Source organism: Phoenix dactylifera, unplaced genomic scaffold, assembly GCF_009389715.1.
Source record: "Phoenix dactylifera cultivar Barhee BC4 unplaced genomic scaffold, palm_55x_up_171113_PBpolish2nd_filt_p 000812F, whole genome shotgun sequence".
In the NCBI taxonomy this organism is placed as follows: Eukaryota; Viridiplantae; Streptophyta; class Magnoliopsida; order Arecales; family Arecaceae; genus Phoenix; species Phoenix dactylifera.
The window spans coordinates 135,302-206,941 of NW_024068179.1; the positions used below are offsets into that span (position 1 = coordinate 135,302).

Here is a 71,640-nt window from a genome sequence, read left to right on the forward strand (position 1 = left end):
TTAGAATATTTTTGAAGTACAATGTATTCAAATATGATAATATGAATGCAATCAAAGTTCTAGTTTGTGACGTGTATTTTGTTATATATATGATTTAGTGTATTTGTTTTGTTAGAATTTAATGTATACAGAGTATTAAAAATTACTTTTACGAAAAAAAAAATTTAAAAAAATTCTTTTGCCGACGCTTTTAAGCGTCGGAAAAAACGAGTGGCACGAAAACTGGCACGCCTTTAACGACGCTTTATGGCGTCGGCCTAGTCTGATAGTAACCAACGTCGGTCCAAGTTCGCCGGCGCTTTTAAGCATCGGTTACCTCGATGATGAACGACGCTTAAAAGTATTGGCATAGATCGACGACGCTTTCTTGACGCATCGGCCTAAACCGAGCCCACGCCCACCTGCCCGACGTCTTATCCACGCTTTGGGGGGCGTGGGCAGGAAATCTACCAACGCTTAAAAGCGTCGGTAAAGACCAAACAAAGCGCCGGGATCTTTTCTTTTATAGTGCATGCGTCTCTCCAAACATTCTATGACTCCGGGCCAGCTTAGTTTGGCGGTGCCATGTCACTGCAATTAGACTCCTCACCGTATGCTTCCCTCGCTCCAAGTCAGTGATCCAAAGTCCGATCACGAATTCCCTGCTGGCAAATCCATAGGTCCCGTCGAAACCTTAAGCACAAACTCCTGCTTCTGCCCTTTGTCGTCGAACACCAACTTCTCTGGCTCCACCACCACCTTCACTCCTTTCGGTTCTTTGATATCGGCAGTGTACTCCGACTTTTCCTCCTTAATACTCATCGATGTCCGATGAACCACAGCCTCAAGCTTGCCAACATTAGATTTGCCCCAGAACCACGGCAATTGACGGGTAATTCAGATCCCAAGGCTTTCCGGCCTACTCTGAACAATTCATATCCCTCCTGGCTACTGTAATTAGAGCTAGATAACCACTCCAAGTAATCATACATCGTCAGATCATAGACGAGGCCAGGATGGAGGGCCTTCTCCGGGTCTATATTCCCGGACAGTAGGCCCATCCGGTGGACGCAATGGCCCACGTCTCATCCACCAAATGTTGGCCCATGTTATCATTGGCGTAGGCTGTTGTCATTAGCGCCGACCGGATGGCCACCAGCGACCAGGCCCCGCGCGGAGCCTTGAGCAGCGCCACCACGCTGGAGGCATGGGGGCATGCCATCGACTTGCCCGAGATGATATTGAACTCTGCTCGCCGCCGATCTGTGATCATCCCCATTTGGCCCACCCCATCCGGCCAGGCCGCCAGGATGCTGAGACCCGGCGCGACCACGTCCGGCTTCGTTGACGTGCAGGGAGTGCAAGCTGGGCCACACGAGAAGGATTGGAGTTTTAACTTTAAAAAAAAATAAATAAAAAATAAAAAAAATAAATATACTAGCTTTATCTCCTAAATTTTAAATAATTTAAAAACTTTATAACTCTTATTTTTTTTCAATGCTTTTTTTTAGAAGAGTTGCGACTCTTCTGCAAAAACGTTGTTTCCGATTTCCATATGGATACGATATTTCTAAAACATCGCATTTTCGGAAATGCCGCACTATTTCGATCACCGGACAGAGTCTATAAATAGGCTCTGGATCCAATGTTTCGGATAACTCAATCCATGTTACTTCTCTGCTTCTTCAGACGAAACAGAGAATTTCTCTCTTCCTTTTCTTTTTCTCTTCTTCCAAACCTTTTTTCAAGTTTTTCTTTTCATCTGGGCAATTGAAAGAGTCGATCGAGTCAAGCCTCCCTAGTAATCATGCTCGTTAGAAGAGAATCAAGCAGAGTCGGGTTATTGTACTTTAGAGACGAGATTACCGTAAACCTGTATGTAGGGGGTGAATTACGTTCTTAGGACAATATATATCACACGCCTCAATCTAGACAAGTTCTTTTCGATCTTCTGATTTTTTTAAGTAAATTATTCCTTTATAATACTTCTATAAAATAAAAATATAGCAATTTTTAGGTAAAATATTTTCAACAATCTAAGAACATATTTTTGATTGTACTAAAAATTGCTATATATATATATATATATATGTTTATCAAAATTTAATTTGATCTAATAGAATTAGATTTAGTTTAATTATATAGCAATTTAAAAGCCTTAATTTCCTTTAGAATGTTATTTTCTTCAACAAAATTTTTTTTAAGAAAGTCATATTGCTCTGAAAATAGTGCAAACAGATTTCTACAACTTTAAAAGCACTACAAAAAATTTTCTGCATATTCAAAATTTTTACAGAATTTTCTACATCTTTGAAAATAGTACAACTTTAAAATCCATACAGATTTTCTACAACATTAAATTTTGTGCAATCTTTAATTTTTGTGCAGAATTTTTTGTATCTTTAAAATTTGTGTAAAAAACTTCTGCATTTTTAAAAGCTGCGCAGAAATTATTGTTGCTTTAAAAACTATACATATTACTAGTTGTTCTCAAAATACATATTACTGTTTTTAAAAAAACATACAGAAATTACAAAGTGATATTACTTGTTTATACTTCTTAGTGTGGTTATTTAATTTTATTGATATTATTATTCGTTATTGCATTTATTTCAAACCTAAAATCTAACTTAAAACCTTACAATCAGAAGATTACTAACAAAAAGATGAACCAAAATATCCAGATTTATCATAAATTTGTAAGTTGACTCAAAAAGAGTAATGTCAATTTTTTGAAATTTGTCAAGTACAAGAAAAACTATGAGGATGGGGCTTAAGGCCACTATTCGATCACCGACAGTGGATACCTAATCTTTGTAATTAGAGATCCCACGAAGGAGGTTCGATATGGTAGAAACGAAGTTGATTAAGTAACCATGTCAAAGTACATTTTTTTTGGAGTATATCTCCTTCTATCCCTATAATAAGCACTTTTATCAGTAACAAAAATATATATTGAAAATGTTGAGTTATACTCCTAATGAGTTTAAGATAAAAAATCTGCAGGGTATTAGGTCACAAATATTCTTGGAGGACTTATCTATGTGAGAATTATCGTATAGGCTACGACTAGGAGTTTGGGCTAACTCTAGTAAAATTCTTATAAAAAATCAAGGTACTAATCGTAAGGCCTTTAAATAGCGCTAATCATATAAAACCCAATTGATATGTACTGTATGTGTGATAAGTAGAAGTTCGAGTCAAAGGACGTCTAATCCACTATAGTTCTTTCAGATACATACTATCAACACTAAGTGAGGTTCACGTACACAGGACACCTCACCCATTGCATAGTATAAATTGCCCAGATTTTTTTCTATGTATTTTTTTAAATTTAAATCTTTTGTACGGATTGTTATAGTTTTACCTTAAAAAATAAAAATTTAAAAAATAAATATACCAATTTTATCTTCTAAATTTTAGATGGTTCAAAAACTTTAAAACTCCTATCTTTTTCTTCAAATGATTCTTTTGGAAGAGCTGCGACTCTTCTAAAAAGAACGTTGGTTCCGATTTTTGTAGGATGTGATGTTTCTAAAACATCGCATGTTCGGAAACACCGCACCATTTCGATCACCGGATAGAGTCTATAAATAAGCTCTAGGTTTCGTATTTTGGATAACTCAATCCACATCACTTCTCTACTTTTTGAGATAAAATAGAGAATTTCTCTCTCCTTTTTTTTTTCTCTTCTTCCAAACCTTTTTTTTTTGATATAGTGGTTACTCGCACTAGTCGTGTTTGAGCGCACCCAACAAAATCATAAAAAAGTATATGGCAAAGACGAGTCGATTCCTGATCCTCCTAAAGAAACTCTCTTGTATGATGCGCCGATAGACATGAGAGGCCCATAAGGAGCCACACTCTCCTGCAAGCCTTCGAATATCTCGGAGGAGTGAGTGCTGATCGTCGCAGGCGTGCTCCCCTCGAATCCACTCAATCACTGTAATTGAGTCTCCTTCCAAGTGAATGCTATCAACTTCGAGCACTCGCATCGCATAGATGATCCCCTCCCAAGCCACCCTCAGCTTAGCTCCACATGCTGTCTCATCAAAGGTACGTCATCCTCTGGCGTCGCAGTGCCTGACCATAAAGCCGATCCCTCCTCTGCCTCTAGGCTGAGAGGTGCTGCCATCAAAGTTTACCTTGAGAGTGCCAGGAGAGGGGGGCTCCCATGATACAAAGATCACCCTGGTCGTTGTAATAGATGAGTGGATGCCCTAGATGTCCCTGGTTGTCCTAGGTAAAGCCGCCGCATCCTCAGGTGCGCCCTTTTATCCTCAAAGATTCGGGCATTGTTGTCCATCCAAATATGGTAGGCCACATAGGCGCTCCTGATGGCCCATTTCTCCCCGAGGGGGACACCTCCAAGTGGCCTAAGGAGTCCTCCATCGAGTGAATGACCTACACCATGCTGGGCAGAGCTCCTAGGCCCATGGCACAACTCCATACCTAAGCCACCCATGGGCACCCAAAAAGAACATGGCTGATCGTCTCCACCACCTCTGGGCACTACTCACATGCCGAGTTGACTCTCACTCCCCTTCTGGCCAACACGTCCCTGGTCGGCAGACATCCCAATGCCACCTTTCGTACAAACAAGGCGATACGCAAATGGACGCGCTGCCCCAACCTCCAAACCTTTTTTCAAGTTTTTCTTTTCATCTGGGTAATTGAAGGAATCGATCGACTCAAGTGTTCCCAACGATCATACTCGTTAGGAGAGGATCGGGTTGAACCAGGTTGTTGTACCTTGGGGATGAGCTAGACTAGAACCGGAGTCACCCTCATAGGTCGACTTGTCCTTAGGCAGAGAGCGGTGCCCAGCCACCATTATCGGTTTCTGCCACCCTTGCAAGTTCGGCGGTGAGCAAAGGGAGCTCAGGCGGTTGGCCAGGGACTGCGGCCTCGAGGATGACGACTCGGGCGTGGACCCAATCGTCTTCCTTGGCCGCAGCGACCCTTTCGCAGCCCGTGGCGGCCGAATCCGAGTGGTTGCTAACACGGACCGTAGATCGGCCACTAGGTCACCTCTCCAAAGCTAGAACCCGGCTCCTTTCGGATGCCGCTCGTCTCCACCACCAGGGTCATCCGCTCCAGCCCCTCCTCCTCCAACACCAACATCGGAAATCTACATGACTCTTCTGCATGCTCAATTCACCTACACCAGTAGCAGAACTCGGGCACGTCCTTGTAGGCGAAGGGCTGCCAAAGCACCCTCACCTTCTCTTTGATATGGACATCGGGCAGCAACGAGGCGGTGGCATCAATGGCCACCCTCACCCTAGCAAACCCCTTGACTTTTTGCTACTCGGTGAACCCGTCAACGACAATCGGCCGGATCGTCGCCTACATGATCCGAAGGATCGTCTCGCTCGACTAGTACTCAAATGGGAGCGAGGCAGCCGGATCCAAACCACCACCGTTTTGATGGCGTATAGTCCGGCACGAAATCAGGAACCCTTGGCTCCATGGCAAGCAACTGGCCCTCCATCACCCATAGCCTGCCGGTCAACACACTGTCTCAGTCTGCCTTCGACTTGAAACGGAGGACAAGATGGTCGTCGACGAGAGGCACCACCACCACCTTGGCTTTCGTCTTCGCTCGGGTGGCAACATCCCTAGCCACCCACTCCGCCAGCACACAACGTCCCAAACTCCAGACCACCACCACACAGTCCTCCCATTTCCTTTGTGAAGCCTCGATCGGCTCCTCCGACAGATCGAGGACTGCCGAGAAGAGGCCCTGGAGCTTCTCCACCTCTGCCTCCAAAATGGGGTGCGTGGCCCATCCCCCAGGCCTTGCCCGACCACTTGTTGCCTCCTCCTATGCCGGCAGATCCCGACTCCCCCCCTCCCAGGGGCGCCATCCACCATCTTCCCTACTTTAATTTTCTCTACCATGGCCAATCTCGCATGATTCTCAAAGCATTCGCTGGAGCGAACTAGCCGTTAGAACCCCTCTAGCTAACCACATTTGTACCTGCTTTCTTGTAGGGCTGGAACTGGGCCAGGCCGGGCCGGGCCACACCCCTACCCAAGCCCGGCCCAAAATTATTTTTCAAACTTCGGGCTGGGCCGAGGCCCGAACAGTTTTACAGAAACTCAGCCCGAGCCCGGCCCGAGCCCGATTGGGCCAGCCCGCTCACGAGCCCAGCCCGATCTCGAGCCCGGCCCAATTTACATGATTAATTGAGCAAAGCTTGAGCTTGGTCATAGAGTGAACCAAGAGCTTCAGCTTGCCTGGCTTACTTGGGTCCTGTAGAAACATGTACAGTAAGTTTTTTTACTGCAATGCTATACCCTTGCTACAAATTCATCCAACAATACTTTAAGTGTGTTAAAACATGGCCCAGCTAACAAAATTCTCAATAATCCTATCGAAATTGATAGATACGAAATTTGGAAGGGCATTTAAAAAAAAATGGATAGGTAAGCCAAGCTATAGAAGAAAACTTCTTCCAGTTCAACAGCAGGGCAAATCCAGACTCGTCAACAGTACCAAACCTATAGCAGGAGAAGTAAGCAAAGAGGGCCATCCTACCTTTAGTCTGTCCAGGGAAAAAAGAAAAACAATCCAAGATCACTTTCTAAATGGTATTGAAGAGTGTTTTAGATTCAAGATCTACACTGGAATAGAAAATAGCAATGCTTAGCAGTCATGCTTTTAAACAGTCAATTTTGTAGCAGTTATAAATGACAGATCAATTGCACAGAGGAAAATTTCACAGAGGTGTATGTGCAAATACAAGTACATGAAAACATACAAGCAAAAATGTCCAGAAGCAAACAATAGGAGATAAAAAAGAAAAAAACCAAGATGAAGATTCTGTCCACAAGCAACAACCTACTCAGCTTAAATCAAATATGAGATGGACCAAGTAGGCAAGCAGACAGATCATTAACAAAATATACAATTAAGAGGTTTCCTGCCAAATGAATGAATTTCCTGACTTTATCTTGGCACGACCAATCTGCTCAAACCAGTCCAACAATTCTAAAGAGCATCTGATGGTTTGAAGACAACTTGAAAAAAATTCATTCCATGCTATAGTCCTAAGCAGTTCTGTGCAGAGTTAGAATTTTTGAATGACAACATGCAAAGGAAACAGGAGGTTATGCTAGCTCCGATCAGGTAAAAGGATTAGTGCAATTTGACACTTCAATGATACAACTGCAACCAAACAAAAGGATTCCATCAAAAATAGGAGGATAAAAAAAATCATCGGCCTGAAGTCGTTGTTCCTTGCATAATAATATATTCATCATATCCATGTAATAGAGAAACCCCCTGAAGTCGCCTTCAGGCCTGCAGTTCAAAAACATACAACTCTCATAAAATTTTGCAACAAATAACCATGATCCACATGAAAATAACCATGATCCACATGAAAATATTCCATCAACAAACATACTTGATACTTTAGGTATGAACTAGATCTGATGAGGGTATCGTCATTCAGTTCTCCCAAATTGCCCACTCCAGGGTGTCATCATCTACATTCAACGTTACAGTACTCGAGCAATTTGCAACTGTTAACACACAAATTAATCATAAATGTTTAAATTATAAGTACAATAAGCAAATAAAAAATATTAGATAAATTTAAAAGATTTATATACCTTCATCATATTTTTCACGAAGCTAATCTTGGGTACAAACTAAGGCTTCTACGGTAGATGGGCTCAAAGAGCTTCGATACTGATCCACAACTCTACCACCAGTGCTGAATGCCGACTCAGATGAAACAGTGGAGACTGAAATAGCTAGAACATCTCGAGCCATTCTTGATAGTATAGGATAGGCTGCTACATTGCTCTTCCACCAAGCCAAGATGCCAAACTCCTTATTCTCCAAATCAGGAAGCACATCATCATCCAAATAACTATCTAGCTCGGATCTCTTAGGGCGTTTTGAAGAACTTTGACTTCTAAATTGAACAAAATCCATACCAAATTTTTTTTTGGAAGAAACTGAACTTATATCACCTTGTCCACCAAAATTAGATGTTCGCTCACTTGAACTCATAGAGGGCTGCATTCTTGTTGCATCTACATACTCATTATACAATTTAAAAAGACAAGCACGAATATCATCAATCTTTTTCTTGCACTCCTCCAACTCAAATGCCTTTTGATAACAAAACTCTACTGTTGCTGGAAATTGGACCCGGGGGCCGCCACGGAGCCAGGGGAGGAGGAGCTCCGCCGCAGGGACGGTGGTCGGCGGTGCGCCGGCTGGTGGCGTCCTCCTGGGGGATACGAGTGGGCGAAGGAGAGTGCGTCCTGTCCTGTCCTGTCCTGCAAAAAAGCTGGTGGCCGGGCTTTCCGGCGCCGGCCCTCCGATGCTTAAGTCAGAGGGGGCAAATATGTGGAGAGAGCAAGCAAGAGAGAGCGAAGAAGAGAGATATGTGGAGAAGATCAAGAGAATATTGTGCTCAATTGTGTTTGTGCTGTTTATTTTTTGTCCCGGTCCGAGTCCGGGTCCGGGTCCGGGTCCGGGTCCCCCCTTCTTTCCCCCAGGTTTCCTTTTATAGAGGGATATTGTGTTACCTGGGAGGTGACAGGGGAATTTGTCCTCTTTTGTAATAATTGGGCACCATTTGGCCCATTAATGGCGTAGTGGAGAATAAGGCCGAATCAGACCGGAACCAGGGAGTTGTCACGGTCGATCGGACCTGTTGGAGTGGTTGAACCGCCGGCCGTGGTGGGCCTGGGGTCCGTGGATGGTAAGTGCATTTATTACCGAGTGAACCGGCGGTCAGGGAGAGCCATACGCTTTGATGGTTCAGTGATCCGGAGATCGCCTTGAGCCGTGTTCATTAAATGACTGAGTGCATCGGAGACTTGAGGGGGTCTCATGCATTAATGGCAGGTCGTGCCGAATACCTGCGGAGATCTTATGCCTTGATAACTTGGAGATTGCGGCAGGTTGTAGTGGAGTTGTCAGGTCCCTTAGAGGGTTAGGCGGGAGTTGAACATTTGGTCAAGGCAATCGGCTCGGCAGAGGTGCCGAGCCGAGCTGGTCGCCCAATGGGGCGCCCTGTGGCGGGGTTACTTCTAGTACTTCTGGTCGGCGCCCTTTGGGCAAGCGCTTTCTAGCCGAGCGCCTCTATTGGGCGGTTTTTCTGGTCGGCGCTCTTTAGTCGAGCGCTTTCCTGGTCGGTGTTCTCTGGTCGGGCGCCTTCCTGGTCGGCGCTTTTTGGCCGAGCATCTTTCTGGTCGACGCCCTTTGGCCGAGCGCCTTTCCGGTCGGCGCTCTTTGGCCGAGCGCCTCCGTGGCGGTATGACTTGGGGTTTTTCCCCCAACACTACCCCCCGACTTCCGAGTTCCAGTTGGCTACCAGCTGGAGTGCGGGAAGTAGCTTTAGTTGGGTCATTACGGATTTCGAAAATTTTAATTTATTGCGCATTTTGAATTATCGGACGCCTCGAGGTGCCTTTAATAGGCGGCGTCTCTTCTTTTCCGAAAAGCCTCATTATTGGGATACCTTTTGCGAAGCGTCCTCGCGTCGTGGGCTATGATGGGGCCGCACGATCCGATGGGGCGCTTCGGCGTCCGAAGCGCTAGCCCTAATTAAACGCGTCGTTCTGTCTTTTGGACCGACACGTGTGGTCATCTCAACGGGATACGACTTTTCTTTTTGCCGATCGGGGCCGTTGGGGAGGTTTATATAAACTCCCCCCGGGCCTTCCATCCCCTTCCTATTGCCTTCTTCCTCCAGCTTTTTTTCTCCCAGCTTTTCACAGTCCGAAGTTCTTTTCTCCGGCGTCTTTCTCAGGTTCCCCTTTTTCTTTTTAATCTCTCTCTCGCAATGGGTTCTCTTCCCAGTGAAGTCGTGTCTACCATGAGCGTCCTGGAGGTCGAAATGACCGAAGAGTGGTTTTTCCCTCTTCACGGGTTCCGTTTGGAACCCGCCAGGCGTGGGGATTGGGTAACCGATCCTCCGGCAGGCCGGATCGGAGTGTACCTAGAGTCACTCTGGGCCGGTCTCCGATTTCCTCTTCACGGCTTCGTGAATGAGTTGCTGATGGTATGCCGGCTGGTTCCGGCGCAACTCGCTCCGAATGCCTGGAGGACAGTGATCGGTTTCTTGTCACTGTGCTTACTGCACGGAATTCCGACTTCTGTCAACGTTTTCCGGCGACTTTTTATCTTTAAGTCGAACCCGGAAAACGGAGAGTGGCTCTATATCGCCCTTCGGGCGGGTCGGCCACTTTTTCATGGTGCCCCCTCGTCCATTCATGACTGGAAGAAGAAATTCTTCTTCCTAGGTTCTGAACGGTCCTGGGGGTTTGACCCCAGGTGGGGGCCGGCCCAGCTCAGGTCCATCAACAAACCCCCCCAGCTTTCTCTACGTGAGCAGGGGATCATCGACACCATCCGCGGCCTCGGGGACGGCATTTTGCTGAATGGCCTCATATGTGAGGACGCTTTAGTGAACGTGGGCATGAGCTCGGCACGCCCCCACGGTAAGGATAGTTTCAGTGTCTTTTTCGTTTTATTACTGTTCTAATGTTCTAATCCTGCTCACCCTTGCAGATATCGCAAAGATGGTGACCAAGAGCGAGGTCCTCTACGCCCGTTTCCAAAAGAGGACGGCCGAGCTCTCGGGCGAGCCCACCGAGCCGAGAAAGAAGCAAAAAGTCTCGGCAACCCCAGCGACCCCGGCGACAGCAGTGGCCGAGGCGGGTCCTTCTCGCCCCGCGCACTCCGAGGCGGGCCCTTCTCGCCCCGCGCACTCTGGCGCGGATTCCAGGGGCACGGGGTCCCAGGGAGCTTCGGTGGTGCTCCCATGCCCGGTGCCCTTGGCACGAATCCCTGGTCGGCAGGATGCTTCAGTTGCCGACCAGGGGAGGAGTTCCGCGGGTCCCGTGCTTGCGCGCCCCGCCTCAGTCGTGCGGCAGTCAGATCGGCCGCTTGTCCGACCCCAGCCTCCTAGCTCCGAGCCGGGGAGCAGTCAGGGAGCCTCGGGGTTGGCTCCGCCTAGGCCAGCCGATGCTGGCCTTCCGGGCCCATCAGGCTCGGGGGAACGGGTGCCCCTTGCACCCGTCTGGTCGGTATACGAGGGCGATTCAGCCCTCGACAGTCCTCGAGTGGCGCGCGAAGTTTTTCGGGTCGCGCTGCTCCTGGCCGACCGGGCCAGGATACAGTCCATGAGCTATAATGCTTTCATGGACGCTACCCGCTGCAACGCCGTCCGGGTAAGTAAAATTTTTCATCTGCGTAATTTGTAAAAGATTTTTACTCGCAGCGCCTTATGTTTTTCTTTTCGTCTCTTTTACAGCATTTGCACGAGACGGAAATGCTGATGCACATAGTCCAAGACTACCGGGAGCGGGCCCGGAGGTGCCAGCGTGGTTATGAGGAGGCCCAGGCGAGGTACCTGGCCGCCGAGGCGAGGTACCAGGCCTCCGAGGCCAAATGTCAGGTGCTACAAGAAAGAATTGGAGCATCCGAGGAAGGAATTCGAGCTCTGACCGCCGAGCTCGATGAAGAGAAGGGCGCGCACACACTAACAAGGTCCGAAGTGCGCGCCGCCGAGGCTCGTTTGGCTGAAGCCGAGCTGGCGTTGGCCTCCCGCGAGCAGGAGGTGGGGAATGCCCGCCTCCGACACTTAGAGCTCGAGCGGGAAATAAGAACCCTCGAGCGGAAGGCCGCATACCACGAGGCTCGGGAGCTCGAGGCTCGGGAACAAGCTCAGAGCGCGGTAGCGCTCTTTCGCGAGTCGGAGGAGTTCCACGACCTCCTAGCAGAGGAGGGCGTGAATGGGCTGATCCAGGGCTTCCGGGATTTCCGCAACCAACTGCGGCGGCTCCTCCCGGATTTTGACGTAAACCTGCTCCAATCGGGAGCGGGGGTCGAGAGGCTGGAGGCGGAGGCAGAAACTCCGGGGGCCGACCAGGGAGGTCTGGCCGAAGCGGTCGTAGCCGTCCCCGAAGTGACCGAGGTCGCCTCCGAGGCTGCTCCTGTTACTGCCGAGGCCATTGAGGAGGTCCCGACTGCTGAGCCCGCCGCTCCCGACACTGCCGAGGCCAAAGTGGTCGAGCTCGAGTCTTAGTGTAATTTTTGTTGTTTTGTTTAGTCGGGATGGCCCCCCATACTTGTAAGGGCCAAACCCGAATCTTTGTACTTAGCCTACGGGCTTTTTGAAATGAATATATTTTTTTGGAAACTCGTCTGTTGTAGTCCAAGTTTCTCTGCTCGGATCCATTTTAGGTTCCGAGGATATGGGCTCTAGGGCCTCAACTTAGTCTGCCACAGGGTTTGGGTTTAGGTTCGGCTTGCCGAGCTCCATTGCTCGGTCCTTCGACCAGTGGTATAGCGACGCTTATGCTTATACTAAGGGGATTTGGGCTCGGAGAATTTTTCCGAGCCTAGTCCAGAATTCGACCAAGCCCTGGGGCGGTCGCTAGGACTTAGATTTTTTTAGCGTAGTGAACTTTGAATCCGAGCCTCGGGTTGCCGGGGCGGATCGGATTCTTTTCCAACGAGTGGGTCGAATGCTCGTCAGCTTGTGACGGGGATTCAACAGACTAGGTTTATACCAAGTTTGTTGGTACCGTGAGTGTTTTCACGCCGAGGCGACTAAAAACATTCTGCTCGGAGTCCACTCTTTGGGGACGTCGGCAGAGATCCAAAACAGATAAGATAATTTAGAAACATTAAATAAATGGGTACCTTGTACCGTGTGCGTCCTTGCACCGAGGCGACTGAAGACGCTCCTCTGCTCGGGGTCTGTTTTTTGAGGACGTCGGCAGAGATCCAAGAACAGATAAGATAATGTAAAAACACTAAACAAATGGGTACCTTGTACCGTGTGCGTCCTTGCGCCGAGGCGACTGAAGACGCTCCTCTGCTCGGGGTCCGTTCTTTGAGGACGTCGGCAGAGATCCAAGAACAGATGACATAATGTAAAAATACTAAATAAATGGGTACCTTGTACCGTGTGCGTCCTTGCGCCGAGGCAACTGAAGACGCTTCTCTGCTCGGGGTCCGTTCTTTGAGGACGTCGGCAGAGATCCAAGAACAGATGAGATAATGTAAAAACACTAAATAAATAGGTACCTTATACCGTGTGCGTCCTTGCGCCGAGGCGACTGAAGACGCTCCTCTGCTCGGGGTCCGTTCTTTGAGGACGTCGGCAGAGAAATCCGGCGATGGAGAACGAGCCGAGCTCGTTGGTTGAAGCCGGTGGAGAACAAGCCAAGCTCGTCTTGGTCAGTGAAGCCCGCATCCCAACGTATCGGGGCATCCCGAAGAATCGGGGAATCTCGACGTCTCGAGGCATCCCGGCCGAGGTCGGGGTAGGAGAACGAGCCGAGCTCGTTGGCCGATGGAGCACGAGCCGAGCTCGTCGGTGGAAGTCGATGGAGAACGAGCCGAGCTCGTCTGGTCAGTGAGGACCGCAACTCATATCTCGACGTCTCGAGCATCCCTATAGCCGGGGCATCCCGACGTCTCGGGGCATCCCGACGGATCGGGGCATCCCGACGTCTCGGGGCATCCTGACCGTGGTCAGGGTAGGAGAACGAGCCGAGCTCGTTGGCCGATGGAGAACGAGCCGAGCTCGCCGGTGGAAGTTGATGGAGAACGAGCCGAGCTCGTCTGGTCACTTAAGACCGCATCTCGACGTCTCGAGCCATCCCGACGGAGCGGGGCATCCCAATATATTGGGGCATCCTGACGTCTCAGGGCATCCCGACGGATCGAGGCATCCCGACGTCTCGGGGCATCCTGACCGTGGTCAGGGTAGGAGAACGAGCCGAGCTCGTTGGCCGATGGAGCACGAGCCGAGCTCGTCGGTGGAAGTCGATGGAGAACGAGCCGAGCTCATCTGGTCACTTAAGACCGCATCTCGACGTCTCGAGCCATCCCGACGGATCGGGGCATCCCGACGTCTCGGGGCATCCTGACCGTGGTCAGGGTAGGAGAACGAGCCGAGCTCGTTGGCCGATGGAGCACGAGCCGAGCTCGTCGGTGGAAGTCGATGGAGAACGAGCCGAGCTCGTCTGGTCACTTAAGACCGCATCTCGACGTCTCGAGCCATCCCGACGGATCGAGGCATCCCGACGTCTCGGGGCATCCTGACCGTGGTCAGGGTAGGAGAACGAGCCGAGCTCGTTGGCCGATGGAGCACGAGCCGAGCTCGTCGGTGGAAGTCGATGGAGAACGAGCCGAGCTCGTCTGGTCACTTAAGACCGCATCTCGACGTCTCGAGCCATCCCGACGGATCGGGGCATCCCGTTGTGTCGGGGCATCCCAACCGTGGTCGGGGTAGGAGAACGAGCCGAGCTCGTTGGCTGATGGAGAACGAGCCGAGCTCGTTGGCCGATAGAGAACGAGCCGAGCTCGTTAACCTGAAAATAGATAAAATATTAAATTTATTTGAAGCCAAAGTGGTGTCCTGTACCTTTTGGAGATATTTTGATGGCTCTCGAGCTTCGAAGTCCCTCAGGACTTGATTCAGCACTGGCCTTCTTTGGCTCGATTTTCTAGGAGGTGTTTTGCGCTCGAGTTTCTGAGCTCGGTCTGCATGAGCTCGGCGGGGGCTTCAGTGATGGCGACGCTCTGAAAGGGGAGCAATGTCGCAGGCGCCGTCCCAAGGAGGGAGTACATGCTAGTTTCTTGCTTGCTGCCGGAAGACAGAAGACTTGGAAGGATAATAGGATTTAATGGGGCTGTACCCTTTGTCACAGAGGCTTACAATCCCATTTTAAAGCTCCATAACTCTCCTTCTCCAGACCTCAGCTTTTATTTCTCTTTCCCCCTAACTCGTTGACGTGAGACTTGGATACTTCTCACTGGTTGCCCCCACATATGTCGTTGCAGCGGGAGCCATGCCTGATTCGAGATAGCTCGGGAGTCGGGAGAAAGTTTCTTCCTCTGCTTAACATGATTCCGTGGAGGCGGCACAGGAGGGGCCTCCACTTGTTGCAGGCTTTGGGCTGCAATGGCTAGCGCTTGGACTTGCTGCACTAGCGCATCGAAGTGCTCGAGTTGGACTTGTGGAACTTGATCTACCGGAGATCTTGGTGGTGAATTCTGGACTGAGCGTTTGGGACTTGGAGCATGATACTCGAAGGGGAAGCCCGCTTGTAGGGGGCTCCGGTTGAACTGGAGCCGGAGGAAGCGGTGCCGTCGGGACGCCCCTGGGTTGCAAGCCTTGAACAGCGGTAGCCAAGGCTTGCACCTGTTGCACCAGGGCATCAAACTGCTCCGGTCGAACTTGAAGGGTTGACTCGGCCGGAGGTGGTGAGTTCTGGACAGAGCGTCCAGGACTAGGTGGAGGACGTCGAGAAGCATTGGAAGCCCCTTTACTCCTTAGCTTCATGGCAGCGACTCGGGCCCTTCCTCTAGCGCCAACTGTTGCTGGAAATTGGACCCGGGGGCCGCCACGGAGCCAGGGGAGGAGGAGCTCCGCCGCAGGGACGGTGGTCGGCGGTGCGCCGGCTGGTGGCGTCCTCCTGGGGGATACGAGTGGGCGAAGGAGAGTGCGTCCTGTCCTGTCCTGTCCTGCAAAAAAGCCGGTGGCCGGGCTTTCCGGCGCCGGCCCTCCGATGCTTAAGTCAGAGGGGGCAAATATGTGGAGAGAGCAAGCAAGAGAGAGCGAAGAAGAGAGATATATGGAGAAGATCAAGAGAATATTGTGCTCAATTGTGTTTGTGCTGTTTATTTTTTGTCCCGGTCCGAGTCCGGGTCCGGGTCCCCCCTTCTTTCCCCCAGGTTTCCTTTTATAGAGGGATATTGTGTTACCTGGGAGGTGACAGGAGAATTTGTCCTCTTTTGTAATAATTGGGCACCATTTGGCCCATTAATGGCGTAGTGGAGAATAAGGCCGAATCAGACCGGAACCAGGGAGTTGTCATGGTCGATCGGACCTGTTGGAGTGGTTGAACCGCCGGCCGTGGTGGGCCTGGGGTCCGTGGATGGTAAGTGCATTTATTACCGAGTGAACCGGTGGTCAAGGAGAGCCATACGCTTTGATGGTTCAGTGATCCGGAGATCGCCTTGAGCTGTGTTCATTAAATGACTGAGTGCATCGGAGACTTGAGGGGTCTCATGCATTAATGGCAGGTCGTGCCGAATACCTGCGGAGATCTTATGCCTTGATAACTTGGAGATAGCGGCAGGTTGTAGTGGAGTTGTCAGGTCCCTTAGAGGGTTAGGCGGGAGTTGAACATTTGGTCAAGGCAATCGGCTCGGCAGGGGTGCCGAGCCGAGCTGGTCGCCCAATGGGGCGCCCTGTGGCGGGGTTACTTCTAGTACTTCTGGTCGGCGCCCTTTGGGCAAGCGCTTTCTAGCCGAACGCCTCTATTGGGCGGTTTTTCTGGTCGGCGCTCTTTAGTCGAGCGCTTTCCTGGTCGGTGTTCTCTGGTCGGGCGCCTTCCTGGTCGGCGCTTTTTGGCCGAGCATCTTTCTGGTCGGCGCCCTTTGGCCGAGCGCCTTTCCGGTCGGCGTTCTTTGGCCGAGCGCCTCCGTGGCGGTATGACTTGGGGTTTTTCCCCCAACATCTACAAATATCAACTTTGATCTGGTATCCAAAATAGAAGCAATTACCAACAAATTATTGCACTGAGACCAATATTTGTTAAACTTCTTTAGCATCTCATTTGTTAATTGCTTCACTATTTCATCAGTATCGATACTTTCATCCATCAACAAAGCCCTAATTCCTCAAACTTTTTTTAGGTATAAATTGGATGTGGGATACTTACAACCAGAAAATACTTTAGTGGCATCAAGAAAGGCTTTTAAGAATTTAAGAATTATAGAAGCCTTTTTTCATTCATCATTGGTGGGGCATCCACATGAATGCTCAGTTGCATATCTAATAAGAGCATCTTTATAACCAAGTGCATCATGCAACATTTCATAAGTAGAATTCCACCTTGTTGGAACATCCAAAGTGAGTCCTTTTCTAGCAGAAAGTCTCATATATTGTACAATTTCATTAAATGCTTGCATTCGTGATGAGGATGCAGAGACATATCTAACAATTTCTCTTATACATTCAATAGCTTCATGAATGATTTTCATTCCATCCTGAACCATAATATTTAATATATGTGCACAACATCTAATATGACTGTACTTCCCACTAAACAACATTGCATAACAAAAGTGATCTCGGAGCCTTCTCATTACAGCATCATTTGTGCTGCAATTATCCAAAGTAATAGCACATATTTTACAATCCAATTTCCATTCAACAAGACATTTTCTTATAGCATCTTCAATTGCAAAGCTGGTGTGAGGGTATGGGAGTTTCTTGAAACTAATAATCTTCTTATGTAGAATAAAATCAGAATCAATATAATGTGCTGTGAAAGAAATGTAACCAATTTTTTGATTTGATGTCCAAATATCAGTAGTGAAACTAACCCGAGACCTTAGGTTCTTGAATACATCATACAATTTTTTCCTCTCTTCTTGATACAAAGCCATACAATCATGTTTTACAGTCTTACGACCCATAATTTTGAATAATGGCTGAAGAGATCTCATAAAATCTAGAAAAATAGTGTGCTCAACAATACGAAATGGAAGCTCGGCACATATGATAAATTTTGTAAGAATTTTTCTACTCTTTTTTTGATTGAATTTGAAAAACTTTATCGGATCTTTTGAACTTGGTGGTAAGAGCAACTGATTAGTCAGATTCTTTTGATACTTTTTGCAAACATTTTCTACATGGCGTTTTAGATGACTCATTCCTCCTTTAATGCTCCCACTTAAAACTTTTTTACAATATTTGCACTTAGCTATTGACCCTTCAGAATTTTTTTCCTCGATAAAGTGATTCCATACCCAAGATCTTTTTCTAGAAGAATTGTCACAATCATTTTCAACAGTATATTCATTTCTATCATCCTCATCCCTTAAATCTTCAACAATCTCATTTTCACCCATTTTAGAATGAGACATTAGTAAAAATAATCTGCCCAAATAAAAAAATAAATATCACAAATTTAACCTATAACAAAATAAATATCATTAAATTTAACCTATTTAAAAAAGAGCTCAAATCTTTCCCGTTAAAGCCTCAGATATGTATGAAGATAGAATGCACACAACAATAAACAGCAATAAGAATAGGAATAACCACTGTCACAATTATCCGTAAAGAGAAACAAAGCATAGGAAGGTTTAGGGAACATGAAACTTCTACAAAGGCTATGCTTAACTATGCTCAGAAATGCATGCCACTGTTATAGTTAACTTTATAGTATTGGTTAGGCATGTTTCATAAGCATAATATTGTGCTTGCATTTCACTGACAATGGTGCAACTCTGTAATATTGTACAAAGCTACTTAGTCAGGGATGAGGAACACCTAGATGTGTGGATCATTAACCATATAAATTCCAAAAGATCATGCTTGCAGTTAAGTGGATAGAATTGAAAGACAGTTAAGATTCTACTGTGCAAACATTGCATGCAAGATTGAAGTTTCAGTTGAAATGACACCTGAAACTCAGTTTTGGTCAGTTTCAGTAGTTCAACCGAATTTAATCCTTATACTATGCTAGACTAACACAACACCACCATCCGACTCCAGAACCAAAATTCCAGACAAAGAGATCAGAGAGATCATAATTCTTTTCAGGGATCGAAAGCCCTCAGATCACGATGGGGGTGAAAGCCCTCAGATCGCGATGGGGTTTGAGAACGGTCGACAAGCTTGGACGGTCGACGAGCCCTCAGATCTAGAGTTTTATCACTTCGCCGAGCTTGGATGGTCGACGACGACGACTAGCGACCGGCGACGAGCCGACAAGGAGAAGCGGAGAAACCCTAGCTCCACGCCTCCACCGCTCGTCCGCTCTGCGCCTCTGCAAATCCCAACCAAAAGGAAGAAGATCTTTCGTAATCGTACCTCAAAACCTAGCTTCGCTGATGATAGTGTGGTCGGGACTCCTCTTCACCACTTCGCCAAGCTTGGACGGTCGATGACGACGACCGGCGATGAGTCGACAAGCGGAGAAACCCTAACTCCATGCCTCGTCGCCTCCACCGCTCGTCCGCTGCGCCTCTGCAAATCCCTCGGGCAAGTTGGCAACTGGGTTTAGCCGCGATTCGGCAGACTGCAGACACATTCGGTCATCGCGATTCGGGCTGGAAGTGGGCTTGGGCTTGGACGGGCCCGGGCCGGGCCAATGAAATACCCGAGCCCAACCCGAAATAGAAATGGGCTTAATCATTCAGCCCGAGCCCGGCCCGAAATGCATTGAGCCTAGCCCATAGCCCATAGCCCATAGCCCGGCCTGCGGGCGGCCCGAGCCCACTTCCAGCCCTACTTTCTTGGCAGTTCTTGTCCAAAATATTGTTGAGAATCACAACTTTGGTGTACATCGGGCTCAGGCTGGGCTTTATCCTAAGGTCAAGACATTCTAGTTACGCCCGAACCAAGACCGACCCATCTTTCGAGCTTACCTTCTAGGGCCAACCCCTGTTCTTAGTCTTCGAGCCACACCTGACAACCATTATTTTAAAATTTTTTAAAAGATCAAAAATATTTTTAAAATATTAAAATAAATAATTAAATATTATCAACAATTTATAATATATATATATATATATATATATATATATATATATATTATTCTGTTAAATTTATATATCAATAACAACTGTCAATTAAGTTTACAAATATATTAAACAAAATAAATAATATAAGAAACAAGTGTATGGGACAGAAAATAAATTTAGCAGAAGTCGGCATCCTAAACATAATGCAGAAAGAGAATCCATAATGAATGTACCTTATTCTACATTAAGGAGACAGACACCTAGAAGTACAAGGAGCGGAAGATCTACCTTGCTTTTATGTTTTTCCCTTTCATACGATACTGCTATAGTGATCATCAACGGCTACTAAGATATGCCTCAATTATTCTTATTTACTTTTATGACTTTTTGTATTTTAATACTCTGCATCGTGTCTATGAAAATTCTATACTTCAGTCAACAAACCTAAAATAGAATCCGAGGGGCAAGGTTTGAGAGAGAGGGGGAGGCCTTCCAACTCTGGATCCCTCCCCAAAAAAGAGGGAAGAGGGTAGAGAAACTGCCGATGGAAGAGAGCAGCGTTATAGATATAGTTAATTTGGAAAGAATAAACGGATGCAATGAAGCAATTGATGAGCTAGGTTTCATAACATAGGAGAATAGGAGGTCCACAGGAGGAAATGGATTGTGATTAATTAAGATGTGATTTTATCAGAGAAGAAGAATGGCTAGAGCGAGAGGCAGAAGAAAGGGAGAAAAAGGATGCACCACATCATCCACAACAATCGTACTTATACTATTTTATTTAATTTAAGAGAGGGAATTTTAGTTAATTACATAAGGACGACCAGACAAACTTTACTATGTATTTTTAGGAGTAATATTAATTAGATTTATTAAAATCACTACTTGTCTCAAAAGCTTAAGCCTCACATGTGGGCCAGACTTTTTTTTTTAATGGGTGAGCCCATCATTTGAAATTTGTAATAATGGAGTTAAAGAGTGCAGAGACAGGGTTTGAACTCGGGACCTCTGTTCTGATACTATGTTAAAATCACCACTTGTTTTAAAAGCTTAAGTTGATAGGATGAGATAGGTTTATTTATATATTTTATATTTTCTTGTATTATTGGTTAGATTCAAGGATGCTGCACTCAAAATTTCAAAAAGGGGCCTGCAACAGAGTTTGCCATGGCAAATCAAAAGCTGTTAGGCTAAACCAGGAATTGGTCAATTTTGTGCAACTCAAAAGCTGTCGTTAGTTTTTCTCATCTTTGGGATAGAGTCAGTCTATGATGTCAATGTTTAGTTCCCCTCCATTTGGGATCTTTACTGTTCTTTTTCTTTTCCGGTGAAATTATCATCATCTCTGTAACTTTTTTTGTATAGTTTTTCGTTTTTTAATAATATCAGGTATATTTTCCACCTTCAAAATTTAAATGGTGGACCTCTCAGGGTTTCAAACATGAACCGAGCTAATAACTGCTGACCAAGATAATATTATCAAAAACATGATTGTAGCAAACTAGATTGTGATGAGAAAAGACAAAATTTTCAGAAATCTTCTGTCAGTTATCTGATTAGGCTTACCAGTTTAACTGGTCCGGTTTCAGCTCATGTCGCATTGAAAGCGAGATTATGAATGATTCAACTGATAGCTCGACAGGTGTAAAGGATGGTATTTTGTTGGCTGTGTCTCGTGGGCTCGATGACGTGAGGCCATTAACAAATCCCAATCATGGCTCCTTTTGGAGGAATTATTGGTTGAACCAGATCCACCATCTCAATTATTTATTGGATCAATATAGAATCAGCTCGAACACTCCAATTCTAGGTAAAATTGGTCTATTCTCACCATTCATATCCTGCCACATGTTTTTTTATCACGTCAAACAACATGGAACTCGACGTGCCTAGTACATACGAACAATGGTTTCCCAACAACAATCGCCGCCACTCTAGCCAATTCTATTTCATCTTTGATAACCCATTTAACATAAGCGCCAAGCAAACCTTTTCTTTATCGTTCCAATTTTATCAGATGTCTCCAAAGAGATTAGCCTGCAGTTTTATTCTACAACGTCAACTTCTCCTCTCTTATAAACTTTCATTGTGAGCACAATTTGATCTAATAAAGAAAAACCATTCGGGGCATTTTTTGCCTCCCTTTCGATCCAAAAAAGAGAGAGAGAGAGAGAGAGAAAATCATTCCGCACCTGCATAACCAAAATTAAAAAGCTTCAGAGCCATCTGTATGCAGCATATAAAATACTAGTGAGGCAGGGGCCGCCTTTTTGTCGATCTAGATGAAGCAAATTGTTAATTGGTAGTTAATTTGTTTTAGTTACTTTTTATTTTTACCATGTTAGATGAGTTTTTAATCACTCAATATTAAAATTATAGCTAAACTAATGTTTACTCTTAATTAAAAACATTAAAATTTCAACCTTCCATTCCAGACATACCCGTCCACTTCAGCAATTATCCCCCCAATAAGATGGAGCCAGGATCTTTCTCTCTCTCATATCTCCTCAATTATTCTCAACAATCTCAGACTATGCTATCCGATATTTATTGTCACAAATTCACAAACATCCATCCAAATCTATCTAAAATATGGTGTCAGACCCTTCTCAAGGTACCAACTTTCCATGCTTATTTATTTTTCATAAGTAAATTGACAAAACTCTTTGACATTGTTCCAATTGACCATGACTTGCATGCTACAAACGAGGTTCATGGTTACGTACTGATAACATCCCAACCACAAAGTTCCAACTTGAAACGTAGACCTTGTGATTTCCATCTGATGGCTCCAACTAGGCTTGCAGACAATATTCCCTGTATTTCAATGAACACCCTACGAAAAGAATAGCAAAGGCTCACCCACTTCGCTGCGGTACATACGAAACCACCGCCTTTCCCTTCTCTCTCTCTCTCTCTGCTGCTAATATAACAACCCCATGCTCCCGCCGGAGCCCACTTCATTAATGCGCGGCTCCGGTGTCGGCGCGTGAATGTTGGCAAATGTCGGGTACGAATATCATGCCGGTCTCTCCCTCCTCCGATTCGCTCGCGACCCGGAGTAACTACGAGAGCAGCGGCGGGAGCACCTCGGGCCGCCGCGGGAACCCCCGCCTCTCGCTGGATCTGGTCACCGCCGGTCGTTGGCACCTCTCCTTCCTCCGCTCCTTCGCCGGCTCTCCTCTCCTCGACAACCCCACCATCATAGCCCGATCCATCCGACGGTCCGGTCCCTCTCCGATCAAATACGTTTCCTCCTCTGGACCACCTGATCGAGGCCTGAGATTGGGTTTCGCTTTTGTTACAGGTATGAGGAGCTCTGGATGCCGCTCATCGCCGAGCTCTCCAAGGCGGCGGCGCCGTACGCCCCCCCGATGCTCCTCCCGCCGGCGGACGTCCACTGGGTCTGGCACTGCCACTGCCTCCTTCCGGTAAGCCTCGAATGATGCGATTTGCCCTCGTATGCTTCGTAAATATCCCAACTCTGGCACCGGAGATCTTTGCCTCAGGCGAGCTACCGCGAGTACTGCGCCTCGAGATTTGGGGAGCTGATTGATCGGCCGGCGATATTCGACGAGGAGAACGAGGAGTACGCCTCCGGCCGGTGCCGGGAGATCTGGGGCCTCCGGTACCCGTCCGAGCCGTTTGACCCCGAGATCGCCGAAGACGATGAGAGCGGAGCAAGCGGCGGCGGCGATCTCTTCGCGGCGGTGGCGAGGTACGGGTCTCTCTACTCCCACTTCTCCGACCCCTTCGTGTCCGAGACCGTCTACCTCGTCTTCGCGAGGCGGAGGTACCTCAACTTCCTCCACATCTCGCGGCGAATCGAAGAAGAAAAGGGGCTCCGGATGGTGCCCACCTCGGATATCCTCCTCATGTGGCTTACCCACCAGGTGATTCCGCTTAAAGTTTCGACTTCTACGCGAGATTGGACATAAATTTTGGGTCTTTGAACCGATCAATGGGATTTACCGTATGGGGCAGAGCTTTCCGGGGAGTTACGCGAGGGACACGGAGGGGATGGGGGATTTGGGGCGGCGAGTGGTGTCGTTCGGGGAGGCGACGGCGGCGGATGAGGCGGAGGCGACAAGGAGGGTGTGGGAGGAGGCGTTCGACGAGCCGTACGAGAGGGCGGGGGCGGGGATCGATCCGGCAGCGTCGCCGTCGCGGGTGTTCCTCAACTGGGAGGCGGCGGAGGCCGACGTTAACCGGAGGTACAAGTGCTTGCACCCGAGGTGCCTCATGGAGGTAAAGTTGCATACGTTTCCCAAACTAGTTTCCCGTTCATCGTTTCGGTTTATTCCTTTGATTTGTGGTCCTATTTAGGAGGGGGCCCCTTTCGTTTCCCAGCAAAGTTATTGGCTTTGTGGGTGGGGATGATGTATATTTGTTGAAGTGGGAAACAGTCTGTCTTTTCATGCTAAACTTTGGTTGGGCCTGTTGTTGGGCTTATATAGATTTTAGTTTGCTAGGCCCAAAGCCGGCCCATTGCTAGCAGCATGAAAGATGAACTCTAAAAAAGACCGCTTCGTCTTGGTGAATTTGTAATTTATGTTTGTTTCCTTAATATTCTCTCGATCAGAAATATATGTATATACTTATCAAAGAATTTAGAATCCTGCTTTTACCTGTGTATTGTAGTCTATAGATGCCGATTATATGTATACATATATATGTATGTATGTCTATGTATGTATATCTATCTATGTATATCTATATATGTATATATGTCTATGTCTGTGTGTCTGTCTCTATATATATGTATATGTATATATGTTGAGAAAAAATACAATTAAGAAACAATGATGTCGCAAACTTTTTTTTTCTCTTTATGTAATTAAATAGGTTATCACTCACCAAACAACAATCATCTCTACAATCTACTTAAGCAATTAACAGGTAAAATAATTAAGCACTCCAAAAACAAAAGGCAGCACAATTTTTAACGTGAAAAGCCCTTCTATGTGAAGGAAAAAAACTATAGAATATAGTCCGGCGAAAAACTTTCACTATTTAGAATAATGGGATTATAATAGATCCTCTCTAGTTCAACTAGAGGCTGCACAAACATCAACAAGATTTAATCTTGACTTCCACAATAATAACATTCATCACCAATAAGACGGATTTCAATAATAAACAACAAAAATAGATAATGGTTCTTACCAAGTATTGATGCTTGACATAATCAATAGAGAAGACTTTTCAATGATCCAAACCGTTCAATCTGTAGCTCTCAATGCCAGAAACAACATATTAAAATTTCAGCCAAATTTGGATAAAATCAACCATCCTATCATTCGACAATGTAGCACCTTTTCTTCCTCTTCTTCTAAGTTTTTCCTTTTTCTTTCTCTTCTGTTTTCGTAGAGCCCCGCACTCCACAGTTTCTTTAGCAATTTACTCATCCAAGCCGGCGGTTCCTTCTTATTCTTTTTTTTAATTCATATGAGATGGGTCCCACATGAGGAGGGACCACACCAACAAATCTCCCCTTCCGACTCATGTGGGGGTTCCACCAAGCCTGCTGTCTTTCTACAAGCAATAATTTTTTTCATGGACAAAGTTTTAGTCATTATATCCAATCCATTATCATCGGTATGGATTTTTTCAAGACACAGTAACTTCATCTCTAAAGCATCCTGAGCCTAATGAAATCTCATATCAATATGCTTGAATCTCGAATGAAATGTTGGATTCTTTGAGAGATAGATGACACTTCGGCTGTCACAATAAAGCCTGTATTTCTCTTGTTATAGGCCCAATAGAAAATTTTTTATCTACAAAAGTTCTTTACAAGCTTCTGTAACTGCAATATACATGGCCTCTATAGTGGACAAAGCAACATAGTTTTGTAACTTAGATTGCCATGACACTACTCCTGAAAAAGTTATCCAGTATCCTGATGTGGATTTTCTAAAATGTATTCACCAAAACGCATCCATAGTTCAAACATCAATGTAAATTAAATCCAAAACGCATGATCTTCTATTTGGAGGGAATTTATGAAATGCAACTCTATGTTGTTTGCCAGCTAAACAATGAGTACAAGTCTCTAGGGGCATACCTTTTATAGAAAGGAATTTTTTTTTGGCCAGAATATTAAGTCCCTTCTCACTCATGTGTCCAAGCCGCTTATGCTATAATTTAATAGAGGAGTCTTCAATTGCATTCACCTCCCCCTTGCTCAATTTTGCTTGCATCATGTAAAGTGTGCTTGATTTATTTTCTTTTGCTACCACTATATAACCTTTGGTAAGCTTCCTTTTTCCTTCATCGAAGTGGTTGTGGTAACCTTCATCATCAATTACTTCAGTAGAGATCAAGTGGAGACGGATATCTAGAACATGTCTTACATTTTTCAACAATAGTTGACACTAATGTCAGTTTTCAAGCAAACATCTGCCATGCCCACAATCTTAGTTACTCTATCATTTTCCATCTTGACACTACCAAAATCACTAGTGTAGGATGTGAAGAAGTTTCGTCGAGAAGTAACATGAAAAGAGGCATCTGAGTCAACAACCCAAGTACAATCCTAGCATGTAAGATTTATACAAGCATCATCACAAATAATACCGACATCACCATTACATGCAACTGCTGTTATTTCATTTCCTTCCTTCTTTTCTTCACTTCTTCCCCTTGATTGCTCTTTTTTAAATTTTCTGCACTCTTTTTTTTTTCATGTGCCTTAGCTTGCTACAATAAAAACATTTGATCTCTTTTCTAAATTTGGATATTTTTCTGGACTTATCGTGATTGTTAGAATTTTGCAAGATTCTAGTATTACTCCTCCCCTGCCTTTCTGTAACTAATGTCTCTGACTATGTAGTCACATTATGTTCTATTCTTCTGGTCTCGTCATTAAGCATACCATCTTTTATCATTCCCAATGTTACCACACCATTAGGAGCTGAATTATTAAGTGATGCAACCAGAGTTTTCCAACTATCAGGCAAGGAGCTAAGCAACAATAATGCTTGCAACTCATTATCTAACATAATTTTCATAGTATTTAGCTGATTTACCACATTCTGAAATCTACTCAAATGCTCGGCCACTGAACTTTCCTCCTTATACTTCATATTCACAAAGTTTCTAATCATGAATGCTTTGTTCTGTGCAGTTTTTCGCTCATAGAGACTCTCTAATTTCTTCCATAAACTATGGCCATTAGTCTCCATAGCAATCTGATGAAAAACACTATCATCTGTCGACTGCCTGATTAATCCAATTGTCGTTCTATTCATTTTTTTTCACTGCTTAATAGAATCTATCTCGTTCGTCTCTCAATCAATTAGGTATTCGATAAAGAAGAAGAGTTTCCGTTGCCGAGTTTTGTCACTTGGTTTCGCACTATCTTCTTCAATAGGATTATACAATTTTTTGCAAAATAGTAAATCTTCCATTCGAGGCTTCCAAATTGAATAGTTGGAATATGTGAGTTTGACCATACTGTCACCTGAATGCTCTTCCATTTAATCAACACAAGAAAAATTCAGCCACTAGCAACCTTTCTGACACCACTTTGTTGGAAAAAAATGCAATCAAGAAACAATGATGCTGCAAGATTCTTTTTCCTTCTTTGTGTAATTAAATAGGATATTACTCACCAAGCAACAACCATCTCTACAATCTACTCAAGCAATTAACAGACAAAATAATCAAGCAATCCAGAAACAAGAGACAACACAATTTTTAACATGTAAAACCCTTCTATATGAAAGAAAAAAACTACGGAACTTAGTCTAGCCAAAAACTTTCACTATTTAGAATAATGAGATTCCAATAGATCATCTCTAGCTCAACTAAAGGCTACACAAACATTAACAAGATTTAATCTGGACTTTTACAACAAGAACATTCATCACCAATACGATGGATTTCAACAATAAACAACAAAATGGAGAATGGATCTCACCAAGTGTTGATGCTTGAAATAATCAATAGAGAAGGCTTTTCAGCGATTGAAACTGTTCAATCTGTAGCTCTTAATGCGGGGAACAACATACTGGAATTTTAGCCAAATCTGAATAAAATCAACCATCCGATCATCCGACAAAGCAGCACATTTTCTTCCTCTTCTTCTTCTCTATTTTTTCTTTTTTTTTTCTCTTCTGTTTCCGTAGAGCCCTGCACTCCATGGTTTCTTTAACAATTTACTCGCCCAAGCCGGCAGTTCCTCCTTTTTTTTTAAATTCAAATGAGGTGGGTCCCACATGAGGAGGGACCACATGCACCAACAATATGTGTTTCTGTGTGTGTGTAAACTTGACCATAGAATTTAGAATCCCTCATTAACTTGGCATCGAATTCTTCTGAAGGCAATCCTATGATATTTTGTCTTAATGCGAAGATCCTTGATGCACAAATCAAAGTAACATTGCACACTTGAAAGATTCTTACTTTATGCATTTGCTCAAAAATTAGAAAAAAGTACTTTGCACCCAACTTGAAGATCCTTTTGCTAATTTGTTAATGTGTCGTTGTGATGTTGGTCATAGAGCCACCCACAACTCTCATGATTTGAGTTTCTACTGCTTCTTCTTTCACTTGATTATTTATTACTATTTTAGTAGGCTTTTGATGTTTATTTCAGGTGGAATGTAGGTGATGTATTATCTTCATCTGTAATACTGTATCTTCTTAGGCAAGTTGTCAATAATGCTTGTTTCCAAGTTTGATGAAGTTGTAGTTATCACATACTGCTGTAATTGAAACAACACCTGCAGAAGTCAATCTTAATCAATAACCAGTGGTCGTTGTTTGCTCATGGTCGATTCATGTAATCCTTAGTTGGACTTCATAATGCTCTCTTTCTTTTCTTCCATCATTTTCTATATACTCTTCTTTGTCTAGTTCATTCAAGAATCATGCATTTCCGAGGACCTCATAATGGCACGTGTTTTTTTGTAATGGGATTAAGTTGATTGAGAATCAGAGTATATTTTGGTCATTCTTTTCAGAAAGAGATGAGCATCATTTTCTGTAACTCCCACATCCTTTCTCCTGTAATTAAAAAAATATTAATTTTAGACCTGTAGTCTGTGAAATCTGGTAATTTAGTCCATTAGGCTTCATTGGATGTTGAATTAATTTCTGGTTACAGGTCTGCGTATTCCTCAAAGGAAAATGGGAGGAAAAAGAGGCTAAAAATTTGGACAAGATATTTCTACGGTTGAGAACTGTCAGGTGTCACAGAGAGATGAAGATAGACCAGCCGGTATCTGAATCATCATCTGAGACTTGGCAGAGAACATGGAATCTTTACTGTGAATTTGGCACCAGAGGCATTGCAATGGAGCTACGGCAAAATGGAAGTAGTTGCTTAAGAAATAGCAAGTTGCTTAAATCTCTAGTCTTCCTGTGGAATGACTTGCTGCGGGCAACTACTCTCACTCTAACAATAGAGATAGAGATGCAAGTGAGAGCCATGACATCAATCACACCCCCTATTCAGGCCCCTTACTTCTTAAAGTGTGTTCCAGATAGAGTAACAGATGATGGTGGTGCAATGATTTCAGATGTGATACTGCGGATGAATAGATATCGCCCACAAGGTGGTCGATGGTTATCTCGCACTGTTCTTGATCATGCTGGAAGGGAATGTTTTGTGATACGAATACGGTAAAAACTTTATTGCCTTTTGATATTCATGCAAGTCACTAGAAGATATGGCGAGTTATTGACTGAGTTTTGATGGATTTGTGTAGAGTAGGCAGAGGGATTTGGAGAAGAGGAGCTGAAACTCCAACAGCAATAAAATGGGAGGACCGAATCACAGAAGTACGAGAAGGCCCCTGGAAATATGTGGGCGGTTCTGTTGGCACTGCACCTGGTAAGACATGACCTAATAAGATATGAATCATGTATTGCTAGAAAAGGCAAGCTTATAATGGCAAGCTAAATTTATTTCTTAGTCGAATGATATAAAAAGCTATCTGCTCTGAGTTTTTCATTATATTATTAAGAGATGCGTGGATGTTCTCCTGTGATTGTAGGGAAGGTGGTGGGCACCGCAACACCTAAGAAAGAAAATCTACTAGAGAAGAAGGCAACTTGGTCTCTATCAACAGGTGATGTCCTGACAATACAATGGGAAGATAGACTGGAAATTCAACTTGAAAATGAAAATTCTACTGAATCGGTATTACATACATACTTCTTGTACTCCATGTACTTCATTATTCCATCGGCATAATTTTAGTAAAAGCTAATACCAAAGGTTTATAATGAAAGGCGATTTATAAAATTTATGCACTGATAATGGTGGCTTTGATATTTTTTAATTCGTTGCCATATATCCTCTTTAATTTATAAATTATCCACTTTTTGGTGTAAATTTTCGCCGTCTCAATGCTAGAATGTATCTTGCATCTATTTCTTGGGCACAACTTTCCTCTGTCTTGATAAAAGTAAGGAGCTGAGGGGGTGGGGGTGGGGGTGGGGGGGGGGGGGGGGGGGGGGGGGGGGGGGGGGGACATTCTTCAAACAATAAAAAAAATCAGTTTATATTTGACTTTGCCCACGAAATGACAAAGCTTTGAATAGGGTTAAATGCTGATAGCAGAACTGCAAAAGCATGGCTTGCCTTTGAGATATGAAGATTGATTGGCTGAAATAAGGATTCGGAGATGATTTACTCAAATTAGGATAAACTTTGCGTTAGGTTTGTGTAAGAATGCAGAAAACCTTAGAAGTGGAAGAAAATCTGGAGTTTTTCTTCAATTAGTGAAGTCTAAGAAATGTTAAGGCTAAGAGCTGCTACAGTTGAAGCTAAAACTTGCACGTGCTTTTTTACACTATTGCATTTAAAAAGAGATCAAAACATAAGGAAGATATTGAGTATCTAAATTGAGAGGTTTTATTTTCTGAATTAGGCTCATGGTTCCATTTTTTTAAATTAAACTTAAGTGCTTAATATTGGCCCGAAATAGTAAGGTCGCAGGTCTTATATTTAGTCACCATGTGATTCCTTTTATCTATGCTTTCTAAGTTAACTCCACTCCATTTAGTAAAATTCCTACTCCGAACAAAGTTTGTTTCAAGGTTACCAACATTTTATTTGGTCGTTTGGGCCATTACTACTTTGCGTTGAAACACTGAATGGCTTCTATTATGATGCTAATTCTTATTCAGGCGAAGCTGTTGAGAGGGAGAAAACTACAGTACCAGGTAAAGGAGGTTAGCCCATCAGACAGGCAGGATGAGGAGGAAGCGCAGTACTTTACACTAGTTCGATTTACCTCGGAACATCCAGATGGAAAAGCTACAGCTCTTCTAAACTGGAAGTTGTTTGCAGTAGAGTTTTCACCAGAAGAGGATGCGGTGCTAGTGCTGCTCTTGTGCATGGCTATAATACGAACCATTTCAGAGATAAGAAGGGAAGATGTCAGTGGCTTATTACTGCGCAGGAGACTGAGGGAAGTGAAAGCAGGACACAGAGACTGGGGCTCGGTGATTCTGCCTTCATCTTCGTCATGCTTGTCTCCCCATTTACAACCTTGGTATTGGAATGCTGAGAAAGTATTAGCCTCAGCAGATGATGGCAGGGGGCCGGCTTCTAAGTATTCCCCTGCTGATGGGAAGGACCTACTGTATAAGCAAGCAATCATACCTTGAAGAGACCTTGACTACATTCACAAGGTTCCCAACATCAACAGGATATACTTCAGATGAGATTATGTGTGTTTCTTGGTTAAGGACTCTTTTTCCTTTTTATTTCCTCTTTATTTCTTTAGAGAGAGAGAGAGAGAGAGAGTTCATCCTTTCAGTAATGTGGTGTGTGCAGTAGTGCAGCTCTGTTTGGTATAGCTTCACATGATATTGAGTGCAGACTGGTTCAGTTTGTTGTCTTCTGCTTGGGTCCAAGTGCAGTTTGACACAGATTCAAGTATGGCAAGGAGTTAATGATGTCATGGGCCCTTGCATCATTTACCAAGAACAACATGAATAATAGCAGTATCTTTGATGCGGGCTGCATATATTGTAATACTCAACTTTTTAAAATAATGGTGCATATTTTGGCTTTACGTTACAATTCCTTCTCTACCTGAACCTTTATATTAGTCTGCACGCCGGTATTTTTTGAGCAGTATTTCATAATTGCATTCAACCTACAATCCATTAACAATGTATATAGCAATAACTTAAGTTATTAGCATGCAGTTTAGAACATCTAAGGGTATAACAGATTGTTATTGTCTCAAACTTTAAGTGCTCATAGTCCCCCTTAAGAACTCGAAATCAGATGGGGGCTGTCGCATTAATGGAATTGCCATCAGGTCAAATGAGACTTCTCTTCTGGTCAAAAAATGAATGATGATTTGGAAATGAGCAACTAAATGATTCTTATTTGTTCTTCTTTTATCAGGTTTGGAGCTCTGTTTTCTTAACACTAAGAAATGCCTATGCTTCTGCTGGTGGTGGTTGAGCTTCACCTTGCTGCGATGATTTATATAGTGTGATAATTTTCAACTTCTGATCTTTGTTATGGTTAGGAATTTCCATTGCTCATCATATAATTGACACCAAATTATAAATTAACTATTTGCCTTAGAACCATTCAGATTGCTGATTTTTTTGCTTAAGAGTTTCTAATAATTAGCTTTTTTCGGTGATTTGATTCGGGTTGAAATCATCCTTCGATAAATAGGATGAGTATAGAGTAGAAAGGTGGGGGTTATCCCTTCTAACCTCAAACCGAGAAACCAAAAAAAAAAGTTTCTAAAATTATGACAGAGAAATTATCTTCCACCGTACCAACTCAAGCAGCAGAGTTTTGTGGGAAAGGTTTACAAATACTGATCATTTGTTATCGACCAGACTATTAATATAATGGTTAATCAAATGGCCCGTCAGCTACCTGTCATCAAATGAGTGCGTTTGAGATGCTCCTGTTACTGATAATGACTCTTGACTACTAAATTAATCATCCATAACCTAAGCTTACCATAAGACAAAAATGTTGATAAATATAAAAACTTAAGAAAAGGAACAATAAATGCATTACCAACCTATGGAGACCATTACTTCAATCCAATAAGATCACAAACACTAAAGCTGAAAGATCACAGGAACAGGACAGGACAGGACAGGAAACAAAATTTGAAAAGGAAATAAATACACTAAAGCTGGTACTTCACCTCAGCAAGTAATTAAGTACTCACAATAAACCTTAATGGGAAGAAAGTATGACAAATATCAAATTACAAGCATGAGAGAGAGAGAGAGAGAGAGAGAGAGAGGGGGGGGGGGGAAGAGACAGAGAGGTTGAGCTTAGAAAAGAAGGTCCTCAAAATTCCAGAACAGCTCCTCGTTGGAAGCAGGACCGCCCTTCCGACCGCCGGCGTTTGCACCGGACTGCGGTGGAGCCGCCGCCATCGCTGTCGCGGCCGAGCCCCCCTCCATGGACGGCACCTCAAAGAGATCCGCACACGACCCGTAGACCATCGCATCCTCCCTCAGCCTCCCAGCTTCCCCACCGGTGGCGGAATAAGACCCGCCGCCGCCGCTGCTGACACAGTAAGGGCGATAGCGGTGCTGGCGTGCGGCCTTCGCCGGCAGCGGCGAGGGATCTTCGTTGGGGAAGTTCACCTTGGCCTTGCTTCCCCGGATCCGGCGGGCCTCCCGGTCATAGGCCCGAGCGGCCTCCTCAGCGGTGCTGAAAGTTCCCAGCCACACCCGGACGCCCTTCGCCGGGTCGCGGATCTCCGCTGCCCACTTTCCCCACGGCCGCCGGCGGATCCCGCGGTAAAGGTTCTTCCTTTCCTTCTTCTTCGTCTCTGAATCACCGCAAGAACCCATCATCACTTATCAACTCCTCTGGAGAACGGCACCCGAGGACGAAACTAGGAAGAAGAAAATAAAGAAAAAATAAGGATAAAGCCGTCACCTTTTGGGGTTGGATCGGTGCAGGAGCCGAGCCAGAGTTCCGCGGAGGCGACGAGGTCCTGGGGTTGGCTCCGAGGAGGGAGGAGGTCGGAGATGATGGCCCCTCCGCACATGGTTCCTCCGTTCTTCGCTCTTCCTGGGTCTTCTCCGCTGCAATGGAGAAGAGAAGAGAAGAAGAGGGGAGAAAGGAGGGGAGTGGGCTCAGAGGGGAGATGAACGTGAGGGAGGCGAGAATGAGAAAAAGACCAAAAGAGAGAGCTTTATATAGCGATGCTCTCTTTCACTCTCTCTCTATCTATCTGTGTCTTTATGGGCCATTAACAAAAGGGAAAAGGGAAAGTAGGAGGGAGACAGAGAGGTGGGTGGGCGCAGGTTCTTGGATCCATGGCGTGTGTCGCGAGGAGCAGAGCGATGAGGGGGGCGTGGACGCCATCTTTCTCCCGGATGGGGCCCAGCTGGCCGCCGCACATCTACTCTCGATCACCTGCCCTGCACCAGAGTGAGAGGGGGAGTCCAAATTTAAATGGCTTTTAACCTCTTATCTAATCAAAATTCAACTCCTATTTTCATAGATGTGTTTAGGGTTTGGCAAAGTACACTAATCTTGCTTCTCTTAAAAAAAAAAAAAAAAAGGTAAGAAGTGAATTGAATGAGGTTTATGCATTAGAGAAATGGAGTGTTTATGGAGAGGTAGGAAGACTTTAGACACCAAGAGTAACCTTTCAAACAAGAAGCTTGCATGGATGACATGCATGACTATGTACTTGTTTTATTTGACTACGAGAACACGAGATGCGTGGTTTGATAGTTTTCATGGTCATACTTGGCCAATACGTAGAGCTTACAGAATGATTAATGGAGCCCACAGAAATAAGAAATATGATTGGCATGGTATACTATTGATGTGCTGCATATGGTGTAGGATGTAATTTCTTCTATAGTTGGCTTTATGTGGTCTAAAAGGATGTGAACCGACAACTTTTCATCAGAAAGAACAATCATACAAGGTTGAAGACAAAACCATTTGAGTTGTATTTTGTACAAATATAGAATGCGTTATTGCACTTTGCTGTTGATGCTACAATCCACTACAATGTTAATTGTTTGCTATAGATTAGGTATTTAAGTCAAAAAAGTATTCGGTAGGTAGTTCTAATTGTATTAATTACTATTTTCTAAAATTAATTTGATCAAAATTAGTTTTTTATTTATTTCATTCAGTAAATATAGTTGAACTGTTATTATTTGGAGAGGAAAGCAATTTGTTCAATCAAAGGAGCTTGCATGGATGGCATGAAAGACACCATATCCACCTTTGCCTGATCTTAGTGTTGGGAGAGATATCATTTGATAGCTTGCATCATCAATTGAAGAACTCTGCAGTTGGTCTTACCCGTGATTTGATGGCTTTTATAGACATTTTTGTTCGAAAATAAAGTCTTTCGGGTTACCTATTACAAATTTGTATGCATCATTACATTTTATTAGTCATGTGATAAGCTACTGTAATGTTAGTTATTGTCTTGCATGGATTATACCATTGTGCATGGAATGAGTACCTAATTGATGCTGATAACAAAATCAATCATATTTTTTTCAAAAGATGATTTGACAAATACTCTTCCCTCGCACATACATATTATTTTTTCTTTTGAGTAATTCAATAGTGCATGTTAAGCAACATATTTATACGAAAAAAAGATTGTTTACAAGTGGACATGCATTTGTTGATCTCCATTTTAATATTAATGAATGTCAAACTTTTAAAAAAATATCATATAAACAAGTTATATAGCTAATGTTTGGCTCTTTTGCTGCAGGCATACAACTAGCAACCATAAAATTTAATTAGACAAAGTAAAAAAGAAAAGTTACAAACTAGTTATCCTTTACATGCAACATTTCTTTGTTACTAAAATAAATCTCGGCTTAAGGAATAAAGTATATCTCTAGTTAAAATATAGTAGAAATATAAATAAATAATAAACTTGTCAAACGAGGACTGCTATTTATTTTTATATATACTAAATAAATTTTCCTGTCTAATGCTGTTGCGGGATTTTCACCCCGGCGACGGCCTCAGTCCCAACCGAGCTAGCAGAGAAAGAGGACTGCGTTCCTCCCGAGGTATTGTCCGCTTTAGCGAGAGCAGGGATCGCCTTCCCGCCGCACGGTTTTGCCCTTCAAAAGGCGCCTCGAGAGGAAAGGAACTACGCCTCCTTTATAAGGCACAGAACCTTCCCGCTGCTAGCCGATGTGGGACTAAGTTCGGCACCCCCCACGACATAGCCCCCCAGCGGGAAGGTTCCGTGCCGGTTTTACCCGGGGGCCCCCACAGTCCTGGAGGGTAGTCTGTGGCACGGGGACCGTTCTCAACGAAAGCACCATCTGTTGCGGGATTTTCACCCCGGCAACAGCCCCAGTCCCAACCGAGCTAGCAGAAAAAGAGGACTGCGTTCCTCCCGAGGTATTGTCCGCTTTGGCGAGAGCAGGGATCGCCTTCCCGCCGCACGGTTTTGTCCTTCAAAAGGCGCCTCGAGAGGAAAGGAACTACGCCTCCTTTATAAGGCACAGAACCTTCCCGCTACTAGCCGATGTGGGACTAAGTTCGGCACCCCCCCGACATAGCCCCCCTGCGGGAAGGTTTTTTTATTGTTGTTTTTCCTGTAGCATATCCACGAGGTCGACACCCTGGTATTCATTGCCTCGGAATGCCAGAACGAGTCCCGGCAACTCTACCGGCAACTGGAGCCGGCCAAAAAGAAGATTGCCGAGTTGGAGGCAGCGCTGGCGGAAGCCGAGGCGAGGAGAGAGGCTACCGAGGCCGGGCGGTGAGCAATGGTGGACGAGCTCGAGGAGGAGCGGGCCACGCACACACTGGCGAGGTCGGAGTTGCGCGCCTCCGAGGCGCGCCTTGCCGAGGCCCGCGCCGAAGCCGCCGGCCTCAAGTATGAGGGGGGGGTGCTCCGCCTGAAGATCGAACAACTCGAGGCTCGAGAGCGGAGGGCACTCGAGCGGGCCGAGAATGCCGTGGAGCTCTTCAAGAGGTCGGAGGAGTTCTGCGATATGTTGGAGGAGAAGACCGTGGACGGGTTTCTCCGGGGCTTCGAAAATTTTCGAAGGCAAATAGCTCGGTACTGCCCCCAGTACGATCTGTCAGGGATCCGGCCGAGGTCGGGATTCGGCGATGAGTTCGATCTGCCCTCCGGATTTGAGGATGGGGAGGAGGCCGCCGAAGCCGAGGTCGGGGGAGAGGTTGCCGAGCCCGAGGCCGCCAAGGTCGGAGCTGATGCAGCCGAGCAGGCGACCTTGGAGGTTCCTCCAGAGGAGGCCCATGAGGGCGTTCCGGAGGTCACTGATGAGCCCTCAGCCGAGGTCACCGCGGGGGGCCTCGGGCCGACGCCCGCCGAAGTCCCTCGGGTCATCATTGTAGATGACCCCGAGGTGGAGATTGGGGGAGCCGCCGACTCTTAGGAGGTAGCTTTTCTTTTGCTTTCTTTTTGTAAACCGGTTCGGCCTTTAAATGTAACCGGACCATAATCTTGTATTCGGCCTTTAGGCCTTTATTAATGAAGGAATTCTTTTTGGGATCTTGCACTTGTCTTTCCTTTCCTTTTTCTTTCTACTGTAAATGAGGTCGGCTTTCAAACTTGTTGTACGGCCGACCTTCAATTTCGTACTTCGGCCTTCGGGCTTTTTACTAACGAAGGAATTTTCTTTTGCAACTTCGTGCCTACTTTTCTCTTTCTTCCGTGTAGTAAATGGGTTTTTACCTTAGTCGTCAGAATTAAGTTATTCCCGACGAATCCTCCCAAGTCCTCGAGCTCGGTCGACAGACTTAGGCTCCGATCACGTTCGCCGGGTTGTTAGGCTTAGCCTTAGCAAAGATTTTAGGCTTCGAGCTTAGACTTTTAGGAAAATTTGCTAAGTCTTTGAGCTCGGACTTTGAGGGGGTCTCGCTAAGCCCCTTAGCTTACCTCCAAGGAGAGATCTGCTGAGCCCTTGGGGCTCGGCTTCCAGATCGCCGAAGCATTTAGCTCGGCTTTCAAAGAAGTTTCGCTAAACATTTAGATTTTCTTTGAAAAATTTAACCAAGCCCTTGGGCTCGGCTCCTGGGTCGAGCTCGCCAAGACTTTGAGGTCGAGGTCCGAAGGGACCCTGTGCCCACATTGGGCATTTAGATTTATCCTTTGGGAACTTTTACCGAGTCTTAGGGCTTATACGAGCTTATTAAAGCTTCAAGGCCTGGCTCCAAAGGGGTCCCGTGAGGCCAAGGTTGAATTTTCATGCTTTCCGGTTCCGAGCTTGGTCGGGATTTTGTCGATCATTACGTAGTATAAATAAACAGAGATAGCGATCTAGATACTGGGTTGAATCGTACCTCCTATTTCATCGGAGTCGGTCATCTTAGTTCGAGGGGAGTGACTCCGCTCGGCCTCTAGGGATGTCCCTTGGCTAGCCATTTGCTTCCGTGAACGATGTGACCCATTGCGGGGGTGGCGCCTTGGCGTGATCCTCATGCGGCAGTATTCCCCGCACTGGCCGAGTCAGAGGGGAATGGCGCCTTCCCTTCGAGGTAATGTCTACCAGAGGCACGTCGGCAAGTCGGAGGGTTTGCGAAGGTATGACTTTATCATTAGAGTCCTCGGGTGGCCGCACAGATACTACTTTGCTGTAGCGCCAACTGTTGCTGGAAACTGGGCCCGGGGGCGACTGTCGGCTGAAAAGGGGGAGCTCCGGTGAGGATCAATGGGCTGTGGGTGGTGGTGGTCCGTCGGCGGGTGGCGTCCTCCGGGAGACCTGCAAGAAGAAGTCGGTGGCCGGGGGTTTCCGGCGCCGGCCCTCTGATGCTTAAGTCAGAGGGGGAATATGAGCAAGAGCAATTTTTTCAAAGTTTCAGTCCTCAGCCCCTTTATGGTAGAGGAATTCCTCTTTTATAGTAGAGTGCTGGGTTACCTGTGACGCGACGGGTCCAGGTTACTGTACGGCTGAGCAGGTCGCACAAATTGATGCACGATCATGGGAATTAATGCTTTGCCGTAGAGAATGAGGTCGGAATTATGGAGTTGTCATGGCTGATTGATCACAGCCGAGCTGATTTGCTGTGGAGGATTGGAGATCCGTAGACAAAAGGAGCCATACGCGTTAATTGTTGAGTAAGCCGGAGGTCTGCAGAGACCATGCGCATTAATTGTCGCGTAAGCCGGAGGTCTACAGAGACCATGCACATTAATTATCGCGTAAGCCGGAGGTCTGCAGAGACCATGCGCATTAATTGCCGCGTAAGCCGGAGGTCTGCAGAGACCATGCGCATTAATTGCCGCGTAAGCCGGAGGTCTGCAGAGACCATGCGCATTAATTGCTGCGTAAGCCGGAGGTCTGCAGAGACCATGCGCATTAATTGTCGCGTAAGCCGCCCCAGGCGTAGTTCCGAGCTGGGCCGTAGGAGGACGTGACAGTGGCGGGCAGTTGGTGAGGTCTGACTCCTAGAGATTGGATGCCTTCTGAGGTCGGGCATTCTCTAGGTCGGGCATTTCGAGGTTGAGAGTTCAGGTTCGGATACCTGGTCTGGCGACAGGCCGTCCGAGGTCGGGCACCAGGTTGGTCGTCCGAGGTCGGTTATCCAAGGTCGGGTGTTTGAGGTCGGTCGTCCGATCAGATTTTTGGGGTGACCTGTATTTCCCTCAATACTACCCCCCGACATCCGAGTCCGAGCTGCTAGCGAGCTGGGACGTGGGAAGTAATTGCTTTTACAGAGTGGTGGGGGTTATGGAGGTTTAAATTACGCCGACGTTCCGCATGCTTCGAGGCGCCTTTAATGAGGGGAGAGGAAACGATGCCCTTTCGTCCCTCGAGGTTGCTTCGAATAGCGGACCCATGATGGGGCCCCGAGATCCGATGAGACGGCGCTTTGATCCCGTATCTGAGGCGTCCGTTCGGAATAAATGCGCTGTTTCGGCTTTCGGAGTTGACACGCAGCGCGATCTGGACGGAAGGCAGGATTCAGCCCCGCCGATCTGGGCCGTTGGGGAGGTCTATAGAAATCCCCCGACTTAGCCCTAAAAAGGTCCTGCTTGTTTGTTTGTTTTTGCTGCCGTTTTCTCTCCCAACTACGACTGAGTCTTCCCGGCGAAATTCGGAGGTGATTTCCGGTGGTGTCCAGAGACAATTCTCGGTGTCCCCCTAGTAGGTCGTCTCCCACATTGGCTCGGAAGTCCTTTTCTCTGCTTCCCTCCCTTTTTGGTCATTCTTTTTTCGCTTTTTCCCTTCATTTTCCTTTTTCTTCTTCTGGGATGGGTCTCGGTCCTTTTTTCTACCTTGACCGAGGAGGAACTGGATCTGGTCCGTTCTCGGTTCTTCTTCCGACCCGGGTTTCATCTCGAACTTGCAGGGTCGGAAGACTAGGTAACGAGACCTCCGCCAGGTCGGATCGGGGTGTACACTGATGCACTCTGGGCCGGCCTGCGGTTCCCCCTCCATGAGTTCGTGAATGACTTGCTGGTGGAGTATCGACTCGTCCCAGCACAGCTCACTCCGAACTCGTGGAGGACTATTGTCAGGTTTGCATCCCTCTGCCTTGCGCACGGGATCCCGACCTTGGTGAGTGTCTTCCGTCGGTGTTTCATGCTAAAGACAAACCCGGCGGATGTAGAGTGGTTGTACTTTGCCTGGAGGAGCGGTATGTCGCTCTTCCGAGGTGCCCCTTCCTCTATTCATGAGTGGAAGGGGAGATTTTTCTTTCTTGTGTCCGAGCTCTCGTGGGGGTTTGACCCGAGGTGGGGGCCCCCGGGTAAAACCGGCACGGAACCTTCCCGCTGGGGGGGCTATGTCGTGGGGGATGCCGAACTTAGTCCAACATCGGCTAGTAGCGGGAAAGTTTTGTGCCTTATAAAGGAGGCGTAGTTCCTTTCCTCTCGAGGCGCCTTTTGAAGGGCAAAACCGTGCGGTGGGAAGGCGATCCCTGCTCTCGCCAAAGCGGACAATACCTCGGGACGCAGTCCTCTTTCTCTGCTAGCTCGGTTGGGACTGGAGCTGTTGCCGGGGTGAAAATCCCGCAACAGATGGTGCTTTCGTTGAGAGCGGTCCCCTTGCCACAGACTACCCTCCAGGACTGTGGGGGCCCCCTGGTAAAACCGGCACGGAACCTTCCCGCTGGGGGGGCTATGTCGTGGGAGGTGCCAAACTTAGTCCCACATCGGCTAGTAGCGGGAAGGTTCTGTGCCTTATAAAGGAGGCGTAGTTTCTTTCCTCTCGAGGCGCCTTTTGAAGGGCAAAACCGTGCGGCGGGAAGGCGATCCCTGCTCTCGCCAAAGCGGACAATACCTCGGGAGGAAGGCAGTCCTCTTTCTCTGCTAGCTCGGTTGGGACTGGAGCTGTTGCCGGGGTGAAAATCCTTCAACAAATGCCAATAAATATGTATATGTAACATATTGACGTAATAAAACACCTTCACAAATGTTTTAACGGCTGCTGAAATGTTGTTATGGCCATTATGTTGAAATTTTGTGAGGCATTAACACAAGCACTCAAGAATGGCCACCGTGGGTGTGGGTTTGAGCTGGCAAAGAGATATCCTATTTGATGAGAAATTATACCCTACACTACGTGCCTATAAGACTATGCATACAACCAATCCCAAGCATTTATTATTATGAACCTCATTCATCAAGCATTCATCTCGATGCACTACTATAGAAACAAGCAGCTGTGATTGGCTTCATGCATGACTATATGGTGCATATAATGTAAAAAATAGTTTCTCGAGTACACCACCGTGGTTGTGTTCTACTTCTTGACCCATCAATATCTCTCTATGTGTGTGCTAATTAGGCCAAATCTGTGAAGCCCTGCAGTGATATACAAAACTTATGACCAAGGAGAACTATTCTATCTTTAGAAGAAAAATAGTTCAATTAATTGCTGAGGCCTTCAAAGTCATGGGACGGGCTTGCTATTATTCTTTCAGTCAGGTTAGGCGAAAGTGGTTGGATAGCTGTTGGAGCATGATCGTGGATTGTTTTAATCTATTGATTCGTTCAAAAAACAAAGATATTGATCTCCTTTTGAAAAAATGAACATTTAAGCTCCTAAGATGATTTGGTTTAAAGAAAAATTTATTTGGAAATTGAGTAATTACTTAGTTCTCGCAGTCCTCCATTCGAAGAGGTACCAAGTATAAAACTTAACAAGTATTTTTAAAAAAAATTAGATTTGGATAATTCTGTTGGATGGTCTTCATTCCATTTCATCCAAGAGAGATCGCAGAGTAACTAACGCTATATTCATTTTGCTACACAATTTTTTTAGCTATTTTATCTTTGTTTATTTTTTCCCCATCAGTTTTAAAGCTTAATAAATTCTATCAAACTTTTACTTTGAAAATATTTTGACATATATTAAAATACTGAAATTGGGAGATTGAAAATATTTTTTTTTCCCTCATGTCATTTGTTTAGGTGGGCACCCTAGACTGGCTCTTTGACTGATTTCAAAATGATAAAATTGTTTGATATGCAACCATACTGATTTGCAATAAGTATATTTAAGAAAGCATTCTTACAGTTTCAATATCCTAAACATGTCTTTGTCTATCTGTCACTTAAAAATGTTTTATTGATAGAAATCTGGACAAAAGTTGCAAATGCAAACATGTAGCTAATGTGATATATTTATGTGTGACCTGCCACTAATTCAGCATGAATAATAGTTTAGACCATTGTACCGAAAAAACAATAATTTATGGCTACTTCGAATTTTTGGTATTCAAATCTTTAAAGTATTTTAGTCGTCGATCGAGTCATTCTGTTAATTAGTCATGTAATCTACATGCTGGCTGAACTCCATGACATAAATAGTCAAGTTTTAGGGCCTGGTGTCAAACTATTGGCTTGGTGGCTCATCTCATATGACTAGATTTGAATCCATAACATAATTTAAAGCAATATGAAGTTCATGAGTGGTGCACAACCTTTTTGCTTTTTATTTTATTTCTGCTTGCCAATTCATTTAAATCCAAATTTCAAACAATAATTGATATAAAATACTCAACATCACTCTTTCATTAGTCAGGTATCTAATGGGCAGAGAGTGGCCAAATATTAATATCAGTTTTTAGTAGGTGATCAACCAATGTATGCATGCAGTGCTGATTGAGGAGCTAAATCTTATAGCTAAGCCAAGGATTATACTATATTTTGATAAGGATTTGCTCCATGGCATAAACAATTTTAAATACAGTGCAGCAGCCAACTTTCATTAACAATATTGGCGGTTCCTGGGTTCGACAAATTGCATGATATCAAACATCACCTTAGATTCGATGAAAATGACTCGATTTTTGGACTAACATGTTGCAAAGAATCTTGGAATGGATGGCTCAAACTCCAGGAGTCAAAACCATGGGGCCAACATTAGTATATGACAATAAAAGAGAAAGATTTCCTGATAGCTTTCGAGGAAATTCAGGTTGTTGAAGAAGATTTCTTCAGTCTATGGGAGAAGGAAAAGGCTCTCAAATGGTTTGCCCTTTTTTTTTTGATAATGCATGGTTAATTTTCTCCAAATCATTTGACTATGAAACATCATTAAAAGGACCCAAAAATACCACTCTCTAGTGCATAAACCTCTTGCGGGTACATAGAGGCCCCTAAAGTCCTCCATTTTGCTCTTTATGGCAGTAAAATGCTCATCTTTTTGGATGAACGAAGAAATCAAAGGAATGAAAGTTTGCTGAGAAGAAAGGATGGCAAAACTCTTTCTTAACCTTTTATATATTCTTTGTGCGCCTTGCTCACAGAATTTTAAACCTCTATCAAAGCTTTCTCATATTATCACAAGCCATCTACGAGTTGGCCACCAGGCACCAGTGGACTCAGCTTGGGCCAATCATATTTAATTTTATTTTTTTGGGTGACAATCATATTTAGTATGCCTAAGTCGAGGCCGAAAAGAAAGCACATACTAAACCCCATCCATCAAATACAGAATGCAATTACTCATGAACCAAATGGGCCAGAAATTATATAATTGGTGAATTAGGTAATAAACAAACACTCATGTAATTCTTGATCTTACTTTTTTAGATGAGAGACGGGTGATCTATGTATATTTGTCAAATATATAGATGAAGCCACAACTACATAACAAATTCTTCCTCTACTTTCAGTCATGTGTGTTAACATGTTGAACTTTTCTCGGGCACTAATTAAGCCCTCTTCATTCAACCATGAATGAATGAATTATTTATTCTTGCTCGGAGAATTACGGGATAAAAGGCAGCTCGTAGCTACATACATCTTCTTCCTTCAAATTTAATCAAGCATATACCACCTTTGCATGTGCATGCATCTTGGGCTGCATCCTTTGCATGAAAGAATAATTGATTTTTTTTTTACAATATCGATTGTTGAATTGTATCGTATCTCAAAATACTCCAAACTTTATATTTATACAAACTTCGAAGAAATATTGAACAATCCAATGATGGATTCATGTAAAAGAACCTAAATTCTTATATCACGCAATAGATACGTCCTCTCCTATATTTGATGCATCAATCTTTTAGCTGCTCTAGATTAGCATGCCAAGACATGGGCATTGATAATCCCAGAACGTATAAGATTCGTTTTTTTTTTTTTTTTTTTGATCGAAGAAAGTATGTTATTCTTCAGTAAAGCCCATGCTCCAGTGCTGCACATCATGGCAATCCGTCTCCATGATCTGAAGCCTGTCCGAGTAAAGAGTCGTTGGAAACTTGTGCCTCTCGCCGAGTCCCGAGCTCAAGATACACAGAATCCATGGGCACCACCTGCGTAGATCCGCACACCGAAAGAGAGCCCACAGATCGGACATTTTTCCCTCGCTTTCCTAAAAAAAGCCAAATATTCCGCATCCAGAATCCGACAAAAAGCGTTACCATAATCGGCAGCCCGTTGACCGGTCGGTTTCTAATGTTGATCAAACGAGGGGCGGGAGTTCGAATCCCATCCATTTAATCCCACGCGACATCCCGGTGCACTTATTGTGTTTCACGCATATAAATATTTATGCGGTCGCCTCTACAGTTTTTTTTTTTTTTGGTTGTTTTCTCTGCACATAAACTAAAAATATAATCCATCCATCCATCCATGTGAAATTTTTATCTATTTATATACTCCTTAAAATAAATAGTAAAAGTCATTGATCATACTCGTCTAACTGATCAACATACGCTAAAATACTAAATTATATTATTTTTTATTTCTATTTCATGAAAAAATAATATTTTTTCAAGAAAAAAATTTCTATCCTATATCAAGCTCTTTCCATTTTTCTCATGCACTCTTTCTCCCTCTCATATCCAACTAAAGAGAGATTTTCTATTTCAATTTCTGCATCCTCTCTATCCATCTTAATTATTTGAGAAAAAAAACTTCTAATTATTGAATCGTCTAAACCTTTCTCTTCCCCAATTCTAACCTATCAAATGGATGCGTATGGTCAGTCAATTACATGTCACCATAAATATTTGATATTGCTAGAAAGAATTGCGAAGTACTTCATCTACTTATTACTGATTTGCTTGGTAATTGAATGTGAAAACTTCTTGAATATTTAAAAAAGCAATGATGTGTTTAAAAGGGTAATAAATAAGAAAATATAATTACTGGGTGAAATATTTTCAAATTAATGGATAAAGAAACTATGCCTTCGCATCAAAATTCAATAATAATATGTATAAATATTTAAAATTTATTAAATAAGAATTAATTATAAAGTTCATTACTGTCATTGATATCCATGCTGGTTCTATTTAAAAAGGAAAAGAAATGATAACCATTTTTACAAAAAAAAAGAAAAAAAGAGGTGATAACCATGTCTAAAGGGTCCCATAAGCTACGATACATCAAGGCCGTTCATCAAGATACTCTTTCCATAGATCAGATGAGGCGCAGGTCACCGCACCGGCCCCCGTTTCCCCATCGACTCCCGTTTCCCCTGCCCGGCACGTACGTCGACTCCACGGAATCCATCGCCGACGAGACGGAGCACGACGACGCGGGCGACGGCGACGACGCGAGGCTCTCCACCGCTGCCGCAGCTCGGGGCTTCTTGGCTATCGGGCAGATGGAGTGGGGGTCGGGGAAGTTGAGCCTGGCCTTGGCGCCGCGGATCTCGCGGGCGGCAGCGTCGTAGGCGCGGGCGGCCTCCTCGGGGGTGGCGAAGGTCCCCAGCCACACCCTCGCCCCCTTCCGCGGGTCCCGAATCTCCGCCGCCCACTTCCCCCACGGCCGTCGCCGGATCCCCCGGTACGCGTTCTTCCGCGGCCGCCGCAGCCTCGCCCCGGTCTTCCCGTCCTCCTGGGCCGCCGCCACCGCCTTCTTCTCGCCCTCATCGCCGCCGCCTTAAAGTTCACCAAACAAGGTAACGGAAGCAAAAGAATCGATAAGATGGGCCGCGGGACATGTCATGGAGATGCGGGGGAGGAATAAGGTGGTACCTTGAATAAGATCAGATGGTTCCGACGGCCAGAGATCCGGCGCGGGGAGCTCGCGGCCGCCGTTGGCGGCGACAAACTTCGGTACGTCCGTTCCTCCGCACATCTTTCTTACCGGCTATGAGAGAAGGGGATGCCGTTTCAAGTGACTTCGGCCTGTCACAGCCGCAGAGCTTTATAAAGATTAAAGGAGGGGTTGGAGGGTTTTTTTCTCTCTCTCTCTCTCTCTCTCTCTCTTTTCTTTGAGTTATTTAATTTTCTTTTTTCGGCAAGGACAAGCTAGGAAGGGTATTAGACTGTATTCGGTGTAAATATAGTCTTTTCTATGTTACTTTTGAAAGATTGGTCAAAAAAAAAAAGAGAAATTGTAATTGCTAGGTACGCTTATGTGTGAACCACGAGATAAAAGGGTGTGGTTTTGTGGATTCTGCGGCTTTCAGTGACAGTCCAGCGAGTCCATGCAGTTAGAAAGTGGGGTGCCACTTACCTTCCTTTCGTTGAACAAAGGGGGCACATCTATACTTTCAATCCAGTTATTTGAGGAAAAAAATTTTGCTGTTTTTCATCTCAGAGCTATCTATAAGTTTCCATATCCGATTCTATCATCAGATTCGTAACAAATCAAGACCTCGCCAAAAAAAAAAACTAATCAAAAGATATTATTTGGATTCTTTAGTTTTGTATCAGTACCCAAAATCTCTTCTAATATGAAACTAAATATACGCCTGCACGGATCCTCACATACTTCCTTCGTTCAACCCCTGACGTCTTTATCAGGTTAAAGATTTAAATCCATTCAAGTCTAATCACAAGTATCACGATCGGCCTGTGATCAGCCTTCATGAACTCGTGCTATAGTATTTCCTAATACACGTAGGTTATGGGCTGAGTTTACTTTGATATCATTTGTAATAACTTAGAGCCTCGATAAAAAAGATTAGCCAAAAAGTATTATTTGGATTTCTTAATATTATATAAGTACTCAAGGTCTACCCAAGAACTAACCGATATGGGACTAAACACGCTCGCACGAGTCCTCACATACTATCTCCATTTAAACTTTGACAATCTCGCTAGGTTAATGGTTCAAATTTATTCAAATCTAGTCACGAGCACCACGATCGGTCCTATGGTCAGCCCAATAGATCCGTGTTGTAGTGTTTCCTAGTCTACATAGATTATAGGCCGGATTTGCTTTGATACCATTTGGAACAACCCAGGAGCTCACCCAAAATAGTTAGGCAGAAGGTATTATTTGAGTTCCTCGGTTTTGTATAAGTACCCAAGATCTTCTCGACGAATAACCGATGCGGGATTAAACACATGCCCGTACGGATCCTTATAGTATGTGTCACAATGCATTGAAGGATATGTTTCATGGATAACAAAACAAGCCTTAAAATAACAGTAGGTTGAAGGGGTAACTAAGTTATGTGCTTCGATATCAACCGCTAAGCCGATGTCAAGGACTATTCAATCAGAACCTCCTATGAAGCCTCCAATCTGTTAACCAAGATCCATCAGATGGCAAGCCTAGAAGCACAAGAGAAGCCTTTTAAATTTTAAAAATCTTTATATAGCTAGCAACATCTCGGCCACGATCGCAGGTGGTTTCCCAAATCATACACATGTAATGCATGGGATGCAACACGCCTGCAAAATAATCGCGTGTGATCTCCGATACCTGCAACAGCTTGCCAAAGACGACCAACCCACAAATCCGAATTCTCCGGCGACTTATACAGTTCAATCCCGGAAGGAGCCATCTAGATAAGTGCTTCCGAGTTATTACATATCATCATTATGTTATTCTCCTAATCTCCATTACTTTTTAAGCATCACTCTAACTTAGACATCGAAAGATTCTTCATTGGGCTCTCTCCGATAAGAAAACTTCTTTATTTTTATTGTTTCATGCCAAAATCGATATCGGACTAAAATTCTAAGCACAACCTCAACCTTCCCGCATTGTTTCGAGTGTGTCGCTAATTTGCACAACTTGAACAGCCGATCATCCAGCTTTCCGGCAATTTTTTTTTGCTCAGCGCCCTTGGCTTAGCGGCAACACTAAGTACTTATTTTGCAGTAAATTGGAACCATAGAAAAGTTCAAAAAGGAAGTTGGCTTTCGGTAATCTCTATTTTCAAAATACATGCAAAAAAGAAAGTTCAACTAATATTTCAGAACCTGCATTGGCTAACATGAAAAGCTAATTCAGTTAATTACAGGCTACTCGTCCATTAAATTCGCATTTAGTAGGCATCAAGTGAAGTATGTCCATGGGAGTGCACCATGCAGCTAATAAGACTGCATCTATTGATTTCTACGAGGGAGAAAACCAAAGCAACGTGATCTATGGGCACGGCCACTGAATTCGAATTGACTCCACGCAGTTTCGTACGGCTGCCGCATAAAAACCTCCGTAGGAGGTGAACGGAGAGCTTGGTCAAAAGTTGGTCTCCCGAGGTACCCCACGTGGCTCCATACAATTGGAGGCGGTCGTGACGTGGCTGTTCCTCCGGAAGTTGGCAGCTTCCGCTGTAACGCACCGTCTGGGCCCGCCTTTTGCAAATGCACCCATAAATTGATGAAATTACGGAGGCTGCCACATAACTCTCGGACTTGTGGTACGTTAGGCCTGGTAGAACTATAAATAAGTACAAAAAGGATACGATCGGACGGCTATCAGGTATTGCTGGACATTAGACAGCGGCGGCCCAAAACATTTAGGTGCTAAGGTAAACTTAGTAAAATTATCTTTTTTTTTTTATGATAAAAAATTTAAATAAATATAAAATATTTTAAAATTTTATTTAAAAATAATTCGTCTAGTTTTTTGAGATGCAAAAAGAGACCGAATTTGACAGCAAGAAGAGGCAGAGTATTGCCGAACTCGATGACGAGAAGAGGCTGAACCGCCGAAATCACGACCAACTTATAATTGAAAAAAAAAAACAATTGTAGTATTCTAATTTGACTAAATCAAAATTAATTGGACCAAAAAATTAATGAACAAACTAGCTCAGAAACATATAACCAGCACTGCAGCACATATCCTAAAATCTAAAATTAATTCCCTCGCCAACAGCCAACAACAACTCCAGCTGTCCAGCACATATTCTACTTGTCTAAAATCTAAAAGTTGGCTATACATTCTCCTGGCTTTTCCCATTAATGTATAACATTAAATGTAATAACAACGACTCAGAGAAAAACTGATGGCATATGAAAGAAATTTTCTTCTCTTTTTATGTTAAAAATTTATTGCTACCATATGCTTCCACTTCTATCATTTGTGGATGTGGAGAATGGTTCATGTTCTAAGCTTCTATGCAAAAAAATAACAGAACCTGAGAGGCTGAGAACCATGATTCTAGATTCTCACCAGTTACCACTGCCTGGGATGCTACCGCCTAACGGAGGATGGTGGAGTTGTGGACTTTAGAGAGGAGGAGCCGACGAGGGCGAAGCTCGGAGGTCAGAGGAGCTGAGGACGGCGAGGAGAGCTAGAGAGGAGATCCGAACTCCGGAGCAGGGGCGGCCCAAGAGTTGGAGAGGAGATCCGACTGACGGCTCGCCCCTTGCCGGGTTCTTGCCTTCTTAGAGCCGGAGGAGGAGAACGGTGGTCTAGAGCGGAGCCGAGGAGCCGGAGGCCGAAGGCTAGAGGTCGGAGGAGCCGAGGACGGAGAGGAGAGCTGGAGAGGAGATTCGGACTCCGGAGTAGAGGCGGTCCAAGTCTCCAAAATCTGAAGATTTCATTTTGAGTCTTGAGAAGCTTCAAGCCGTCGACGGTCGAGGTTGAGCCTGCTGGCAGAGAAGGGAACTAGGGAAGGGCTCAAGGGCCGAAGAATTGAAGAAGCCGAGTCTGCCCTGCCGAGAAGGTTCAGCTGCTTCAGCAAAAAAGAAAAGCACCGATAGAGAAGGGGGGAGACCAGGAGAGAAGGGGGGAGGAAATAGAAATGCCTGTTGCTTGTCATTTTCCATTGTCATAGGCTCGTAGCCGTCGCCCAGGGCTGTAGGCTGTCTGTCGTCGGGGGAGAAGGGGATGCACTGTAGTGGCGTAGCCACGACCCGTCGCCCTGCTACTCTGCTAGCTTTCCGATGTGAAAGCTGTGCAGGCAAAAAAAAAAAAAAAACTTTGCAGCGGGCAAAGCGGGGCCTTCCATCGGCTGGGGGCCTTAGGCGACCGCCTCAGTCGCCTAAGGCTCAAGCCAGCCCTGGACATAGACCTATAGGTGGTCACACGGGTGACAATTTGTTCGCAGTTCATGTACCTGAGTTTTTTTTGTGCTTAGATAAAGTTAGAACCTCTTATGTATTTATTTGGAAAATCCAATAGAACTGAGCTAGATTTTCTATAGAAATCAGATTTGTTGATCTGTCAGCTCATATTCTTATAAAAATCTATTCTAATTTTAGCCTAAATTTTATCTTCAGGCAGGCATGTTGGTCTGCAAGGAAAAAAACATTTATAGAATTTTTTTTTTGTCCCATAAGATTTAGGATGTGAAGATATTAAGTAGATATGGGCTACTCAAATGGTCCCTGAGTACGAACATGATATTGAAGTGAGAGAATTAATATTTCGTGCTCATTTGATGCATAAATGGCAGGAAGAGTCAATTATAGCAATTTTAGGGCAAACAAGACTTTATGGGAATCTTAGACTTTCTCACTCAAAAACCTTCTGACTTAAAGTCAGGAGGGTGAACACGGTGAAGCTACATCTTAGTAGTCTCTAGAACAACGAGATCAACAATCTAAACGTGCAAATACCAACCCCTAGATTAGCAAAGTTGAAAATCTATTCTTTTGTAAGAACAAGAAAAAAGAAAAAAAAAAGGAGAAGGGATGGTTATATTCTATCCAGATATAGGAAAAGGTTAATCTGTTATTAATGTGGATTTTTCTTTTTCTAGAGTTCGATCCACATCTCAAATTAAAGCCACGAAACAAGTAGCTGATAAATCAAAATTGAAACAAGTGCAATTCGTGGAGTTAGAAGTCTTTGCACAATTTGCGTCTAATCTCGATAAAGCCAACCTAAGTTGTTGAGTACTTCCACCTGATGATTTCAGTAATTTGACAAGTTGGCTTTCCAACTTGGGAAAGTTAATGCATTCCAATGGGTAACTTGGATGTAAGTATTCGGAAAATCAGCATATTTAATGCAAAGATCTCAAAAGAGCCTATAAAAGCCAAAGAGATTCAATGAGATACCTCTTCCTTCTCGGACAAATAAAGCATATATTTCTTATTCTGTGTCCCACAACAAGAGAGAGAGAGAGAGAGAGAGAGAGAGAGAGAGAGAGAGAGAGAGAGAGAGAGAGCCGATAGCCCTAAACCTTCAATCCGATGAATATTATTTTTTGGAAGTGTTTGTTACCCTTCTCCTCATCAAATTATATGGTAATCTCCACTAAAAATCATAGTTACTATGGTGTGGAGATGAACTTTGCAAGTGCCACACAAGTAGAGGAAGAATGGTAGAGATGGGCAGAGGATATCTGGGCTGAAATAACCTTTGGATTGGGTTGGCAGGTGGGCTAAAGAGCAGAGCATGAACCAAGTTTTTTGGGCTGGAACTTATAAGTTCCAAAGGCTTAACTTGTGATCAGAGAGCATTTAACTAAATCCAAGTGGCCTAACCCTGGACCAAGCATGCTAAAGTAAAACACATCTTTGACCCATGCTAGGTTGATGACACCCAATATAGAATAAGTATATAGTATTTGTCATGTGCCACACAAATGATTAATTCTAGAGGGATAGTTGATGGATTGTTGTGATACGATCAATCGAAAAGGAAATTTTAAATTACAATATTTGTTATAAGATTTTTTTTTCCCCTTTATCTTCATGTGCATATTCATCAACACATGAATCATGATACAGCAAATCTTGGGGCATTCCAATACACTAGAATTTTTAGTGTGGGGGCACGCACACAGCAACTATAAGTAGCAAACACATCATATGATATGCATATCAGGGGGTTTCACGCATATGTGCAGATCGATCATCACGCATCTTTGTGTGCTAATTGATAAAATATGCAATTATTCTCTTAATATCTACTCTTATTCCTTTGTCTCCTAAAGAAAAAGGGGAACAATGAATATATTTCTTTGGCAAATATTGGAGCTAAGATTTGCAGATCATAGTTGAGCTTGGGATAGGCAACAAGCTTCATTCTGGGTCATGGAACTTTGGCTCTAACTCTAACAGGCTTGCAAGAGATGTTTGCAGTACTAGTGGTGCAACCTTGGCTTGGCTCAAGCAATACCTACTCACCTAAATCAAGTTGGGTAGGGCTTGGACTCAAGATTTCGAAGTTGGGCCGAATAGGATTGGGTTAGGGTACCTGCCCTATCCTAACTTAATATGACCATCCTGAAATATAAATAAATAATATATTCCATATAAACTATATATATATATATATATATATATATATATATATATATATATATATATATATATATATATATTACATAAGTGTGTCATTGAAAATGATGAACGATTGAAGTCTGAATATAACAAATACTGATCTAAGGAAAATAAGTACCAATCTTTTCTCCTCTCTTAAAATTTCTACTCAACCTGATCTAATCCAATTAATGTGGCGCAATCCAACTCGAATTAGCTTGAAAGAGGGATGGTTTCGGGTTATGGTCTGCCCACAACCTGACACAACCTATTTCTTACAGCCTTGTCCAAACCTATTACTTTAACATAATAAAGGCAGTGTGCGTCTGTATTTGTATATGAGGGTAAACTAATGAAAGAAACCTTCCCTGCAAGCCTCATGACTCTGATTTGACCTGGTTTTTGAACAAAAATATTCATTGAATTGTTAAAACTTCTCAAGTATATTTGCTTGAACGGCTCCATTCGTTTCCAAGAACTTTTTTCGTAAAATCTCTTTTTTTTTTATTTTTATCTCTTCATCATTTTCTTCAAAATAATCTGAATTTTCTAAATTTTATTTTTTAGGATTTTGCTGAATTATCGATCTTTGATCCCACTGAATTTTCTGCCATTGATTGGCATGTGGAGATATGTGCTTCCTAAATCACATTTTAGTGGCAAGCTTCAAAACATCAAAAAGTAGTTGGACATTCTAGTGTGTTGACAACTTTTTGGTGGTAACAAAAACCTGGAATGGGTTATGCGAGACTTGTTCCACTTATCAAGAATGAATGCAATGGCTTCGATTTGTTGGGGTATGTGGAGACCATTGGTGATGAAAAGAATTGAAGGAGAATTAATTCTGCATAGTTCTGTCTGGCGGACTGTCAGAGTCGACTCGAGCTACAGTCGAGTCGATTCGGGAACAGTCGAGTCAACTCGAGACCCATCGAGTCGACCCGAGAGGAGAAAAGCCGAAAAAAAACATGTTTCTGTCTGAACTGTCAGAGTCGACTCGAGCTACAGTCGAGTCGACTCGAAGCATCGTCGAGTCGACTCGAGCTACAGTCGAGTTGACTCGAAGCATCGTCGAGTCGACTCGAGCCACAGTCGAGTCGACCCGAGATCGTGCCAGTTATACTGGAAGTTGTCCAGATGTGCCAGAGCCGACTCGAACTTCAGTCGAGTCGACTCGAGCTCGCGGAAAATCATACGGATGAGTTTTCTTTTGGTGTTTTTTGGCGTTTCGACGGCTATGATCATCTGAAGGTCTTGAGACTATATATAGGACTCATGAGAGCCCTAGGATATTGAATTTTGCCGTATATTTGAGAGAGACTCTTGTTTGTGAGGCTAGGGTTCTAGAGAAGAATAGGATTGAGATCCTACTTCTTGTGCAAAGGGAATTCTGTGTGAATCTCTTGTAGATCGATCGCTTGTGATCGTTCGGGTGTGTGCTATCTCTGTAATCAGTTCATCCTAATTGAGATTTGGAGCGGTGGAGGACGTAGGCTACTTGTAGCCGAACCTCGTTACATCTTTGTGTTTGCTTTGCTATTTTCTTTCTTCTTCTTCCTTTGGTTTGATAATCCGTTGCGGTGCTCAAGTGTTTTACCCTACTGATACTAGGGGTAATCTTTTGCCCTTCGCAGCGGAAGCGAAGTGGTGATCCTTGAGTCCGGTGTCGAGGGAGCGAGAGAGTGCTTATCCGTTCGTTTCTCTCTTTGCTTGTCCGACGTCGGTGGCGGCGCCGGTGTGAGTGGATTCCGGCGCGGGCGCTGACAACAAGTGGTATCAGAGCTATTGGTTTTCTACGATGGCGGATGAAGAAAAGGTACGAATTGAGAAGTTCAATGAAACGAACTTCGGGTTCTGGAAGATGCAAATAGAGGATTACCTTTACCAGAAGGATCTCTATTTACCTCTTGGAGGTAGAGCAAAGAAACCAGAGAAGATGCCCGATGAAGACTGGGAGGTCCTCGATCGGAAGACGCTCGGCACCATTAGATTGTCACTTGCATCCCAAGTGGCATTCAACATCAAAAATGAGAAGACGACGATGGAGTTGATGGCAACATTGTCGCAGATGTACAAGAAACCCTCAGCATCAAACAAGATATTTCTCATGAAGAGGTTGTTTAATCTTCGTATGAAAAATGGCGGCAGCATAGTAGAATACCTCAATGAATTCAATGGACTCACGGCCCAGTTGGAGTCAGTGGAGATTAGTTTTGACGATGAGATTCGGGCATTGCTAATCCTCTCTAGATTGCCTGATAGCTGGGAGGGCCTGGTGATGGCAGTGAGCAACTCTTCGACGACGGGGAAGTTGATCTTTGATGACGTTGTGGGAGTGCTTCTGAGTGAAGAAGCAAGAAGGAAATCTTCTGGAGCTACGGAGTCGTCTGGAAGTGTACTAAACACCTCTGATCGGGGAAGACAAAAGAAGGACGGTCGATTTCGAAGCGACTCGAAGTCGAGATCCAGCAGGTCTCGAGTACCTCAGAACAAGGGAGTGAAGTGCTGGAACTGCGGGAAGACGGGGCACTTTAGGAGGGACTGCAAATCTCCTAAAGGGAAGCAAGGCGACCACACCGAAGGAGTCAGCAAGGATCTGGCAAATCTTGCTGAAGACGGTGATATGGATGCCCTCGTTCTATCTTTATTTACCTGTGACGAGTCTTGGGTGATAGACTCGGGCGCGTCTTTCCATGCTACATCCCAACGGAAGCTTCTTGGAGGATATGAGAAGGGAGACTTCGGCAAAGTCTACCTAGGGGATGGAGAGCCTTGCACCATACAAGGAAGGGGAAGCGCGGAAGTGAAGTTGATTTCTGGATCTTCACTTGAACTTGAGGACTACGGCACGTGCCTCAACTGCAGAGGAATCTGATTTCTATTGGACAGTTGGCGAGCCAGGGGTACAACACTACTTTCACAGCTGATAAGTGGAAGATATCCAGGGGTTCGTTGACGGTGGCTAGTGGCAAGAAGGTTGGGACACTTTATGTCGCCAACGGCACGGAGAACTCTATTGGAGTTGCTGCAGCAGATGTGGACACCAAGTTATGGCATTGTAGACTTGGGCACATGAGTTATCAGGGACTGGAGGTGATGCACCAGTTAGGAAAGCTGCAGGGTCTCAGGAGTGTTGAGATGGACTTCTGTGAGGATTGTGTTCTCGGAAAGCAGAAGCGTGTTTCATTCAACAAAGAAGGTAAACCTCGGAAGCAAGAAAAGCTAGATCTCGTGCACACGGACGTGTGGGGGCCTGCACCAGTTTCTTCCATTGGTGGATCTCAGTACTATGTTACTTTTATTGATGATGCTACCAGGAAGCTTTGGGTGTTCTTCTTGAAGCACAAGTCAGAGGTATTTGGGGCCTTCAGGAAATGGCAGGCGATGGTAGAACTCGAGACAGGAAAGAGGTTGAAATGCCTGAGATCGGACAACGGTGGTGAGTATTGTAGCAGGGAGTTTGAGGACTACTGTGCAGATGCTGGGATCGTCAGGCAGAGGACAGTTCCAGAGACACCACAACAAAATGGAGTTGCTGAAAGGATGAACAGAACTATTAATGATCGTGCCAGAAGCATGAGGATACATGCTGGATTGCCACAGCAGTTTTGGGCGGAAGCAGTTAACACTGCTGCCTACTTGATCAACAGAGGGCCATCAAAGAAACTTGAATTTGGGATTCCTGAGGAAGCATGGACAGCGAAGAAGATTGATTTGGCGCACTTACGAGTATTCGGTTGTACCAGTTATGTCCATGTTGATTCCAGTCAAAGAAGCAAACTAGACGCCAAATCAAAGAAGTGCATTTTCGTTGGATACGGAGGTCAACTGTTTGGGTACCGGCTTTGGGATCCCGAACACAGGAAGATCATTCGTAGTAATGATGTGGTATTCAATGAGAAAATACAGTAGAGCTATGAATCAGAAATAAAACCTGTTGAGCCGTGTTTTGTGGATCCTGAAGAGGAGTCTACAAATTCTGGTCAGAAGACTCAGTCAGAGCAAGAACCTGAAGCATTGGCACCCCCTCCACAACTAAGAAGGTCCACTCGTAGTACTCATGGGAAGCCTCCTCAAAGGTATGATGGGACTCTTAGTTATTTGTTGCTCACAGATAATGGCGAACCTGAATGCTTCACGGAGGCATTGGAGGTTGATACCAGGAAGGAGTGGGAGTTGGCCATGGATGATGAGATGAAGTCATTGGAGCAGAAGCAAACGTGGGATTTGGTGGATCTGCCCAAGAGGAAGAAAGCACTGTCAAACAAATGGGTTTACAGGCTGAAGGAAGAGCAGGGTGGGAAGAAGCGGTACAAGGCCAGGCTGGTTGTAAAAGGATTTCAGCAGAGAGCAGGTATCGACTTCACAGAGATTTTTTCTTCCGTAGTCAAGATGAGTTCTATTCGAGCGGTGCTGAGCATGGTGGCAGTAGAGGATCTTCACTTAGAGCAGCTTGATGTGAAGACGGCCTTTCTCCACGGAGATCTCGATGAGGAGATATATATGCAGCAGCCGGAGGGATACATTGCAGCTGGCACGGGTGACTTAGTCTGCAAATTAAAGAAAAGCCTCTATGGTTTGAAACAGGCACCCAGACAATAGTATCTCAAGTTCGATAGTTACATGCTTGAGATAGGATACAGGAGATGTCAGGAGGATCACTGTTGCTACTTCCGGGACTTTGGTACATCTTACATTATCTTGCTATTGTATGTTGATGACATGTTAGTTGCAGGAGCTAGCATGCATGAGATTGCAAAATTGAAGCTAAAGCTGTCAAGAAAATTTGCAATGAAGGATCTAGGAGCAGCAAAACAGATCCTTGGGATGCGGATCAGCAGAGATAGGTCTAAACATATCCTCAGACTATCTCAGGCGGAGTACATCAGCCGAGTACTCAGGAGATTCTGCATGGAGGGTGCCAAACCTGTTGCCACACCGCTGGGTGCCCATTTTAAGCTTTCAAAAGGGCAAAGTCCGAAGACGCGGGTGGAGGAACTCAATATGTCAAAAATCCCGTATGCATCGGCGGTGGGGAGCTTGATGTACGCTATGGTATGTACGAGACCAGACATTGCTCAAGCAGTGGGAGTTGTGAGTCGCTTCATGAGCTGCCCAGGTTTGGAGCATTGGTGCGCGGTCAAATGGATACTGAGGTATCTGAGAGGCACTGAGCACATGTCATTGTGCTATGGAGGTTCTGAGATCCGGTTACAGGGCTCTGTGGACTCAGACATGGTAGAGGACTTGGACGGCAGGAGGAGCACGACAGGGTACTTGTTCACCTTGGGCAGTGGAGCCGTCAGTTGGATTTCCAGGTTGCAACCAGTTGTTGCATTGTCGACTACGGAGCGGAGTATGTGGCAGCCACAGAGGCGTGCAAGGAACTAATATGGCTTCAAAGCTTGATGAAGGAGCTTGGGAAGGAACAGAAGGATTGCATGTTATATTCAGATAGTCAAAGTGCAATTCATCTGGCGAAGAATTCAGCTTTCCATTCAAGGACGAAGCATATTGACATACGGTACCACTTCATGAGGTCATTGCTCGAGCAGAGACTTGTCAAGTTGGAGAAGATTCATACAAGTCAGAATCCTGCAGATATGTTGACGAAGGTCGTCATGGTGGAGAAGCTGAGGAGTTGTTCAGCTTTTGCTGGTCTTCATGCTTGAAGACGTTGAGGAGGCATCGTACCGATTTCACTAGGATGATCCAGTTTCAGTGTGAGCACAGAGGAGAACCAAGTAACAAGAGGATATACCCAAGGTCTCCAAGTGGGAGATTGTTGGGGTATGTAGAGACCATTGGTGATGAAGAGAATTGAAGGAGAATTAATTTTGCATAGTTCTGTCTGGCGGACTGTCAGAGTCGACTCGAGCTACAGTCGAGTCGACTCGGGAACAGTCGAGTCAACTCGAGACCCGTCGAGTCGACCCGAGAGGACAAAAGCCGAAAAAAACCATGTTTCTGTCTGAACTGTCAGAGTCGACTCGAGCTACAGTCGAGTCGACTCGAAGCATCGTCGAGTCGACTCGAGCCATAATCGAGTCGACCCGAGATCGTGCCAGTTATACTGGAAGTTGTCCAGACGTGCCAGAGCCGACTCGAACTTCAGTCGAGTCGACTCGAGCTCGCGGGAAATCATACGGATGAGTTTTCTTTTGGTGTTTTTTGGCGTTTCGACGGCTATGATCATCTGAAGGTCTTGAGACTATATATAGGACTCATGAGAGCCCTAGGATATTGAATTTTGCTGCATATTTGAGAGAGACTCTTGTTTGTGAGGCTAGAGTTCTAGAGAAGAATAGGATTGAGATCCTACTTCTTGTGCAAAGGGAATTCTGTGTGAATCTCTTGTAGATCGATCGCTTGTGATCGTTCGGGTGTGTGCTATCTCTGTAATCAGTTCATCCTAATTGAGATTTGGAGCGGTGGAGGACGTAGGCTACTTGTAGCCGAACCTCGTTACATCTTTGTGTTTGCTTTGCTATTTTCTTCCTTCTTCTTCCTTTGGTTTGATAATCCGTTGCGGTGCTCAAGTGTTTTACCCTACTGATACCAGGGGTAATCTTTTGCCCTTCGCAGCGGAAGCGAAGTGGTGATCCTTGAGTCCGGTGTCGAGGGAGCGAGAGAGTGCTTATCTGTTCGTTTCTCTCTTTGCTTGTCCGACGTCGGTGGCGGCGCCGGTGTGAGTGGGTTCCGGCGCGGGCGCTGACAACACGATTGATGTAAGAGATTCAAGTTCCAGTCTAATGTAAGCTCAATAAGGCTTGAAATTAGAACTGAGATTTTTTTTTTGAAAAAAAAAACAATAAACGTAGGATAATGCTCGCAATTGCATGTCGAATATATGTTTCTTAAATTTATACTCTATAACAAATAAACCTTTGTTCATGGGATACTAGAATATTATATTTCATAGAGTGATGGTATATATATACATGTTCGATAACATATCTTATTTTTTGAATCTTTTTTGTGATTGACTTTGATTTGTCAATTATTTAATATTAGAAGCATGTTCTCAAACTTTAGGCTTGAGGATTTGGCGATATTAACTTAAAAACAACCTCATCTGAGTCCTTGGCTCAAATCTCAATCAATCTCAACTCAATTTCACCCCCTATTCCTAATTGCAGCAAGGTCGAAGCAATTCACGGGTTGAGCGAGAATTGTAATGTAAATCTGTTGGCTCTTATTAGCAATTCTTGCTGAAAATTGATATTGAAATCATGAAAATTTTCTCAAAATTATGAAAGTTTTCCTTTGGATTTTTTTGCATGGATACCCTTCTAAATATCGAATTTTACATGAATATACTTCCGAAATTGATATTTGCATGTATACCCTTATAAAACTCTGTTATTGTATAAATATCCGTAATATAACGGTTGTTCTAACGGTATTAAAAAATATATATTTATATTAATTAAAAATAAAATAAAATTTTAAAATTACGCTATTGTCCCTGTCTTGTTTTCCTGATATCGGAATCGTGATCTATTTACATGTCTACTCATTAAGAGTATTATAGCTATTTTAATTTGAAACCTTTAATTTTTTGTCGTTAAATAGCATGGGTACATATGCAAAAACAAAAAATAAAAAAAAAGAAGGATAGAATGGCAAAACAAGTGTTTTACGAGGGTATACATGCAAATATCAATTTTGGAAGTGTATTCATGCTAAATTTAATATTTAGGAGGGTATTCATGCAAAAAATCTTTTTCCTTTTAAGAGAGTTCAAACTTATATATGGATAGCGAGATTCTAAGACCCATTGAGGACTAGGGTCACTAGCAGCCACAGAAAAGGCCAAGGCAAATCAAACTAAATCTCTTACGGTCTTATTATGGTTATTATGATATACTAGCAATACTAACTCCCATAGCAATTTAACCAAGAAAACATATAATATTGGAAGAGAGCATCCAAACACCACCAAAAGAAGAACAACCTGAGAAAAATAATAAGGATCAAGTTGACTGCATGGTGCAGATAATTTTGTACTATCTCAACGGTTCAATTAACAACGTATTCGTATAGAAGTTATTCCATGGTCAGCTTCCACGCTTGAGGTTCCTTTGTATAACTTTGTTGATCATCACTTTACAATATATTCTACTTTTCAAAAACATTAAAAGCATGTTGTAGTCAACATTGGCTGCTATTATTAAGCTATTGGTAGCATTGTTATGATTCATTAAGCCAATGACATCAGTAAAAGCTTAAGAATTTGTTTTCGGAATTTCTAATATCACCCGAGATCTTGGCGGAAATATCAGCATACATCAGGCACTTACCAATATATAATCAAAATCTCAACCTTTATTAACTTCTTCAGTGTAAAATAATAGATCCCAACATATTGATCACTATAATATGAAAGTATCGGTCGAGATTTCCTAATTAATATTTCAAAATTTTACAATAATTGTTAATATAATATTGAGATTTGAGATCAACACTAAAATGATATTTATGCTCAGATTCACTTCATTAATTGAGACTTTAAGATCCCATGTATTATTAATCAAGAGTTAGAATAACCAAATTGTTTATCAGTTTATTTAAAATTTTTGATGGTTAAGATAAATTGAGACCTTAGTCCATCTCAACTTCTAAAAATCAGTCATACCATAAAATTGAGGGCTCCATTCATCAATGATGTAATCTTGAAGCTTTGTTTGAAGGAAGGGATAAAGTATTCCAGGTGGCATCATGGCCGACCTCCTTGTTCATCTTTTGAAACTAATCCACCACCAGCCCACCCTAGAATGCTTTGATCATCACTTTGATCAAGTTTGCACTCGCTGCAGTGATTCCATCCCTACTTCCGACATCTAAATTATCTGCGGTGGCCTCCCATGTGGCTAACCAATCAAGTTCAGTTGCGTACGAGATATGCTCCATGTTGATGCTATAGGTTGTATCTACTCAAGGGCCATCTAATCATCCAAAAAAAATAAAAAAATTTGGATGCTACTACTTCTAAGCAATAGCAGGCACAAGATACAAAACAGCCATGCCAAAGATTGTTGAAGAAATAATACTAGATTGGCTTGGCCATAATACACGCGAGAGCCATTTGCTTCCTTCCAAAAACAAAAAAAAAGGAAAGAAAACAACCTTTTGCTCCCTTGTCAACCTTGGATTTGGACTCTTGGCCTCTTCGATGCAGTGTGATATGGTTCTTGTTTGTCAAACACACCTTGGCATAATAAGTCGTCATTCTTATTTTGGTAAAGTTCGAAGTCAACTTTACTCGAAATGCCAGTTTGATCCAAGGAAATACTAGAAAATAGTTACGTGTTTCCAATTCGTACCTTTTTTAAAGCAATTAATGCCATTTAATGGCGCAATCATGATCTCACCAATTTAGAAATTGTAAACCCCAGACCAGATGGACTGGCTCGGACCAAAGTCGGCGATCCATTTGGAAAGTCTTGGAAGGAAGGCGGTGGAGATCGGCAGCTATTGAGACGGTTTTAACCACCTAACAGCTGCGATTCCCACCCCTCCGAGCAGGATGGAGGGTTATAAAAGCCCATGGAGTCCGCTGTATGGGAGTCCATCGATCCCCCTCTTACCTTTCTCACCCTCCTTCCCTCTGTGCAAGGAATCGGATTGGGAGCAACAACGCTGGGGGAGGAGGGACCTACTGAACGTCACCACCATGTGCCGCCGGAGCAGGCACAGTAGTTTGCCGGGAACACTTCACGGCTCCTCGGAGCTAGTTGAGTCCTTAACCCTTCCATACATTAATGATTTACTTGCTGGTAGCCTAGATCTAATCTAGCCAGGAGGTAATTAACAGAGGAAGAAGGAGATGAAATAACAGAGAAGAAGAGGAGGAAGGGGGGATCTAACCTAGGGATGGCCTTGAGCTGACATCTGTTCAATCAAACCGAAGTTACGGCCGACTCACGTTGTAGATCTCCTTCCTTCATCCAAGCACAAATGTTCTTCCCTTGAAATCAAACCCTAACTTAATATCTCATAGATCCGACCCTACCCCATGATCTCTTACAAATCCTAACTCTAGATCCGATGACCGATCTACGGAAAGAGCTCGGCTTGTGCAAATCCGGTTCCCATGGGTGAAACCGGTTTGATCTTGGCCGGAGGGGATCGGAGAAGACGGGCCAAAGGGAGATCTTCCCATTTTGGCCATGGACGCCACCAGCTCGGGCCATTGTGGATGCCATCGGGCCGACTGTGGGTGTCGGCCGCGCGTTACGCAAGCACCACCGGCTTTGGCCGGTTCTACCACTCCTCGACGGGTGGCCATGCCCCATCTCCTCCGTCGGAGGTGGAGGTGGAGAGCTGCCAGTCGGGTTGCAGCTGCTGCAGATGGGACCACGGTCGTCGCAGGTGCCGCCGGTTGGCCGCAACGCTGCCGGCTTCGGGCCGGCCTCCTCGCAAGCGTCCTTCCGAGCTCGCCTCTTAGTTCATGGGAGAAGAGGAGAAGAGGAAGAGGAGCTCGGGAAGGGAAGAAGAAGAAGGAAAAAAAAAGGGAAAGAAGGTTCGGAAAGGGAGGAGAATAAAGAAAAGAAAAGAAAAAGAGGAAAAGAAGGAGAAAAAAGAAAAGAAAAAAATAAAAAAATAAAATAAAATTTATGTGGGCCGAATTGGGCCTGATTTCTGGTTGGGCTTTAAATAAATTTGGCTCTGGGAGCCCGAAATCGGGCTAGGCCTTGGTCTGAGCCCAATAATCTTAAACCCAGTAATTGGGTCAGACCTGAACCAGTATGTAATTGATCCAGACCTGAACCAATAATTGGGTCAGATCTGAACCAGTATGCAATTGACTCAGACCTGAACCAGAAACTTGGATCAGACCTGAACCAGAAAAATTGTTTAGACCAAAATCAGGCATTGGATCAAACCCAAATTGAGGATTTGAATAGACCTAAATCAGAAATTGAACTAGGTTAGAGACCTAAGAATGAAATTGAGTCCTATAGATGGATTGTAAACAGGTTAATTAAGAAAGATAGTAATTAAATGAAGTTGAACGTGCAATTAACAAGTAATTTGATGATGTTGTTAGGTAATTGAAGAATTGGCACTCAAACTTAAGGTTGGTGGGCAAACTAAGGTAAGTAACCCTGATATAATCTTATGGTTTATCAAATACTTGTGATTACTTGATTATGAAATTGTATATGATTATTTATGTTTCTACAAAATTAGGATCAAGCATGTGTTAGTAATAGTTGCATGATTTTAACTAGATGACATTCATCATGAATATCATATTATGTATATAAATTTATTAAAATATAAAAGTTGCACGAAAATCAAAGTTCTCAGCATAATCATGAATTCTATTTATTATGATGCCATTATCCATTTTCCAATGTTTCTATGAAATAAGATTTATGAAAGCATGATATGTTTTAAGAACTCTCAGATCGCTATCTATGATCCCCTCCAGTGGGTAACAGTAACTAGGCATATGACCCCCGCCAGTGGGTAAAAGTAACTTAGCTTTACGACCTCCGCCACTGGGTAATAGTAACTGTAAGATGACCCTGCAGTAGTAAAGGCCTTGCCGTGGGAATAAGAGCGGCCATAGCTCCACTACCATCTAAGAGTACGGATTTCAAAGCATGGAATAATGGCAAAAGTTTTATGATGCATAATCATATTTATGAAGTTACATGTATGGACATGCATAGTTTTATGACTGGTCTGATTATAGAAAATGCTTTCTTTATTACAATTGTTTGTTCTTCAAATATTACATTAGCATACAAAATATTATGCTTGATTCGATAAGATTATGCTTGTTTATTTACTGGGCTTTATAGCTCACACCAATTCATTTATATTCTTACAGATGAATAGGAGATGCTAGAAACAAGGAGCACGACATGCTCCAGGGTTATGGGAAAGATGGAATGTTAATTGTTGATCTTTTTCTCTTTAGGAGCTTTGTATGGATTCTAATACATGAAACATTTAATGATCTTCAAGAATATAGTTGTTCATAATTGATTTTAAGTTTTAAAGTGGCTGCGTGTTATTGTATGTTTAATTTTGCGATAGCACGGCAGTGTCCTGATCCGAATTTGGGGCGTGACATCTAGTGGTATCAGAGCAATAGGTTTAACCATGATTTAAAAACTTTAAAATTAATAATGGGAATGGGTAGCTAAGTTAGCTTTCACATAATTGGAGTCACAGTAAGAACAATAATGATATTTTAAACAAAAAATAATAATAATAATAATAAATTTATATATATATATATATATATTTAAATACATATATATATATATAATGTGATGAAATGAATAATGATTAATACTATATTTTGATAGGTGACGATGAGTGATAGCGAGAATGAAGTTCTGGCTAACTACAAAAGAAAAGGAGTGAAAGCATCATCCCAAGAAGCTACCAACATGCCTGAGGATGATAGTGTTATTTTGATGATTAACAAGCTGTTGCCCAGATAGACAACCCAAGAGGGGGGCTGAATTGGGTTTTAAAATAATTTTGCAATTAAAATGTTTGTGGATGACTAATTAATACTTTTGCAAGATGATTAATTAGTTGCTATGTGCTGTGAGTGAAATGAGAGTGAGAGAGAGAGACACAAGCAATCACAAACACAATGTTTATAGTGGTTCGGAGCTAACCCTTGCTCCTACGTCCACTCCCCAAGTCTCACTTGGGAATTCACTATAACCCCTTGGATTACAGCCGGTTGTTTTACAAGCTCACAACCCAACTTGTTGTTTTACGAGCTCACAACGAACTCGATCGGTTTTTCCAGGCTCACCGACTAGAACCACCCCAATTGTTTTTCCGGGATCACAATCGAACCCTTACACGTTGGTTTTACCCTCGGCTCACCAACCAACCTCTACACTCTTGATTCAATCCCCTGATTGAATCAAGCAAAGACAAGATGGAAAGAACAAGGACAAACAGAAAAACAGAGCTTCTAAAAAACAGATATACAGCAATATAAACTAGAGAGAAGTTAAGAGCCCTCAAACACGTTTGAGTTGGAGTAGAGTAGGGCTTCTTGAACTGTGAGTCTCCTCTTGAATGTCTGGTCCACTTGAAGGCAGGAGGAGACTTCTTTAAATGCTGGGAAGAGGTAGCTGGATGGAGTTAATGGCGCTCTTCCTTCTTTTCTGTTGAAAACCAGTTGGCAGAGATAGGATGCTTGATTTCTTTGAGTGGAATAGTGCTTCTCTGCCTTGCTACAGTCCTCTGTGGCTATTTACGCCATCCCCCATGGAAACTAGCCGTTAGACACCTTTTTCTGCCCGTTCTGCACACTCTGCACATCCTGACAATATGTTCGTTGGGGTCGGAGTCGACTCGCGCGATCTGGAGTCGACTCGGCTGTAGCGGGAGTCGACTCATGCTTTTCTGGAGTCGGCTCGGCAACTGTTCCGGATTTGAATTAAAGTGACCTCCGCGACTGGGAGTCGACTCGACTTAACCCGGAGTCGACTCGCCAACTTCTGGAGCTGACTTGCCATTTTCGGAGTCGGCTCATCCCATGAAGTCCATGGAGCTAATTTTTCAACTTGGCCCACTCGAGTCGACTCGACAATCCTGGGAGTCGACTCGGCGCTCAGAGCCCGAACTCCCGATCTTCTGTCTTTGGCTCGTCCAGTCTTGGAGTCGACTCGAACTGTTCCGGAGTCGACTCGGCTCTCAGTTTCCGAAACACAGCCTTCTGCCTTTTTGATGTAGCACTGCCTTGGAGTCGACTCGAGCTGTCTGGGAGTCGACTCGGCTCCCAGAGACAATAATTCGGTCTTTTGTCTTTTGGGGTCGCGCTGTCTCGGAGTCGACTCGCGCATTGCGGGAGTCGACTCGGATCTCAGAGTCCGAAAACTGCTCTCTGACTTTTGCCTTGTGTACCACTGAGAGTCGACCTGCCAACCATCGGAGTCGACTCGCGTTCCACAAGAGTTGACTCGAATCTCAGGGTCGAAAATCGCTCTCTGACTTTTCTGTCTGTAACTCCTTGGAGTCGACTCATACTACTCCGGAGTCGACTCGGTAATCATCGGAGTCGACTCGCGCACTTCAGGAGTCGACTCGCTGACAGGTTTTGAGTTGAGTCTTTCTGTTCGTCTGTCAGTTCTCAGTCGGAGTCGACTCGTAATGATCCGGAGTCGACTCGAGCCCGTGCCAGTGATTCTGATACGCTTGGAGTCGACTCGTAATATCCCGGAGTCGACTCGAGTCTCAGACTTTGGTTCAAACTGACTTCTTAACTTATCCAAAATATCTTGAACCAAGTCTAGAAACACTTAGACAAGATTTTCACTGAAACACTCAATTGAATTCATTAGTAAACAAAAGATATACTCAAATGCTTTGAGCTCATCAAAATCAAATAGGGTTTTAATCAATCACTCCACAATCTCCCCTTTTTGATGATGACAAAACATTGAGTATATGTAAAGTGAATTGCTCAATAAACAAGGAAATGAAATCTATAAATGAATTCAAGTGTCTGGTTTTTTAATTTATCCAAACTTGAAAGGTGTGAAACAATAAATTTTGGAGTTAAAGCTCCCCCTTTCATTTGGAATTATATAAGCCTTCATGTCATGCACTCAATTGTTTGGCTTATATATATTTAATGATTTGACTTTCTTAAGAATTCAGATTCTCCCCCTCAACATATGCATTCTGCTTTGTTTTGATTCTCTGAATTTCCTTTTAATGCATTGAAGTTTTTGAACTGAAATTTTTGGTTTTTAGAGGAAAAATCTGTCAATTTGTTCTTGAGTAGGATTCAACTAATCTCCGAATATCCCTTGAATAGATTCTGGAGATTACTCCATTAGGAGCCCCAACAGAGAGATAATGAGCCTCGAGGTACCAAATCCACTAAGAACAAATTATGTTTTAATTTTTGATTTCTTTTATGTTGATTCTATTTACATATCTATTAAATATTTCTTCCACTTTTTGTCATCGTATCAAAAAGGAAGTGAGTATAACACTCAATCATTTAGAGAGCAAATTGCACAAAATTGAAGAGAATATGTCTACTCATTGTATTGATGTGTATGTAAATACATTTGTGAATACAATAAGTAAAGCAAAAAGAATACATGTCAAAATACAAAAAGATATCTAAGGCTTCCTCGAGGAGGATGCGGCTCCCCGGGGCATGCGCTCTGCAAGTAGTGTGACTGCATTGGTGACGAGCTCGAGCTGTCGGATAATGGCCGAGGTGGCCCTGCTATGCGTCGTATCGAGCTCGGTCACCGACTGCTGAAGTGTGTTAAGCTTGGCGATGAGCACATTCGCCAAGCGCTCGGCCCCCTGGGTAGTGGTTCCCATGTCGTGTCGCATGTCATCGCGCATCTTCCGAGTGGTGCTCGTGACATCGCTCATACTGGAGAACTGGGCCTGAATCAAGCTCCTGACGTTGTAGATCTCTTCCCGCACATGGGCCGTCATCTCAGTCACGGCTGACAGGGAAGGGACCAACGCTGAAGAAGGTGCAGGAGAGGGAGCAGTCACTGTACCTCGGAGCTCCCTAAGCAGGTCGTCCCGGAGATCTCTAACTATTCCTGCCGCAACTCCCGGAGCTGCTCAGGAGAGATCCGGACCTCCATGGGCTGAGTAGGTGGAGCTGAGGAGGAGGGTCCGGCAGAGGTGGTGGGAGCAGAGGTGGAGGGAAAGGTAGGATAGTCTGAGTCTGGGTCAGGACTGGGGGAATGTCTGGTGGTATGTGTGGAGGTGGATGATTTCCTAACCCAGGTTCTCTCGACCTTCCGAAACCCCATCCTGTGTAGGGTTCCCGGACGCATGCGATCTGTCCATCGCAATGCGCGAGAGGGTTCCCCCTCAGGAATGGGAATCTCGGCCTCCCTAAACAGAAGAGTGAACATCATGCCATAGGGAGGGTGAGCCTAGGTTTATCTAGTGGCTCACATAGGTATCTATACATCATCTTGGGAAAGTTGATTGGGGTGTCTTGGAGGATGTAGAACATAAGAGCTAGGTCTCTCTCAGATACAAAATCGAAGCGGCCAGTCTTCGGAAGAGGGACCTAGAGATGATACTCAAGAGGAGCCGCATCTCAACTGAAAGTGAGCTAGCGGACACCTCATCTAAGGGGGACTGAGGTGGATGTCCTAGAATGGCCGTAAGGGCCTCAGTCCTATCCTCGGGGTGTGTGGGAGCCACCCCTACTTGTGGAAGATGGAGGACCTGAGCGATGATATCCTCCGAAATGAACAATGGGACACCGGCTACCGTGCCCTCGATACCCCCATCGCCCCTATGTACAGTACCGTAGAACTTCCTAACTAGGCCAGGGGTATGTGGGGAGATCTAGGGAACAAAATACTCTAAGCTCTGGGCCCGCAGTCTCTCTCCTATAGTAAAGCCCTCCCGGGAGAGATAGTCGAAATCGAAGTATCTCCCGGTGGGACCGCCTTCCCGGCGCACGGCCTCGAGGGAACCTCCCTCGACGGAGAACGAGCCGGAGGTTGTGGCCTCGCGGGATCGTTCCGAGCCTTGGAACGCCGCTCGGCACCGGTCGCGAGTTGGGGTCTCTTCCAGACAACGGCTTTACGAGGCATTTTGACCTAGGAAAGAGGAAGGAACCTAAAGAAGCGAGGAAGATGGACGGGAAAAACCTTAAGGTCGACCAGAGACGCTCTAGGAGTCGGCTCTAGGGCTTGTGAACAGTGGCGGCGGTGAATAGAAGTGTTGAGTAAACGATGAAGTTAGGGTTAAAAAATCGGATCCCGACTGCGAGTTGACTCCTCTGAGTCGCGAGTCGACTCGACCTCGAGTCGACTCCAAAGTATGCGCGAGTCGACTCTCCTTATGCGCCTATTGACCTCGAGTCGACTCCTGACTGTATGCGAGTCGACTCCCCGTTACGAGCCGACTCTGAAACTTGCTCGAGTCGTCTCGAACTCTGGCACGCACCTAAAAATCATGCTATGTTCGTGCCGAATGAGGGAAAATCACTAAGTTATGATCTGATTTGATGATCATTGTAAAGAAACTCTAAATTAGCCACAATCTAATCATCAAAATCAATGAACTAGTGGAAAATACCACTAGGATGGATCAATCACTTCCCAATCCCCTCCTAAGCACACTAAATCTCTCTTCACTTAAGGGTTTTGTAAAAATGTCAGCTAATTGATCATCAGTGCAAACAAATTGAAGTGTCACATCACCATTCAGTACATGATCTCTTATGAAGTGATGTTCTATCTCAATATGTTTAGTTCTTGAATGCTGAATTGGATTTTTAGTTAGGTTAATGGCACTTGTATTATCACAATTAATGGGAATTTTATCTTGTTTAATGCCATAGTCTTTCCAATTGTTGTTTGATCTACAAGATTTGAGCACAACAACTCCCGCTGCAACATATTCAGCTTCAGCAGTAGATAATGCAACCGAGTTTGTTTCTTGCTAAACCATGAGATTAAGTTTTCTCCTAGGAATTGACATGACCCGCTGGTGCTTTTTCTATCAAGTTTACATCCAGCAAAGTCTGAATCTGTGTATCCTATTAAGTTTAGGCTAGATTCTTTAGAATACCATAACCCTTTATTCTTTGTTCCTATTAGGTATTTAAAAGATTCTCTTGACTGGCAATTAGATAGATTCCTTAGGATTAGACTGATATCTAGCACTCATTGCAAACACTAACATGATATCAGGTCTACTTGCAGTAAGATATAATAAAGATCCATTATACCTCTATATAGTTTCTGATCTACAGATTTACCTGATTCATCTTGGTCTAATTTGCAATGATGAGCTCATGGGGGTGCTGATTGACTTGTTCCCTCCATATCAAACTTCTAAGCATCTCCTTGATGTATTTAGCTTGATTGATGAAGATTCCTTCTTTAGATTGTTTGATTTGAAGCTCGAGGAAATAATTCAGCTCTCCCATCATGCCTCATTTCAAATTCACTCTGCATCAAGTCAGCAAATTCTTCGCAGAGGCGATTGTTAGTAGCACCGAAAATATATCATCAACATAAATCTGCATTAACAACATATCTTTGTTTTTCTTCTTTAGAAACAATGTTGTATCTACATTATCCCTAGAAACTCATGTTCTAATAGAATTGCTTAAGCCTCTCATACCATGCTCTAGGTGCTTGTTTCAAACCATAAAGTGCCTTGTTCAATTTAATATACATGATTAGGGTATTGATGATTTTCAAAACCAGGAGGTTGTTCTACATATACCTCTCATTAATATACCCATTTAAGAATGCACTTTTTTACATCCATTTGAAATAATTTGAAGTCCTTAGAGCATGTAAATGCTAGTAAAGTCTAATTGCCTCAAGTCTAGCTACAGGAGCAAAGGTTTCATCAAATCTATACCTTCTTCTTGATTATAACCCTTTGCTACTAGTCTAGCCTTATTCCTTATTACAATTCCATTTTCATCAAGTTTATTTTTATAAATCCATTTGGTACCTATAATTGAATATTCAGTAGGTCTTTCAACTAGATTCCATACTTTGTTTCTAGTAAATTGGTTTAATTCTTCTTGCATTGCATTTATCCAATTTACATCTTTTTCAGCTTCTTCTATGTGTTTGGGCTCAAAATGTGAAACGAAAGCTAGAGATTGTTTTAAGTTCCTAAGAGATGCTCTAGTCCTAACAGGTTGAGATGGATCATCTAGAATTAATTCCTTAGGATGCCCGTGAGCAAACCTCCAAGCCTTAGTCAGCCCCATGATCCATAATAGCCTCTTGGCTTGATGATGCATTTCCATTAATTTTGATTATCATCTTGTAATGTCATCTCATCTATCTTCTCTTCAAGAATTTCACCATCATCATCAAAATTAACTCTCTTGCTAGAAGAGATATCACTAAAATCATCAAAAACAACATGTAGGATTCTTCTATAACTAGAGTTCTTTTATTAAAGATTCTATAGGCTTTACTAGTTGTGGAGTACCCCAAGAATATACCCTCATCAGATTTAGAGTCAAATTTTCCTAGATTATCTTTTCCTTATTATGAACAAAACACCTACATCCCAAAAATATGAAAATAGTTCACTTTTGGTTTTCTGTTTTTCCAAAGTTCATAAGGTGTTTCTTTATGATGGGTCTTAATAAAACTCTATTTAATATATGACAAGAAGTATTGACGGGCTTCTCCCCAAAAGTACTTTAGGGAGGGTTACTTTCACACAACATAGTTCTAGCCATTTCTCTAGAGTTCTATTTTTCTCTCCACACTCCATTTTGTTGTGGTGTCCTAGGTGCAGAAAAATTATGTGTTATCCCCTTTTTACTACAAAACTCATCAAATAAATG

General features: G+C 44.0%; 3 protein-coding genes across 3 annotated transcripts; 1 reads left to right on the top strand and 2 right to left on the bottom strand.

Annotated features, from left to right (window-relative positions):
- Positions 1–22,128: 22,128 nt before the first annotated feature.
- On the top strand, positions 22,129–31,559 carry LOC103719775 (glycine-rich domain-containing protein 2). Its single transcript, XM_008809169.4, has 8 exons — positions 22,129–22,740; positions 22,824–22,947; positions 23,026–23,409; positions 23,501–23,764; positions 28,629–29,146; positions 29,233–29,357; positions 29,521–29,666; positions 30,659–31,559. The coding sequence occupies exons 1-8, from the start codon at positions 22,520–22,522 to the stop codon at positions 31,139–31,141; spliced, it is 2,265 nt and encodes a 754-aa protein (XP_008807391.2). The 5' UTR covers positions 22,129–22,519; the 3' UTR covers positions 31,142–31,559.
- Positions 31,560–32,523: 964 nt separating this feature from the next.
- On the bottom strand, positions 32,524–33,860 carry LOC120107275 (ethylene-responsive transcription factor ERF071-like). The gene is made up of 2 exons (XM_039120488.1): positions 33,414–33,860; positions 32,524–33,303 (listed from the first exon to the last, which is right to left on the bottom strand). Exons 1-2 carry the CDS (start codon positions 33,523–33,525, stop codon positions 32,798–32,800), a joined length of 618 nt encoding a protein of 205 aa, XP_038976416.1. The 5' UTR covers positions 33,526–33,860; the 3' UTR covers positions 32,524–32,797.
- An 11,323-nt stretch (positions 33,861–45,183) lies between these two features.
- LOC103719774 (ethylene-responsive transcription factor ERF071-like) lies at positions 45,184–46,026 on the bottom strand. The gene is made up of 2 exons (XM_008809168.4): positions 45,891–46,026; positions 45,184–45,794 (listed from the first exon to the last, which is right to left on the bottom strand). Exons 1-2 carry the CDS (start codon positions 45,991–45,993, stop codon positions 45,331–45,333), a joined length of 567 nt encoding a protein of 188 aa, XP_008807390.2. The 5' UTR covers positions 45,994–46,026; the 3' UTR covers positions 45,184–45,330.
- Positions 46,027–71,640: the final 25,614 nt, after the last annotated feature.

Excerpts from the sequence above, each read along its gene's own strand:
- LOC103719775 (XM_008809169.4), top strand. The coding sequence starts at position 22,520 with ATGTCGGGTACGAATATCATGCCGGTCTCTCCCTCCTCCGATTCGCTC. Across the intron at positions 22,948-23,025 it reads ACTGCCACTGCCTCCTTCCG|GCGAGCTACCGCGAGTACTG; the intron begins GTAAGCCTCGAA and ends TCTTTGCCTCAG. Across the intron at positions 23,765-28,628 it reads ACCCGAGGTGCCTCATGGAG|GTCTGCGTATTCCTCAAAGG; the intron begins GTAAAGTTGCAT and ends TTCTGGTTACAG.
- LOC120107275 (XM_039120488.1), bottom strand. The coding sequence starts at position 33,525 with ATGTGCGGAGGGGCCATCATCTCCGACCTCCTCCCTCCTCGGAGCCAA. Across the intron at positions 33,304-33,413 it reads CACCGATCCAACCCCAAAAG|AGACGAAGAAGAAGGAAAGG; the intron begins GTGACGGCTTTA and ends GCGGTGATTCAG.
- LOC103719774 (XM_008809168.4), bottom strand. The coding sequence starts at position 45,993 with ATGTGCGGAGGAACGGACGTACCGAAGTTTGTCGCCGCCAACGGCGGC. Across the intron at positions 45,795-45,890 it reads ACCATCTGATCTTATTCAAG|GCGGCGGCGATGAGGGCGAG; the intron begins GTACCACCTTAT and ends GTGAACTTTAAG.